Source organism: Varanus komodoensis, unplaced genomic scaffold (assembly GCF_004798865.1).
Source record: "Varanus komodoensis strain SLA01 unplaced genomic scaffold, ASM479886v1 scaffold23, whole genome shotgun sequence".
Lineage (NCBI taxonomy): Eukaryota > Metazoa > Chordata > Lepidosauria > Squamata > Varanidae > Varanus > Varanus komodoensis.
Window position 1 is genome coordinate 16,497,187 of NW_025335627.1, and position 67,627 is coordinate 16,564,813.

General features: G+C 43.0%; 1 long non-coding RNA gene across 1 annotated transcript; it reads left to right on the forward strand.

Moving 5' to 3' along the window:
* Positions 1-27,127: 27,127 nt before the first annotated feature.
* LOC123024349 lies at positions 27,128-46,858 on the forward strand. The gene is made up of 3 exons (XR_006414900.1): positions 27,128-27,162; positions 29,687-29,689; positions 46,687-46,858. It is a non-coding gene; the product is annotated as an uncharacterized LOC123024349 (long non-coding RNA).
* Positions 46,859-67,627: the final 20,769 nt, after the last annotated feature.

Consider the following 67,627-nt stretch of genomic DNA (forward strand, 5'->3'; position numbering starts at 1 on the left):
AGTCAATACGACCATGTGAAATGATGGAGAAAACAATTGAACATTACTCTTTCATCACATGGGTTGCACAGGGTGCAGGACTGGGACTCAGGCAATTTGGGTTCTAGTCCCTGCTTGCCATGAAGCCAACTGGGTGACTTTGGGCCAGTCACACACTGTCAGCCCAGCCTACCGCACAGGGTTATTGTTGTGGGGATACATTTGAGAGCAGGAAAAGGAGAATGATGTAAGTCACTTTGAGTTCTTTAAAAGAAAAAAGGTAGGATAATAAATAAATAAATAACTGGGCCCGTGCGTTTGATGTGTGGATGTATCCTGCAGCAAATTCAAAATATTTACAACAGTGCTAGGATTAACAACAGACCTGCCCAAACTGGTATCCTTCCAAAGGGATGCAGCAGGTATAATATATCTTTAGATGGCGCTTTTTCTGTGGTGGCATCCCAATTATGGAACATTTCACTATTGAAGATTCATGAGGTGCCTACTTTATTGAGTTTTAGATGCCTGATGAAACCATATCTATTTAGATGACAGCACTGGTTTTAATGTTAATTTATTATTTTTTTAACATTTTGTTGATTTATATACTGTTTTATTTTGTCCATTTATTACAATATTAAATTGTATTATCTTATTAATGTTATTATTGATATTTTATTGCAATGCCCGCCCAGAGAGCATTATGCTAATAGATAGCTTTTGTATATATTTAATAAATGAATGAATGAATAAGTAAATCTTTGACTAATTTAGGGCTGCGGTAAAATTCCTGCAGTGTCAAGGTACAGGAAGGAGAGGGGAGGGTTACAAAACAATTCATACACTTTTTTGCACATATCCTTTTTTCTTTCTGTTTATTGGTTTCTGTCTGCTGCCTTTGCTTTATTCTTTCAAACAGGTATGAACATATGGCTGTCAGAATTTTCCCTGCTGAGTCCAAGTACATGACTGTGATGGGCTGGCATAATATTCAGACCCTATTAACAATATACCATTCTGTATGTTAAAGAGATTGTACTGAAAATTGCACAAGCAATATGATTATTTTTAATTTGTTATATATGAGGAACTATATTCAGGAGTGCAGAAGCAAATAGGAGTTTAGGTTTCACAAGGGAGGGTGTTTTCATGGTGCGGGGGGAGGCCTCACTCTTCAAAGTATCAGCCATTGGTTGTATTTTAAAGAATAGATAGGAAAGTCCAAAATGAAACAAATCAAAGATGTCACTTAGCTCCCAGTGTTACTGTATGTCATACTGGCTCTTTGTTAATAGTTTTAAACAAATAACCTAAGTCTAATGAAAGGTAAAATGTTGTGTGGCCTTTCCAAACAATGTATAAGCAATTAAAGCTATTGATGCTTAAAAGCATATAAAAGCATATAAAAATATGGTGACAAACAGAATGACTTTTGTAAAACACTTCAGGGAAGCTAGCATGAGTTCACTAAATTTGCAAAGTTCTGGTGGATACTGAAAAGAATCTTAAGTAGACTGACAAAACTCTGCAGGTCTATCAGCAGAGTTTTCCCAGTCATGGTAATTACCTTGAGGTGGGAGGGATGGCATTCTTTTCTCCCCCATCCATACATGCCTTTAATACCTTTAAGATACTGCCCTGATTTCAACTGTACTACAGCAGCAAAGCCTTTGAGATTGGCTGAACAGCTGTTGCGGCAAAAGAATGCTCCTCTGCTTGGGAATGAAGGACTAAAGTAGGGCCCAACTGAACTTTCTGCTAACCACATACAGTGCAGCTATCCTTCCCTACAAGTGCATGGCCCTGATTCAGATTGGGTCCATGGCAGTTTGGGACAGGAAGATTCAAGGTTCCCCTTCTCACCTGTTTGTTTCCTGAACTCCCACCTTCACCTCTGTGGGTGTCAAAAAAAGACCTTGATAGGGAAATTGTGCCAGTTGTGGCACTGGTTGTTGTTTCAGCATTATGACCTGGCAGCCAGAGGAGGCAATGAGTGCTGGAAAGCAGTATGGTCCACATGTTGACTTGAATTCACTAACCAATTGTTTAGATACAAGACACTAGTTTATCTGCTATGCACACTGCCCAACAGTCTGAGTTTTTGGAACAGCCAGTTTCTGAGCACAGCTGCTAAAAGACAATCAGATCATTGAACATTCCTGGCTTGGCACCTTGCATTCAGAGATATTTCTAGCATGGTGAACAGAAGGCTTCTTCTCCAGGTAATGGAACTTTTCAAGGGCTGCTACAAATGCTGATAAGGGATTCAAAGGTATTATTGGCCATCATTATTGAATTGCTGAAAGTCTGTAAATGCTGGATGGAAAATTATCAATATGTGCACATTTAGAACAAAATAATGCTACCTATCTTAAAATCTTAAAAGATGATGCAGTAAAAGTACTACACTCAATATGCCAGCAAATTTGGAAAACTCAGCAGTGGCCACAGGATTGGAAAAGGTCAGTTTACATTCCGATCCCAAAGAAGGGCAATGCCAAAGAATGTTCAAACTACCGCACCATTGCACTCATTTCACATGCTAGCAAAGTTCTGCTCAAAATCCTACAAGCTAGGCTCCAGCAATATGTGGACTGAGAACTACCGGAAGTACAGACAGGATTTCGAAGAGGGAGAGGAACTAGAGATCAAATTGCCAACATACGCTGGATCATGGAGAAAGCTAGGGAGTTCCAGAAAAACATCTACTTCTGCTTCATTGACTAAGCTAAAGCCTTTGATTGTGTGGATCACAACAAATTGTGGCAAGCTCTTAAAGAGATGGGAGTCCCAGACCATTGTATTTGTCTCTTGAGAAACTTATATGCAGGTCAAGAAGCAACAGTGAGAACTGGACATGGAACCACTGATTGGCTCAAAATTGAGAAAGGAGTTTAGCAAGGCTGTATACTGTTGCCCTGCCTATTTAACTTATATGCAGAGCACATTATGAGAAAGGTGGGGCTAGATGAATCACCACTTGGAATTAAGATTGCTGGGAGAAATAACAACCTCAGATATGCAGATGATACCACTCTAATGGCAGAAAGTGAAGAGGAACTAAAGAGCCTCTTGATGCGGGTGAAGGAGGAGAGCACAAAAGTTTTCTTGAAACTCAACATTAAGAAAACTAAGATCATGGCATCCGGTCCTCTCACTTCCTGGCAAATAGATTGGGAAGAAATGGAGGTAGTGACAGATTTTATTTTCCTGGGCTCCAAGATCACCGCAGATTGAGACTGCAGCCAAGAAATTAAAAGACACTTGCTCCTGGGGAGAAAAGCTATGGCAAATCTAGACAGCATACTAAAAAGCAGAGACATCACCCTGCCAACAAAAGTGCGTATAGTCAAGGCTATGGTTTTCCCAGTTGCAATATATGGTTGTGAAAGCTGGACCATAAGGAAGACTGAGCACCAAAGGTTTGAGGCTTTGAATTGTGGTGCTGGAGGAGATGCCTGCAAGTCCCTTGGACCGCAAGGCGATCAAACCGGTCAGTCCTAGAGGAGATCAACTCTGACTGCTCTTTAGAAGGCCAGATACTGAAGATGAAACTCAAATACTTTGGCCACCTAATGAGAAGGAAGGACTCCCTGGAGAAGAGCCTAATGCTGAGAACAATAGATGGCAAAAGAAGAAGGAGATGGTAGAGGATGACGTGGCTAGATGGAGTCCCTGAAGCAGTTGGTGTGAGCTTGAGTGGACTCCAGGGGATGGTGGAGGACAGGAAGGCCTGGAGGAATGTTGTCCATGGGGCCGCGATGGGTCGGACATGACTTCGCAACTAACAACAACAACAAATGCTGCCTAAAAGGGACACGTAGAGGTCAGCTGACAGCCTAAACGGTAGCAATATACAGCTGTAGTAACACTTTTTGAATAATCTGACCTGAATTTGAAGGATGTGACTCTATACTGTTTGAGACAATACAGAGACAAGAGGAACTGGGCAAAGTTGTAGTGTTAGTAATGATGGTAATGACTTGGACAATGATAAAAACTCATCTACAGCTTATTTATTTGCAAAGGGTAACCACACAGTAACATGGACAATCCCATTCAGCACTGGCTTTTATAGTCAAAATAATTTTAGGGAATAAGTATGTTAGGACTAGCAATAAACTTGTTTATTATAAGCATGCATAGCTAATGAACATGAATTTTTTTTAAATGTCCAGCTTTCATCTCTCTGTTTCTGCTCCCTTTGCATTTCAGCACTTTAAATAGTTGCTTCTGAATGTTACTTGCTCTTGGTCTTTGGGTTCAAGGAGAGTTAAGAATTACATAAATAGATTGCATATGTATAATCTTTCGCAAACTTATCTCTGATAACAACCTTTTCCACAGCTGTACTGCACACAGGGCAAATTTTTGCTCACTATCTCACCTATGTTGAATGGATATAATAAACAGGAGGATGTGGCTAGCACAGCCAGGGGTTCCATACCCTCAGAAACAAGACTTATTTTGGGCTCAAGAAAGCCCATCATTATGCATGTGTGCATGATAAATATTCATTCACATGCCTCATATGCATGCATGACCGCTGCACACATGCACACACAGGACTCAGCTGGCCCTTCAAGCTGTACCTCGATTTCCTGGCTGAGCCCTGACTTGGCTTCGCTCGCTGCTTCCCTTCCTCAAGATTGGGAGTGGAGGGAGAAGTGAGGCCAGCCAGAGCCATGGTCTGGAGGAGCATTCCTGGTGGATGCCACTCAGTCATTCTCTATGCTTTAACATATGCTTCAGGGAGAGGACAAGGCCTTGCCCAGGGCCTTCATGGATCAGTGGGGTGACCTGGTAAACCAAATTCAGTCCTTGAACTGGAGGATCCTGATTCTTGTTCCTGACGTGAAAAATACTGTATTGTACTGTATCATTACTGTATCTACACAGGGTGCAGGGATGCCTGTCAACGAGGAGCAAGCCCACAATACCATAGCTGGAGAGCAAAATTTGTCTCAGCCAAAACAGTTTTCTCCAGCACAGTGGTAATGTTCCCACAGAGAGTGAAGAGCAGCCATTCATTTGCTATGAGGGCAAACTCAAGGGCATCATCAGAGAGCAGGTGGAAACTGCCCCTGCTTTCGTTACATCTTATGCTTTGCTTACTGGAGATTCTGCAGTTTCATTAACCTTGGCAAATGGTTTATAGATAACTAAGCCAGATAAGTGCTGCAGGAATCCATGACCATGAAACAGGTCTTAAGGGTACTGCTTTGTATAATATGTTTCTTATCTAAAGAATTCACATGCATCTGAAATAAATTAAGACATAATTCATACAATTCTGGCTTCTTAGCCAAGCCATTATTTGTTATTGCCTCCAACTCCTTGCCTTCCCCAAGACTTGCGCCATGTAGAAAGAACTAACTGTAGAGTGATCACCCTTGCAATGCATTTTTGCAGATGGCATAAGCTGCACCCTGCTGCTGCCACCTGACAAAATCCCAATGGGAAAGGGATCAGCTGTCCTTTCCTCACCAAGTTCTCCATTGCTGAAAGCTGAGATGCTTTCTTTACCTCTCACTGGGTTTCTGCAGGAGGCAGATGGTGCCTGAAGTACCTTCAGCAACATCCCAGTTCTCAGAACATGGCAGAAAAAAAAAGCAAAGTGTCTTTTCTTGCTGCACTTTGTGGGAAGCATCCTAGAAAAAAGCAGGCTAATGAATTTATAGAAATCTGAAGACAAGATGTAACTGTTTCATACTTACTCATATAAGTACATTTGTAAAGAAAAATCAATGGCATTGACACAAAATTTGTATTTCTATATTCAGCCATGAAAGCTAATTTAAAAAAAAATCTTCTGAACTTCAGCCTGCAACATCAGATATGTATGGCATGATCCTCACAATAAAGGCCCAACAAATAATAAGTTCTTGAGTCAAGGTCCCTTACAGTTTAGGATGAATAAGAATTTTGTTCAGTCTGCATTTCAAAACAAACTGAAGTGATTTTAATCCACATCTCCAGATTAATACACATATTAGGTCACATGTAGTTCACAGATATCAGATCATATATTATTATCTTTTGGTATTTGTATTTCTCTAAATTTTCTGAGATACTTCTCAGTGTAAAGAATGTTTTAAAAGGGGAATCAAAATGCATTTTTAGAAATGCAGGAAAACACATATTGTAGAGTAATTGGATTTTAAGGTAAAATGCATGCAACAATATGATATTATGGAAAAATGCATTCAAAAGTACGATGAATTTTCATGAGATCTAACAAAAATGCAGATAAGTACAGAAACATACAGGAATGATCTAAGATGTAACATAAATAGGCAGATCTGTCCATCTGTACTTGCAAATACATTCTATGTAATATTAGTTAATATGGGTAATATATTGCCCACTGATCATATCCAGTCAATTTAAGTCTTGCGCCAACCACTTCTTTCCCACCCATGGTGGAATCCAAACAGATGCTACTGCAGAGGAGGGAAATCATGGGGGAGATGTAATGTTTAGAGCAGGGGTCCTCAAACTTTTTGAACAGGGGGGCAGTTGAAAGGCTGCGGTGGCTGTCACAGGTTGGTGAGGTGGGGGTACCTGGGGGCGTGGGCCGGTGAGGTGCCATTGGGCACACGCAAGGAGGCATGGGGCGCACGCAGTGGTGGCTCGCTCGTTCGGAGATCTCCCAGCGAGTCCAAAACCATCTCCAGGCAAGCAAGTCACCACCTCCCCGCCCGTGCTGCAAGGCAGTGGTGAGCGCGCACATACAGGAGGCAGGTGGCAGCTTGCTCGCATGCTTGGAGACCATCTTCGAGCGAGCGAGCCACCACCTCCCTGTCCACACAGCAAGCGCGCACATGGGTGGCGAATGGCGGCACAGGCCGGATGCATGGCCATGGCGGGCCGAATCCGTCCCACAGGCTGTAGTTTGAGGACCCATGGTTTAGAGGTATAAGCAGTCTCTTTCTTGTTTACATTCCTAAATTTATTTATTTATTTATTAAAACATTTCTATGCCGCCCCTTGCCGAGGCCTCGGGGCGGCTTACAACATCAAATAAAATACAAAATACATTAAAACAATAACAATTAAAATATATACAGTAAAATAAAATAAGCCACCCTGGCCGAATAAAATTCAATAATATTAACATTTAAAATGCTGCTTAAATAAAAAGGTCTTCGCCTGGCGCCGAAAAACAAATAATGACGAATAAATACAAAACCTTTGTTTAGACTAAAGAAAAACCGTGGATAGACTAAACTATCCCATATAGAAATCAGTTACTCACACTTGTGGAATGATATATGAAGGCACTTATACATCTCCCCCATGATGTGAGTGCCTGAGCATCTCAGAGAGGAAATGTGTCATTGGCTCACTTGAATCTTCACATGCTATGCTGGAAGTGCAAGTTATGCATCCATCTGTCCTTGCCTCTTGATTGCAATGCTCAAAGTCAGCTTCAATTTAAAGAACTTCAATCTAAAGAACTTAAAGAGCGGTTGAGAAGATGAAACAACCAGCTGAAACTTAAAATAATGAGATTGAAAGAGAGAAAGGGAGAGAGAAGTGAGTGGGGAGAGAGCAAGCCCTAACTGCATATCAAGGTTATATTCCATACTGACTGTGTTGGCTTGTGAAATTATCTCTCCAGGGCAGTAAGAGAAAAGATGCTTCCTGGGAATTTTATGAGAGTAAGGGCCAGACACTAAAAGCAAGTGCAAAGAGAACCAAACATCTGAACTAATAGCTTCTTTTGTCTCCAACTTTAATGGATTTGCACCTTACTTTACCAGAACAACAGAGATATTAACACTGAACTATTTCTAAGGTGTTAGGAAGCTTCATTAACTCATTCTGGGTTAAAAAAAAAATGTGAGAGATAGGGAAAAGATCTTCAGAGGAAAAGTGTAATAACAGCTGCTGAGCATTAGGTATTCAACTAACTTCAGTTCTAAATGTCAGAGGTTACATTGGAGAGGTGAATCAACAAAACAATGGTTTGTTTTTTAAAAAATTCCTGACCAATGAGATTATTGAATGCTTCCCCCGCCCCGCCCCCACACACACACTCATCTTTTCTCCTGTTTTCAGGTCACACCATCAATGTTCAGTTTTAAAAGGGCCTACCAGTGACTTTCTATCTTCCAGCCATCCTCAGTGAACTGACCCATATTTTCTGCCCTATGGTGCAAATAAGGAAAACTTGTCATACATCTCTATGTGTTTCTTCTTAACGTTACAAGAATAATCACAATTCAAGAATTTAGAATTTACTACCATTTTACTCTAAATTGCCAAACTTGTGCAAGAGTCTTGGGTCTGCACTTATTTTATTCTGGCACTACACTGGGAGAAGAACTAGACGGAGGATAATGGACTAAGGCTGTACTCATTCTCCAAAACAGATTACTGGCAATATACCTCAGGGAGTAAGATTTGGGCTAGGGCCTTATAGTTGCTAAGCCTTGTAAAATTATATGTGATTCCCAGTGTTGGTTCCTGTGAGTATTAAGTGCTTTTAGTGCCTTTGCCATGGAAACAACAATTCCACTAGGCAAAATCTAAAACTGCTTGCATTCACAGCTGTGGGTGTAAATATAAGAACAATTCTTAAGTGTTCTTCATTCCCAGTAGTTACAGTGTCTGTCAAGGACACTTTAAGCATTGAATAACTGATACGCTATAACTGATGTGCCACAAAGCAATATGAATGATTAAGGAACAGATATTCTTTTTAAAGTATAATATATTTAGCATCCTCTCTATGGAGTGTCTATGTTGTATAATGTATAATATAATAGTGATGCTTACCTTTTACACTGTGCTTTATAGTACAGGACGTAATTCACATGGCTCATCTCAGCCAGCCCACTGCAACGCATTTTTTCCCAGTCTAAGCTATAAACTGGTATAAGGATATAAGACACATGGCTGCAGTCTGAGCGCAGGCCAGAGGCTGGCCAATGGAAATTGCGTAAATGCTGCTCTGCAGATAGCAAGAAGGCCCACCGATGGGACAGCACTTAGCCTCCCTCAGCTCTACAAGTATCAATGTCCCATCAGCAATGTTTTGCCATCAGCGGCGTCTGAGCTGCACTGTGCCAGCATAGTCATGGATATTCAGGAACCAAAGCCTCCTTGTACCCAAGTGGAGGAAGTAACTCAGTGCCTGAGAAACAGTGAGGCAAACAACCAAGTCATGAAGCCTGTCTGAAGGAATGTGGAAGGGAGAAAAAGATAATTGGGTTGAAGAAAGAAGGCTACCTTCTATCTCATACTCCCAGTAGTTTTATGAGACAGGGGATCACAGGGCAAGGTGAAGTTAGAGGAGTGATCTAGTGAACTTGTAGTTATTAATAGGTTGATAAATATTAACTCACACACCTCGAATAGACAATGGGCTAATAATAATGCACATGTGATGTATGCAGTGGGATGAGATGGGAGATATGAAGTAGGCGAACGGAAAGAGTGTAACCCTCTATTACCTTGCTCAGTGAGGAAAAAGGGGAGGACTGTGGCGACTGGGTTGAGGGGTAAAAGGAGCTGTTTTGTGTGTTTGTACTTTGGAGAGATTCTGATAGAGCGGACTCTCCCTGTCTATTGCAATAGCGAAGGAAATGCCTCACTCTGTTGGTAGTCTTGGGTATTTAACTTGAGAAGTATTTTCGCAGATTTTTGCATAACACAAGGGTCCTCCACTATGTGAGCCCTGCAGCTGTTGCACATAATTCCCTGGTGTTGGGAGAAAAACAGTGGAGAAGGTGGAACTCACTAAAAGACAAAAAGGGCTCCCCTCTCATCTCCTGCCCTGCCTGCAGTAAACTGGTAGGACCTTGGATGTAGCTGCTGCTCCAACACTGAATCAGACTTGCTTTGGCCAAGTCAGCTTTGCTGTGGAGTCTTTCCTGGAGCATCACAGTCAGCATCTCAGCGGTTTCACAATGCCTGCAGGAGCAGAATTTGGTGATTGGCTTTGAATAACTCACAGCTTTATCCCTGTATACACTGCCTGGTGACAGTGACACACGTGTTGGTGACTTCCCGCCTTGACTTCTGTAACGCGCTCTACGTGGGGCTACCCTTGAAGACAGTCCAGATACTTCAATTGGTTCAAAATAGAGCTGCCAGGCTGCTGACGGGGACTGGGCGTTATGTTCACATGACTCCAGTCCTCCGTCAGCTTCACTGGCTTCCCTTTGAAGTCCGGGCCCAATTCAAGGTGTTGGTGATGACCTATAAAGCCCTAAACGGCTTGGGTCCTGGTTACCTGAAGGAGCACTTACGTCCATATATGCCCGCCCGCCCCCTGAGATCAGTGGGAGAGGCCCTTCTCCGGGAACCCTCCGTGAAAGAAATTAGGAGGGTATGTACTCGGAGGAGGGCTTTCTCTGCGGTGGTGCCCAATCTATGGAATGCGCTCCCCAGAGAGGTCCGCCTGGCGCCGTCGTTATTTGTTTTTCGGCGCCAGGTGAAGACCTTTTTATTCAAGCGTCATTTTAACTGTTAATAGTATTTATTTATTTTATTCTTTGGCAAGCGCGACTTATTTTATTTGATATTGTTAACTTGTTTTATATTGTTAATTGTTGTAACCCCCCTCATAATCAAGCACGTAGCCAGGGCATGGCTCATCACGAGTAAAAAGCATGATCAGGGTGTCCTGTTCGCATGAGAACAAGTACACGAACACGGATGTGCACGCTACACAAAGCTGACAACAAAGCAGGCTACGCTCCAGCCTTACCAATAGACGTTATGCCCTTGTACCCACGCTTGCTTGCTTTAGCATGATAAATGTGCAAATGTGCTTTCTCCTATTGTTCGCTGTCATTCAAGCATAAGTGTAAAAGAGTATAAAAATCCTGCCTTCGATCTGCTCAGCACCGCACTCTAACGAGTGATGGTCCCTGCCGGCAGGTAAATAAATCTCTCTCGATAATTCCAACCAGTCTCTGGTCTCGTCCGTAAAATCGCGCCATACAACATTAATTTATAGTATTTTAATTGATTGATTTATAAGCCACCCTGAGGCTTCAGCAAATGGGGCGGCATAGAAATTTTCTAAATAAATACAGAAAAGGAGGCATTACCCTAACCTTTTCCTCGAAACACTTGCTTTATACAGGTAGGAAGTAGCTTGTTGGGGAGAGTATTCAAACATGTAATCCTTTAACCCATTAACAATGTTGCATTCTGTTTGTGCAGACCAGGGGTAGAGAACCTCTAGCGCATGGCTAGGAATGTTACTGTTTATATATGAAAGCACAAACCTGTTGTTGAGAACTTTTGTCATCTTCTGTGGGACATAGGTTAGCTGGGACTGAATAAATGCATCGTGTTGATCCTTTTGCACAGCAAAGGAAATGGAAGGAAATTATTGAATGAATTCAGAAGCACTTTCTTTTGGCAAGATTAATACCACATTGATGGTAACAAAATAAATATAGAAATAGCTTATGTGATACATCGAAGTCAAAAGTAGATCTGAGTGGCTTTCATTATTATTGGTAGGTAAGAATTTGTGAAAATATTCAGGAAATTCCTCACTGGTGATATGTGCTTCAAGTTTTACCAAGCCTGGATGATTTATATGAAAGGGGGAAATTGTAATAGTGCTTTAAGTGCGTGAGTTAGTTAAGAAACTGTAATATATTTGTTCCCTGCTGGGACCTTTCACTAGTTTGAAATTAACTTACTGATGAAATAAACAAAAATAGCAGAATTCTTTTTAAAAAAAAATAGGACTGGCTCAGAACCACTAGTAAAAGCTCTTACACACACACACTCACACACACACACCTGGGATGTTGCTGTTATGAGACGTAATTGTTTGCAAGAAAGATCACTCAATGAAGCCAGCACAAGCATTTAACTTTTTATAAGACAAGGAACATACTGATGCTTACTTCAGGGCCAATCTTATTTACTTTCTGTTAACAAAGATAGGAGGATGCTGAAATTTCTCTCAACTTGCTGGGGCAAGAGATCTTGACTCCATAGTAACAAAAAAATGGAGATCCTATCTTCCTAGCGAGCACTCTATATGATTGAAAAGGAAGTTCAAATATATTCCATAAGCTGCCATTAACCAGGCCTAGCCCTTAGCCTTTGGCCATTTTGAATACTACCATCACCCCACTGCTAGTACAATCGAGCTGCCCAGTCTTTTTCACTTTCCCCTTTTACCAGCCTTGTCCACTAAACTATTATCTGCCTTGTCATGTTGTTATTGTTCAGTGGGATGGCACTGATGTCAAATCTCTTCTGAAGTGGAATATGCAGTTTGCCACAGATACAGTTAAATCTGTGATAATCAAACCAAGATTCCTTTATTTAATATTATCTATTTATTAATCTGATTTATATAAACAAAATTTCCAACATACAGAGAATGTACAGTATCATACCACCAAAATCACAGTTTTTTTATTATTTTGTGTAATTAATAAGTAACAGAAAGAAAAATGTAGGACTTCAAAAAGTTACCAAGGGACATTTTACAAAAATTGCTTATAGAACTAGATGTGGGAAGTCTCACAAAGAATCAGCAATAATTATTATTTCATCTAAACTTATAACTACAATTTTGCATGATAATACATCATTATAAATGCTTGTTAAATTGGTAAGTAGCCAAATAAAACTAATAATTTCACATTAAAACTGCTTCAACATAAACAACAATAAAATATTATATATAGAAAGCGATGCCGTGGATTTTTCTATGTGAGGCTGTTCATTTATTTATTTGGAAATTTTTGTATGCTGTCCCATTCACATAAGCCTCAGGACGGCTTCCAACATAATAAATAAACAGTCATATACAAAGATACATTAATAAACTGTATTTACATTTGGTTTTGTTGCAGAACTGAAATTTGAGGACTGCACAGAACATTTTCTTTCCTGCTTTTCTCCTACATAATCTCTAGGTGGCACAGTGCCTGTGATACCAATCCCATGATGGGTAGGGTAGGCTCCTTCATGCTATCACATCCTTCAAAGCGTCAGGGACCACTCCTTCATACAGTGAGGCATTAACCACTCCCTGACCCTATCCTGCCATGCCATGCCAGGTTGTCAACCTCTATAGTAGAAAAAGGTCACAGACTAAAAACTGCAGGAAACTATGCATGTACAACAGTTCAAATGAAGTCCAGATATCAGAAATGGAAAAATGTCAATGACTTTCTGCCAAAACGATCAGGTAATTTGAACTCCAAAAACTGGGAGAAATGGTCAGAATTTTGCAAATACCTCTGTTCAGACCCAGCTCAGCAGGAGAATGAACATTTGGAGTCGCTGAGAGACATACTCACCAGCAAATTTTAGACTGACCAGCCAGTTCAGCATCTGGGACAAATTACTTGATCCTCAGCCATCTCAAATTCTTGTGTTATGTTTGCACAGGCTTTTCTTCTTTCACCATAAACCCTTGCCAGCACCAATGCTGGACATATTTTGATGACAGCTTGACACAGTCAAGGACATACTTGTACATATACACAGAGCTTTTCTAAATCAGTGAAAATTAGTGGGGCAAATCCTAGTGTTTAATTGTCTACATCTGCCCTGAACAAAAATAATTCTACTTTTGAACTATACACTTGCTGGGTGGGCAAGTCATGACTAGTACAGGCTATAAGCTGAGAGTTTGCCAGCTTTCCATTACACATTTCCTCCCTTAAACACTAGATACAGGTGTATAATATTAACTTTACAAATCCTGCGTAAACATTGTTTGTTTTATACACACACACACACACACACGAGAGAGAGAGAGAGAGAGAGAGAGAGAGAGAGAGAGAGAGAGAGAGAGTAGATAGATATTCATTCATTCATTCCCAGGCTTAAATTGAGATAGAGAAATGCATAATTGAGAAATGCACAAAAATGCACTTTTTCAGCAGGTAGCCAAGAGAATTTGACACAAGTGTCTTAATAGGAACACGAGATCTAACTGGTTTCTAAGGAAACTGGGCTCAGTTGTTCCCTGGGCCTTCTCTGACTCCTAACCCTTCCTTGCCATATTTTTCCTTGGTATCACCAATGTGTAATCAGTTTTGATCCTAGAATACTGATATCAAGGGAGAAGCTAGGAAGTAGAGTCCAACAAAATCCATTTTGTTTTTCATCTAGAAGAAATGAACCTGACAATTTCAGGTGACTGATGAATCACAAGCATCACTGTCAGATTTCTTCTGAAAAATGAATGGCTTTTAAGACATGGTTAGTTCCCAGAATGCATTTGACTATTTAGATTAATAATAGAAAACTGCCTTCTCACAAGAGAAATCCCTTCCATGTGGTGATGCAGTGATTCCATAGGATTCCTACAGAATGCTCCCTCTGCATAGCACTGACTGATACAGAATGCAATGTATACCTCCTTGTGATGAGAGTGGATCATTGGAAGCACATTACATAGCACACCTTTAATGAACAACAGGACTTCTAAAATACAACACATATCTTAGCAAATCACTTCCACAAAGCTTTCAAAAAACCACAAACTATGTTAAGACAATGACTCATAACATACTTCTAGCAGTCTAACTATTGCTTGGCATGATGTCTGCTTTGACAAACCATGGTTTACAATCATTCTGCTTGCAAATGAATGCTCAAACCATGATTTGTGCTCATTGGCTAGGTCTGAACTGACAAGCCATAGTTACAGCTGTTTCTTTACCTTCAGGGACTACTGCACAAGAGATACAGGATCTTAACTTATGAGCCAAAGTCCTGAAAGGATGGAAATCAAAACCAGAAAAGAATTTAAACAATGGATTTTTATGGAATGTGTCTGGGCAAATTTTTCCCAGGGAGCTCACAATACATCAAAACCAAAAAACCATTGTAACATAAATGCCGTGTATAAAACTGCAATCCATACATAAATCATGGGTCTGTTGATGCTGGGAGCAAACTTGCCTTGACTTTAGGTGGCCTAGTTCACTTCATGTATTCATCAAATATGGAACAATGCGGAGGACTGGAATCTTAGCCTTTCCATTTCAGGGCCAGTTTAACCTTTAGCAGCATTAATTTCTATTTCTTTCCAGTAATTCTCTCAACATTAAGTTCCAAGCCGGAGAACAGCACTGTGATCTCTTAAAATCCCATACACACAAATTAAAGGAAGAGTTATTTGCTCCTGCTCTTCAAGTATTTTGGCAAGACTGAACTTTGATGGCCATTCAGATAAATGCTTAATACTGGCAACTCTTGCCTATTGAGCAAAACCAACCACCATGTGCACCATTTTAATGCTTTACTTTTCTAATCCTTCTACAATTCCTTTTAAAATCTATGGTGGCCATATACTTTGCTGGTATTCAATGAAAAATATAGCAAAAATAGGAAACAAAAAAAAAAAAACCAGTTACTAGATCTAAATAAAGCTTGGCTTGCATTTTCAGTGGTAGAATGGTTTTGTCCCAGTATACTTTGCTTTGTCTTAGTTGAAAAAAATCTTCCCATATTGCCAGTTCCTTAAAACAGCCATCTCCCACAAATGAGATTACATCATGTCCTAACAGCAATATCTTTTTCTTTACTACTCCCTTGGCTGTATTTAATATCCAGCCCAAGGAATATCCAGCCCAAGGAAGAGTTCAGTCAAACACTAAACTGGATACATTACCTCAATACTTTGATTTTCAATTGGTCTGGTAAAAGTTTTATTCTATCACTCCTGCCAACTATTCCCTTTCTGTGTAAAGAAACACAAATGGAACTTCTGGCGTCCGTGACTCAAGTACATTCCTGGCATTATTTATTTTCAGTGGCAGCAACAGCTGGAATTTGCTAAATCATAACACCCTGGATTGCTTATTGGTTCAGTGGTTGATTTCACTTTGTTCTAATATCTTATGAACTCTCACTGCTCACTGTCACAGTTTCTCATCTGTCTTTGACTGAAATAGCACTTTGTTAATCAGCCACTTCTAGTTTAGTGTTTCATTTCTCACTTCCAAGGTTCCTTTTGCATTCCTGCTCACCCTATCAGGCACAATAGTAAGTCAGTGCTTTCAAGTATTCCAAAGGTGTAAATTAGTTCAGCATGAGTGGTGAGATTAGGTCCATCAAAATTACTTCTTTCCAACATCCCTAAAGGAAACGGCACTGTGTTATGGCACACCTGCAGGACTCGCATCAGTGACTGGCATGGTGGGACAAAAGTCAGGGCCAACAGGCACTAAAGGACTCACCCCCTTTTAATTTGAAAAGCTTTGACTTGACTGAGTGCCTCTGCTCAGTCTGGCACTTCAAGAGCAATGGGTGAATCTTCCATTGCCTCTGTGGACCCCAAATGCAGTGGGGCACAGAAGCATTCACAGGAAAGGAAGATGGAGCAGGTTGCACTCCTATAGTCCAACTTTTTTTTTACAGTACCTGTCTGAGCACCACTCCACTCCCAGCTGCTCCTCATCCTCATCTGTAACTGCTGCCCCTTTTCAAGTTTGCTTTGGGGGAGTCCAAGAAGTTGGCAATGAGAAAAGGCGCAGAGGGCACTGCCCAGAACCTCTCAAACCAGAGGCAGAACCTGCGCACATGCAGAAGAATGGGCAGACATGCAGCCAGCTATCTAAGAACAGATCCATAGCCATGAGAGAGAATTCCTAATATAGAGAAACCCAAGCAGTTCTAACTGTGTTACAACTCTAAAAGAAGAAGGGCAAAAGGAAAAGAGGCTTATAAGTCACTTGAATGAGCAGCGGGGAAGTGGAGTAGTTTTCCCAAATAAAATGTACACAGAAAAACAAGACTTATCATCCCGCCTCACTGCCTTGCCATAAACAGATCAAAAAGGATGCCTCAGTGTTTGGTGGTGAAGACCAAATGACCCCACTCCATTAGTGGGTAACTGTCAATTGCAATCTTTGTATTTTATGGGTTTGCCAAAGTGCCTCCTTGACCCTATAAAGTTCACACATGTAAACTTTTCTGGCAGGCCTGTTCAAGATAACTTTAGTTTAGAAGGCTTGACAAAGGCATCTAATTAGAGTGAAATGTAACTTTTCTTTATGGTGTTGTGATGTGTATCCAATCACCTTCCTGTATATTGTATTCACTCCCCTTTTGTGTATTCCATATAACCTAAGGAAATTAACATGGGATGTTCCTACTTAGGCACCCATGGATCCATGCATTAAATTGTAAATAAACCTGCTTGCCCTGTCAAGAAACTGATTTCCAAGCCTTTGAATTGTGGATCGGTGTGACAAAAAGAAACAGTAATGATTATGTTTTGGGGGATTGACAATGATAAGGGTAAAAGCAGAAATGAAGTGATCCAAGTTAATCATCTCTCAAAGATGGCATCATGAGAGATAAATATAATTTAAATATAATAAAAAGGATCTGGCTTTGTTCAGATCCTGCAATGTTACATGTACAGTATAGTGACGGTCAGGCTCTGCAGCTCCCCCTGGTGGCTTGATATAGAAGGCAGACTGATCCATGTTGCAAGTCCTTGCAGGATTATCAGGATTGGTATCAGATCTGTGGGTGCTGGGGGCCAGTGCATTCATGCCAATCAGCAGGAAGTCACAGAAGCCCCTATAAAAGGTTTTTCCATCCTGTCCGGTTTTGTCATGTATCTGTATGGGGAGGATGTACTGTGTTCCTTGCTTCCAGTCTAGCAATGTCTTTACTTGTGTCTTGACCCCTTCCTTTCCCAGACACTGCCTTCCTCTCTGATTCTGTCATGCCTTGTCAGGTAGCTGACTGTCTTTGCCTCTCTTCTTGCCAAGCTCAGCCAGTATCTGACCCTTGTTGGTCCTCGCCTCTAACTTTGCCCCTGGCCCTATTACACCTTGCCAAGTTCTCCATCCACCTCTGTCACCCTTGGTTGTAGTGTTCCAGTTGAGGGTGCCTGCTGTCTAGGTCCTGGAGTTGATATGATGAAAGCATTAAGCTTTGGTTTAGTTTATCCACCACTTCAAGCAAAATGTCTGTCTGAACTACAAACTAGCTTATGTGTAATAGTAAGCCATTACTAGGGGTGATCTTGAATTAGTTCAAGTTTGGGTTTTTTTTTTTTTGTTTGTTTGTTTGATTTATATCCTGCCTTTTTCCTACAAAGGGCTCAAGGCAGCTTACATTATTCTCCTCCTCCATCTTATCCACACAACAACAACCCTGTGAGCTAGGTTGGGCTGAGAGTCTGTGACTGGCCCAAAGTCACCCAGTTGGCTCCATGGCTGAGTGGGGACTAGAACCCAGCTCACCTGGGTCCCAGTCCCATGCTCTTAACCACTACACCACACTGGCTCTTAGTGTAGAATTAATAATTATATTGATTATTGGCTAGATTAGAAATACAAACATAATGATAATAAATACATTATGAACTGTGTATTCTGTTTAAACAAACGATAATTAAATAAGCTAGCTTTTAAATCCATAGCTTGCTCTGGCCCACCCACATAATATTGATCCATGGTTTAACATGAACAAATCAGTCCACTAAGTTAAATCTAAATTAATCTAGGCCTGAAATAAATCAACTCATTGGTGATCAGTTTTAATTGAGGGAAGAACTGGAAATCATATCTTTTTTTTTTTTTGAATAAGTTTTATTTAAGATTATAATCCAAAAAAAAAAACAAAAAACCCCAAAGACAAAAAGAAAATTACAAACAACATCCATCATCAAAAACATTGAGTCCGCTGGGTCAGCCCCCACACCCTTCTTTTTCCATTTATGACAATTTAGAAACATATCTATGGAAATCATATCTGAGATACAAAAATACAATGGAATAAGAAATTTAATTTACAATTGCATGTAAAATACGAAGATAATCTTTTATTATTTTATATGTTTTGGGTCCCACAGAAATTCTACACATTCAGCTCAGATATCTTGCCAACATTTCTGCTATCTACTAGTTCACATTTACTTACTGCAATTGCAACACTGTATGATGAAACTAAGTACCAGCGATTAAACAAATAATCCTGCATATGTAACACCAATTGCGTAGCTCAATGAAGCTATGAGCTATGCCGTGCAGTGCCACCCAAGACGGACAGGTCATAGCAGAGAGCTCTGACAAAACGTGATCCACTGGAGAAGGAAATGGCAACCCACTCCAGTATCTTTGCCATGAAAACCCCTTGGACAGTACCAAAAGGCAAAAAAGATATGATGCCAGAAGATGAGCCCCTCAGGTCGGAAGGTGTCCAGTATGCTACCAGGGAAGAGCAGAGGGCTAGTACTAGTAGCACCAGAAAGAATGAAGCGACTGGGTCAAAGCCGAAAGGACACTCAGTTGCAGATGTATCTGGTAGTGAAAGGACAGCCCGATGCTGTAAAGATCTATACTCCACAGGAACCTGGAATGTAAGATCCATGAATCAAGGCAAGCTGGATGTGGTCAAACAAGAGATGACAAGACTGAACATCGACATCTTAGGAATCAGTGAACTAAAATGGACAGGAATGGGTGAATTTAATTCAGATGAACATCAGGTATACTACTGCGGGCAAGAATCCCTCAGAAGAAATGGAGTAGCCTTCATAGTCAATAAAAGAGCAGGAAAAGCAGTACTGGGATACAGTCTCCAAAATGATAGAATGATCTCAGTTCGAATCCAAGGCAAACAATTCAACATCACAATAGTCCAAGTCTATGCCCCAACCACTGGTGCTGAAGAGGCTGAAGCTGATTGGTACTATGAAAGCCTACAACACCTTCTAGAATTAACACCAAAGAATGATGTCCTTATCATCATGGGGGATTGGAATGCTAAAGTAGGAAGCCAAAAGATAACCTGGTACTGGAAGAGACTCCTGCGAGTCCCCTGGACCACAAGGCGATCAAACCTGTCAGTCCTAGAGGAGATCAACCCTGACTGCTCTTTAGAAGGCCAGGTAGTGAAGATGAAACTCAAATAGTTTGGCCACCTAATGAGAAGGAAAGACTCCCTGGAGAAGAGCCTAATGCTCGGAACAATAAATGGCAAAAGAAGAAGGGGACGGCAGAGGATGAGGTGGCTAGATGGAGTCACTGAAGCAGTTGGCGTGAGCTTGAGTGGACTCCAGGGGATAGTGGAAGACAGGAAGGCCTGGAGGAATGTTGTCCATAGGGTCGCGATGGGTCGCACACGACTTTGCTACTAACAACAACAACAATGTAACACCAAACTTACTGAATGAACATCACACAGCTTGTGCCAACTTATTGCTAAGCAAGACAGAGATTCTGCTGTTTTCTGACCGCGCAAGAGGAGTGGTTACAGAATCAAGGGGAGAGAGCAAGATGGGTGGAGGGAGAGAGTGAAAGAGCACATGTGTATGTGCAGGGTGATCCTTGGCCCCATCCAATTTTTAAAAGTGGCACCAACATCAGGACAATACTTTGCTTTCATAGCAGCTCAAGATCTGAGTTATGGAACACACACGGTAACTGCTATGTTAAGAAATATAATGATAGCAAGCCTCTTGTTGATTTTCCTTTGACTTCTAAACATAAGAGACCCATTATGGAACAGGAAAGCTTTAAGGAATGATTATACAATATAATGATGCAAGGGATATTTTATGGTTACCAGTTTGTTTAACTTGAAGTGCCTAAATCACTGTGCTGAGAAGAGTAAAATACTGGCACTCACATGTTCCTTCTGGAGTAGTGCCAATAAGAGAGGCTCTGTATCTCATGACAGGCTGTGGGATTATAGTAACCGAAGCAAGGGGCCTAAATTGAGGGAGGCCATGAGGACAAAGAACAGCCTGTTAGTAGAGACGATGTGCTTCATTGGGCCTGCACCACTTGTGATTCATGAGAAATGGTGTGTCCCCAACAGTGGTTTAATAAACCTAATTTTTGCTGCCTAGCTGGAATTGTTGAACAGGGAAGTTTTCAACAGGGAAGTTGGACTGCATTTGATGTAGTGAGTCACAAACTGTACAGCTGCAGATTTACTTGTCTGAACTATTTAGTTGGTTGGTAGTTTCTAGCCAGAGCTCTCTGGAGACGGATTTTTCTTTAAAGGGAAGCCGAGTAAGGCAGCTAGATAATTTTAGACCTTGAACTTAATGATATTATGCACCCCTTTAATGACCATGCCTATTATTTGAGTTGTAAAACACACAGTTAACATTTCTCTTCACTTCCCTCCACCACGATTCCATCCTATACAACTGCTTCTGCCTTTTTGATATGTTACCACCACAACAAATCTATTTACCAACCCTCATTTAAATTCATACATGCAGTTTAAACTCATTCAAATTGTTGCACCATCATCATGCATAAAATGGAGTTGGCTTTTGATTTTGCCTCTTCACCTGGTGTTCTGGGTCATCACTGGGAGAGCTGGAGAGCCCTGGACTTTGGCCCCAAGATCCAGCCCTGGCTGTACCACTAGAGAGAACATTCTTCTGTAACAGTAATGTTTCTATTGCATTATATGTTTTGAGTGAGTGTAATTATGCTTGTACGCCATCTTGTCATTTTTTGATAGAAAGAGGGGGTACAACTCAAATAAATACATGTTGCACACAGCTTGGGAAACGCTTGAAAGGGATTTGAAAGGAGGCTAAAATACAAAAAGGGGTGTGAACAAAATGTTGTGTGGAGTTCTGTTCAGGTTCCTAGGTCCTCTGCATACCGGTTTTTTGACCCACAGCATTTATTGCCCACTGAGCATGCTCAGTCCTTAATTTTCCAAAATATTTTTGTATGTCTGCAAACTGATGGACTTCCTCAAATCAACTCCTTCATACTTCCCCTCTTGTTTTTGCTACATAAAGATACCTTCTTGGAGAAAGAGTTTATTATTACTATATGAAGTGGGGGGGGGGGGCTCAGGAGGGGAGAGAAAGAAGGTTCCAACAACAAAATGTTGTAGTGCATCTGAGAAGGGGGAAGCAAACATTAGCATTAAAGATAGGAATCTCAGCTCTAATTTATACATATTCATTTGTATTTTATTAAAGGGTTCATCTGCACTGCATGCAAATTAATGGAACATGAGGGTTAAAACATAGAAACAGAGCGAGTCAGAAGGGGCCTCCTGGGCCATCTAGTCTGACCCCCAGCTCCAGCCGGCTCTGCTCACGACATGGCCACCATGTGCATATCTAGCCTATCCTTGAACACCCTCAACGATGGGGCCTCAATGACCTCCCGTGGAAGCCCATTCCATACCCTCCGAGTCCTGACTGTCAGGAAGTGCTTCCTGGCATCTACATTGAACCTTGGTTCCCTGAGCTTGGCTCCGTTGGAGCGCATCCTGCCTTCCTCTGCAGGGCAGAACAGGTCTCTACCCATCTCCATGTGACATCCCCTCACATACCTGTATGTCGCCAATGTATCCCCTCTGAGACTCCTCTTCTCCAGGCTGAAGAGACAGAGTTCTCTCAGTCTCGCCTCATATGGCATCACCAGCCACCAACCTTGTGGCCCTATGCTGCACTGACTCTAACCTGGCTATATCCTTTCTGTAATGAGGGGTCCAAAACTGAACACAGTACTCCAGTTGCGGGCGCACCAGAGTAATAACAGAGTGGTAGTAATACGAAGCCACACTTCTGGCTATGCAACCAATGGTGGCGTTCGCCCTCTTGTCCACTGCATCACACTGCTGACTCATGTTTAGCCTGCAGTCAACCAGCACCCCGAGGTCCCTTTCACAAGTGCAGCTCTCCGGCCACTTGTCCCCTAACCTGTACTTATGACATCCATTCCTATGCGCCAAGTGCAAGACCTGGCACTTATCCACATTGAACGCCATCCTGTTGTTTCCTGCCCACTTCCATAGTCTATCCAGATTCTTTTGGATCTGGAGTACCTGGTAAACTACATCCACTGCATCCCCTCCATCTAGCCATCTTGAAACATTGTCGTAGAATTCCACAAGGTTTGTCTGGCAGGACCTGTTTTTGCGGAAGGCATGTTGTGTGGCCGCCAGCCTCCCTTCCCTATCCAGCATCACTAGATCTCTCTCTATTATGAGCCTTCCCATTGTTTTTCCTACAATGGATGTAAGGCTAACCGGTCTATAATTCCCCATGTCCCTTCCACTACCCTTTTTAAAAATTGGGACCACTGATGCCACCCTGTCCTCTGGAACTTCACCCGATCTCCATGAGGCTTCAAAAATGGAGGCCAGCAGGCATGAGAGAACCCCTGCCAACCGTCTAAGTACTCTCAGCTGTAACCCGTCAGGGCCTGGTGCCTTTGTAATGTCCAATGCCCTGAGGAGCCCCTCGACTTCAAGGGGGGTGACTCTAATCTGTGCCCCTCCGTCCCTGGCCTCATCTAATGTCCTATGCGGATATCCCCTGTCCTACTTTGGGGAGAACACAGAGGCAAAATAGTCATTTAGCATCTGTGTCTTTTCCCTCATATCAGTCACTGGATCTCCTTCCTCCTTATTTAGTGGTCCCACCACTTGTCTCCCATTCCTCTTCCTATTTACATGCTGAAACAAGCCTTTTTTGTTGCTCTTGATATTCTTGGCAAGTCTCTGCTCGTAATCAGCCTTAGCCTTGCGAAAAATCCTTCTGCAATGGGCCTCCTCCTCCCAATATACCCTTTTGTCTATTTGCCCCAGTACCCATTTCCTCAAGAGTTTCCTCTTTCGTCTAATCCCTCTAACCACCTCCTTTTGCATCCATGGCGGCGCTCTCCTCTGCCTCCCCACCTTACTAACTAGAGGTATCGTCAAGGCTTGCTCCTCCAAAACCTCCCTTTTGAGTGCCATCCACCCCTCAACTCGCTTACCTTCCAGTAACCTATCCCAGGAGACTTTCCCCAGTCTGGCCTTCAGTTGGCCAAAGTTGGCCCTCTTGAAGTCCCAGCTTCTAGTGCTCGACCTGCTGCATGTCGCCAGTCCCCTGATCTCAAAGCAAAGGATGGAGTGATCACTCGCATCCAGAGCTCCCCTCATCTGTACTTCATCTATCAGCTCCTCTCTATTGGTCAAGACCAAGTCAAGGATGTCCCCACCCCCTACCCCGTCGCCTCTTGGACCCTCTGTGTGAAAAACCCTCCCTCTATAGCTTCCAGGAAGCAACGTGACCTGCCTGTCACCACCAAGTGAATCTCCCAAGTAATATCCAGGAGACTGAAATCTCCCATAATTACTGTGTCTCTCCCCCGAGATATCCTTAGGCTCTGGCCTGTCAGGACATCATCCAGGGTCTCAAGTTGACCTGGAGGGCGATAATATACCCCCACTGTCAGTCCTCTTTCCCTGTCAAAACCCCTTAGTTTCACCCAGACTGCCTCTACTGAATCCCCATCTGATTCTGCTGCATTTGACCCTTAAGGAAACCTGAAAGAGTCCTTTTAGTAGATCACCCTGTGCTGTATCCTTGGAAGAACTGGGGATTTCAGACTGGGAACCCAAACCAAACCCAGCCCTACTTTTGACCTGCAATATTAACAGCAAACTAGATTGCCATATTCTACTTTCTCCCAGTATAGCCTTCCAACTTGTGATGGGGTCCAATACCACTGAACAGCACTGTAGAGCTACTGTATGCTACTCAGAGCCTAGCTTATGGCATGCAGTATGAACAGCACCACAGGTCTGTCTCTTCCATTCCTGTGCCACTCTCTCCCAACCAAAGTCCCTTCCAATCTGCAGTAGGGTGACCATGAGTCATCTTGCTTTGCAACTTGCATGGGAATGATTTCATTTACTATATCTCTTGCAAAAATATTGAGTTAGAAAGAAAGGGAACTCTTCTCTTTGGCACTACTTTATACAAATTGGGATGGATGCAGTGCTACTAAGTTGCAGTAACCTGGAAAATCTGAATTTCTTCCCTGATTTCTAGGGACAGCTCTCACTCCAGTCTATGGGAACATGTAAATAGCCTCTCAGTGTGAATGCTTCTCTACATCCTTTTTGTATCTATGTTGCTCTTCAACAACCTTCCTTTTCCAGTCATTCTATTTATATTTTCCCTCCTGCCCAGTGTTCAACTCTTCCTGCCACCATGACAGTCAGTAAGTATTCCATGTCCACTGAACATGCTTAGTCCTCACTGGGATTTTTTGCTGAGAGGGCTGGCTTCCCCTCAGGTTTTTTTCCCTTAGTTTGTTCTGTAGTTCTGCTACTGACACCACCCTCTTCTGCATGGCTATTGGCTACATAAGTGTGCACTTTTGCCCTGAAGGCCAGAAATAGGCTGGATGAGATGATGGTCCATTTTTTTCCATGTGTTTCATTTCAAAGAAATATAGAATTGTTCTAGAGAGCATGTGACTCTTGCTACTAGAAAGTTCTTTGTTTGTTTGCCAGTCTGACAGAATAGAACCCATGAAAACCAAATGGCTACATACTGGGACAAGCAATCCAATACTGTTGTTGTAGAAAGGTTGCCTTAAAATTAAGCTGTTACCTGTCACATGACAAAATCTCCAGCACTATAGCAAAGGCTGTTCACAATCCAGAAAATATAGCTTCTTAAATTAAAACCTGGCTGAAGATTAAGTCAGCAAAGTCAAGTGCATTAAATACAGTTCATAGCGGATGATAAAGCCGAACATGCAGAATGAAGCTTGAGATCTAGCAATCAATCTGAGTTGTTGAACTGAGCACCACCGCAGGGACGCAACCTAAAACATTATCCAATGCAATTTAATTTAATTACTTCATACATAGCCATGTGCCAGCATACTCTCTTAGTAATGAAAGCAGTGCTATGGAAATCCTTTCCCGCTTTAAAATTGGAAATGACTACTTACAATGCATACTCCAACAGAGGCACCAAAATGAGTTGCATTGCCCTGCCTCCATTACCAAGCCTGTTGGCCTTCCTTTCTAGTGCTTATGCAGTGGTGACTCCTCTCTTGTGTGAGCACATTGGGGCCCCCAGTTATTCTGGGCTACAGCACACAGCAGCCCTTCCCAGCACAGCCAGTCATAAGGGAGCATGACATGAACCCAGCCATGCACACTTGGCGTCACATGTGGGTGTGCCAGTCCCAAGCCTAGAGAAATGGGGAGGGTTGAGGAAAGACCTGGTGACCTAACTTAGAAAAACTCGCCAGGAAAATATGGAGCAGTTTTCAAACAATAACAAAACTGAGACTCGCGTATTTTGGCCACGTTATGAGATCAAGCTCATTAGAAAAAGATTCAATACTTGGGATGCTTGCAGCAAGAAAAAAACAGGTTGCCAAACAGCATAGTTCAGCTGAAAGAGGTGGCACGGGATTGGAAAGTGTGGTGAGACTTGGCCGACAGGATCGCTTCTAGTCAGACACAACTGAACAACAACGTCAGGTGTCAAATGGCAGATGTCAATAACATCTGGAGAGCCACACATTGCCCACCCCTGCAGATAAGAGATGGCCCATCTCTCATAGCTGGCAGGTACAGAAAAACCAGATGTCACTCCTCCCTACCATGATGCTTTTTGTAGGATAATTAACTAAATAACTGACAATGTGCAGCCCTTTAATGCTATTCTAAACTCTGCCACCCGAGGAAAGCTACCTTGCCCCAGTTAATGGAAGGGCTGGCTCTACCTTAAATGTGATGATCCAAGAAACAGCTAGAAGAAAACATGTGCTAATCTGAAACTCAGAGTTTCTTTAAAATGCCTTGCTTTTTTGGTTCGTTTTAGAAGATTGTGTTCATAAAAATGCATGCTATACTCCCTTTCCTGAATGCATGCTTCTGCTTCACTGATCATTTGCTGACATTTATTTTGCATGCTAATGATATATCCAGGTGTAGATATTTGCTGTCAGGCACTGTCAAGGACTGAGATTCTAAAACTACAGTGTCCCAGTAGTTGCCCATCTCTGGCCTAACAACGTATATGAATTTTGTCTGATTTATAAACGACCAAAAGCAAAGCACAGGAGGCTGCTACTAAGTCATCTTGCAGTTCTACCTCTAGCACTGCATGAACATCCAGGTTATACAGCCCTTTGGACAATGTCCACAGAGAAGCCATTTAATATGCTGGTATCCACTCTTTTGGCTCAATGAGGCCCATTTTCCTGTATTGTTAGATGGGGAAATAAGAATCTCTTTTATAGAAACATAGCGAGTCAGAAGGGGCCTCCCGGGCCATCTAGTTTGACCTCCGGCACCAGCCGGCTCTGCTCACGACATGCCCACCATGTGCATGTCCAGCCTATCCTTGAACACCCGCACCGATGGGGCCTCAACGACCTCCCGTGGAAGCCCATCCCACACCCTCGGGGCCCTAACTGTCAGGAAGTGCTTCCTGGCATCTAAAATGAACCTTGGTTCCCTGAGCTTTGCTCCGTTGGAGCACGTCCTGCCTTCCTCTGCAGGAGAGAACAGGTCTCTACCCTTCTCCATGTGACACCCCCTCACATACCTGTATGTCACCAACATATCCCCACTGAGACTCCTCTTCTCCAGGCTGAAGAGATCCAGTTCTCTCAGTCTCGCCTCATACCCCATCCCCTGCAAACCAGCCACCAACCTTGTGGCCCTACGCTGCACTGACTCCAACCTGGCTATATCCTTTCTGTAATGAGGGGCCCAAAACTGAGCACAATACTCCAGTTCTGGGCGCACTAGAGTCGTATAGAGTGGTAGTAATACCTCTCTCGATCTAGAAGCCACACTTCTGGCTATGCAACCAATGGTGGCGTTCGCCCTCTTGTCCACTGCATCACACTGCTGACTCATGTTTAGCCTGCAGTCAGCCAGTACCCCGAGGTCCCTTTCACAAGTGCTGCTCTCCAGCCACTTGTCACCTAACCTGTACTTATGACAGCTATTCCTGTGCCCCAAGTGCAAGACCTTGCACTTATCCACATTGAACGCCATCCTGTTGTCTCCTGCCCACTTCCATAGTCTGTCCAGATCCTTTTGGATCTGGAGTACCTGATCCTCAGTTGTGCCCACTGCTCCAATTTCAGTGTCATCTGCAAATTTGATCAGCAGATTGTTCATCCCTTCTTCCATGTCATTAATGAAAAGATTAAACAGGATCGGCCCCAGGACAGAGCCCTGGGGGACCCCGCTTGTCACTGGCCGCTATCCCAATGATTCCCCACTAATGGTTACTCTCTGCTTTCGGTCAGTCAACCATGCACTAATCCACCGGACAGCGCTTTGGTGAATCCCAAAACTCTTTCTCCACCAGGATATCATGGGACACTTTGTCAAAGGCCTTGCTGAAATCCAGGTATACCACATCCACTACATCCCCTCCATCTAGCCATCTCGAAACCTTGTCATAGAATTCCACAAGGTTTGTCTGGCAGGACCTGTTTTTGTGGAAGCCATGTTGTGAGGCTGCCAGCCTCCCTTCCCTATCTAGCATCACTAGATCTCTCTCTATTATGAGCCTTTCCATTGTTTTTCCTACAATGGACGTAAGGCTAACAGGTCTATAATTCCCCATGTCCCTTCTACTACCCTTTTTGAAAATTGGGACCACTGATGCCACCCCCCAGTCCTCTGGAACTTCACCCGTTCCCCATGAGGCCTCAAAAATGGGGGGCAGTGGGCATGAGAGAACCCCTGCCACTTCTTGAAGTACTCTTGTGTGTAACCTGTCAGGGCCTGGCGCCTTTGTAATGTCCAATGGCCTGAAGAGCCCCTCGACTTCAAGGGGGGGTGACTCTAATCTGTGCCCCTAAGTCCCCAGCCTCATCTAATCTCCTATGCAGATATTCCTCGTCCTGCTTTGGGGAGAACACAGAGGCAAAATAGTTATTTAGCATCTGTGCCTGTTCCCTCATATCAGTCACTGGATCTCCTTCCTCCTTATTTAGTGGTCCCACCACTTGTCTCCCATTCCTCTTCCTATTTACATGCTGAAAGAAGCCCTTTTTGTTGCTCTTGATATTATTGGCAAGTCTTCAGGAACCTGGAAAGCAGACAAATATGGTGGGATGGGATCAGTTTGTTGAGCCTTTGGAGATAGATCCAATTCAGCATGACGATGGAGGGATATGGAGCCGACAAGAGCTTTAGAGTCAGAATCAAAATGGTGTCTCGCCGAGGAAAGCTGTTGGACTGCCACCTGCATGGCCTCTTTAATGAAGATTCGGGCCAGGTCTTTCTGCTGGTCTGGAAGTGACGCCCCAATATTTTCTAGCTTCTGCATAAGAAAATATTGGTACTGAGCCAGCATGGCTTCATAATTAGAAATATGGAGGCCAAGTCTTGTAGTGGCATAGATCCGGCAAGCCAACATGTCAGTCTTGAGGCCCTCCTTATCGCGGGGGGTAGTGTGTCCCTTCGATTCACGTCCTTGGGATGACTCAACAACTATCGAGTTCGGTTTTGGATGACGCAGGAGGAATGGAATATCCTGCTCACGGACTCGATACATGGCCTCATATCTCCACAAAGTGGGTTAAAGCTGATTAGGATAGTTCCATGGTTCCATTATTGCCTGGCGAGGGGTGGTGATTAGTGGCAAAATGATGGCGGCAGACTGTTCACATTTGACAATATTGTAAAACTTGTCGATATTGGGATCAAAGCGGTACTGAGCCTTGATCTCAAGTGACCTCGTAAGTCTTGCCATCAGTTCCCCAAAGGTTACATAGGGTTCCTCCGGTGAGATGGGGCCCTGTGTAGAAATCACTGCGCTTGATGATGTCGAAGCCACTTCGGAGTCCTCCAAGTCCAAATTATAGTGAGGCAGACTAGAAGAGGAGTCAATAGGCGAAGTGGGACACCTGGACTGAGCCGCTCTCAAGGTCGGAGGAGCATCTCTCGGTACCAGAGAGAGGGTACGATTGTGCACCAACAGGTAGTAACCATAGGGCGGGTAATCATCCCATGGCTCACAATGAGACAGCCTATGGGGCGGCTGTACCCATTCTTCCGAGGGATGACCGGTGGAGCGTTGCTGATATCGCACCTGCTGAGGAGCAGCCCTGGAGGAAGGCTTGCGTGATGGTTGTGGAGTAGGTGAATGAGCCAATGGAGGAGAGTCACGAATCTCTCCCTTGGAGATTGAACCTGGCAAGGGAACGTCCCGTTGCTCAGGGGAAGACTGGACCGAAGGTGCGATCTGTCTTGGAGACCCAGGTGGGATCACTTGCATGGCCAACTGGAGGGCCGGGCCGGTCAGCGTCAGTACCGATACAGCCGTCAGAATCAACGGGACAGACGAACCCGAATCACAGTGCCTGGGATGATCGGTTTTTTGGGCTTACGAGCCCAACTTCTCCGTCTTGTCCTTCTTAGGCTTTTTATGGCCTGAGGACTTGTCGGACCCGCTATGCTTCCTCTTCTCCTTTTGTTTGCGCTGAGATGAAGAGAAGCGTTGACCCTCTGGCACAGGAGCATCATCAGCCGACGGGTGGGGTGGAGGTGTGGTGGAAGTGGAGAACGGAGGAACAGATTTGCCTGCCAGTTGGTCAGATTGGAACAGGGCTTGGTCCCACAAGAGTTTGTGCAGGCGATTCTCTCGATTTTTTCTCGCCTGCTTAGTAAAGGACTGGCAATAGCCACATTTATCAGTTCTGTGTCCTTTTCCAAGGCAGAGAAGGCAAAGGTCGTGTGGGTCAGTAGGTGACATTTTGGACCCACACTGAGAGCACTTGCGAAAAGCCACACGCTGCGCCATTGAAGAAGAATGAGAGGATAGTAAAGTAGATAGAACAGAGAGGTAATAATTTTTTATTTTATTTTATTTTATTTTTGAAACGGAAAAGGGGAAAATTGAGAAGAAAACTTCTAACAGGGAGGGAATAAACTTGGAATTATAACACTAAGAGATAATCGTACTAGATAAAAGTGTACAAACTGAAAGATGAAAGGCTCAAGGCACAGCAAACGGCGGTTGTAAGAAGACTGAGGAAATGGCTGGCACTCCACCCTTTTATACCATGGGGGGGAGGGGGGAGTTCCCGCCAAAACCGTTAAGCTTTTCAATCTTTCCGGCCATAGGCACTGTGCAGGTGCAGCACCCCTATGTGTGATGCACAGAGGCCACGACAAAGAACTTCAAATTATTGCTTTATGTGGAGGTGCTACTCAGGATTTAAAAAAAAATGTATCATGAGTTTGTGTCAAGATCAATACCTGTATACATTATGAAAAGTATACAAACTTGAATCTTTGCTTAATATTTTATAATCTGTGGTACATTCCTATTCATGGTTTATTCAGAACCCAAGTATGCAAAGTACTACAGCCCTAACTATGTAGCTATGGGCTGAGGCCAAATCCCATGATCCCTAGAAATCCTATTCAGATGCCAATCCTTTTCACTCCTTATTGCCTACTCATACTTCACAGAAATTACCTATACTCTCACACTGCCAAAGGGTTAGAAACTTGTTTTTTCTTGCACTTAAAAAAAAATAGTTGCAGTCTCATTAGCTGAATTCTGGGCCTCTTACTCAATACTGCACAGGGGCTTATTGCTTAATTCATTGAACTTCTGAAAATCACTGATTGCAATCTGGAGCAAGTTCATTGTAGTTAGGCCCCTTTAAAATCAGTATAGCCTAATTTAGTCATGACTGACTTTTCATATTGATTTCAAATGGAAATTAGCATGATTAACTTTCTTTGGACGCTACCTTTACAGTTAACTCAATTAGTGCCACGCAATACAATTCTATAACCCAGTTCTTCAAAAAGGTTTTGTCCTAACCTCTGTTCAGTAGCATTCTCTTTATCAGAATTTGTGAAACAATTGCTTTCTCTGGCATTTTCCACGTTTCTGCCCACAGTTTCTAAAGAAATTGAGAAGAGTGTGTATCTTTGGTTTCAGGAACTGTGATAAAAATTGAGCTTGCACAGCTATGCACAGCTGATATGGATACTGTCTGTTACTTACATTGGGTTATGCAATTAGATGCATGTCTGCTTTCTTAAACCCTCCCTCCCCTTGCTCAAGAGTTTGCACTTTGTTTGTTTCACAAAACACGGTTTCCGCAAAAACAGGTCCTGCCAGACAAACCTTGTGGAATTCTATGACAAGGTTTCGAGATGGCTAGATGGAGGGGATGCAGTGGATGTGGTATACCTGGATTTCAGCAAGGCCTTTGACAAAGTGCCCCATGATATCCTGGTGGAGAAACTGAGGAGTTTTGGGATACACCAAAGCACTGTCCGATGGATTAGGGCATGGTTGACTGACCGAAAGCAGAGAGTAACCATTAGTGGGGAATCATCGGGATAGCGGCCAGTGACAAGCGGGGTCCCCAAGGGCTCTGTCCTGGGGCCAATCCTGTTTAATCTTTTCATTAATGACATGGAAGAAGGGATGAACAATCTGCTGATCAAATTTGCAGATGACACTGAAATTGGAGCAGTGGGCACAACTGAGGAGCAGGTACTCCAGATCCAAAAGGATCTGGACAGACTATGGAAGTGAGCAGGCGACAACAGGATGACCTTCAATGTGGATAAGTGCAAGGATAAGTGCATAGGAATGGGTGTCATAAGTACAGGTTAGGTGACAAGTGGCTGGAGAGCAGCACTTGTGAATGGGACCTCGGGGTGCTGGTTGACTGCAGGCTAAACATGAGTCAGCAGTGTGATGTGGTGGTTAAGAGGACAAATGCCACCCTTGGCTGCATAGCCAGAAGTGTGGCTTCTAGATCAAGAGAGGTAGTAATACAATTCTGGTGCGCCCACAACTGGAGTACTGTGTTCACTTTTGGGCCCCTCGTTACAGGAAGGATATAGCCAGGTTAGAGTCAGTGCATCGTAGGGCCACAAGGTTAGTGGCTGGTTTGCAAGGAAAGCTGTATGAGGTGAGACTGAGGGAACTGAGCCGTTTCAGCCTGGAGAAGAGGAGACTCAGAGGGGATCTGTTGGTGACATACAGGTATGTAAGGGGGTGTCACATGGAGGTGGGTAGGGACCTGTTCTGTCCTGCAGAGGAAGGCAGGACGCACTCCAACGGAGCAAAGCTCAGGGAGCCAAGGTTCAATTTAGATGCCAGGAAGTACTTCCTGACAGTCAGGACCCCGAGGGTATGGAATGGGCTTTCATGGGAGATGATTGAGGCCCCATCAGTGAGGGTGTTCAAAGATAGGCTGGACATGTACATGGTTGGCATGTCATGAGCGAAGCTGGCTGGAGCCAGGGGTCAGACTAGATGGCCAGGCAGGAGGCCCCTTCTGACTCACTCTGTTTCTATGCCCCCAAACTGGCAGAGCCACAGCTTGGCCTACATGACTGTAATCTCCCCTCTTGCTTATATGCTGGCATATACCACTATTGTGCTTTCCCAGAAGTGGTTGGTGCCAGTTTGCAGGCTGGACAAGGAAAAAGAAACTGAAAGATGTCTTTTAAATCCCTTGAACAATTTGTTGCCAAGTCACATGAAAACCAGGAGATAGTACTACTGTAATGCATGCCACAGTACATGCAAAGTCCTTGTACACCTGTGGCTTTATCTCTTGTCTATGGAACCACAGAGTAAATGAGAGTGCCAAACAGGAGCCTGGAGCCCTTAGCACAACCAGAACCGCTCTTCTTTGGACTCCTCTCCTGAGTACTACAAACTCTTGCATCCTCTGTCAATAGTGCAACCTATGCCATAGGTTAGCTACCCATGCAATTTATATATAATTTGGGAAGTCTTCTATTTGAAGCTACTGTTATCACTCTCTTATAGTACAGAGCATCTCTCAGGGTGTATTTTTACAGTCAAAAGAGCAAAGTGTGTGCTCTGCAGGCGGTATAAAGCCGCTGAAACAGTTCAATTAAAATCATGAATGGATTAATAGTGACGTGTTGGCAGCTGTCCTGCAGTCAATTAATCAGTTAAAGGGAAATATTCCTCTGCAGTACTTACTCACTAAAAATATGCCACATACCCAGAAATGATCATAGAATATGTTGTGTGTTAACTGTGAATAGCAGGAGGTTACTATGCCATGTCCCAGTGCCTACTGATGAACAATGTCAGTGCCAAATAACACGTATTTGTATGGATACTATTAATACTGTTAACAGTATTAGCACTGTATCTAAACAGTCACTTGCACGGCTGGAATGTGTTACTCTTGCAAAAAAGTCTGAATTATTAGTAAATTCATTCTTTATTTTGAGCTTACACTGACAAATATGTAACACTATCTCCCTTTTCTTTTTTGCTCAAATAGCTTCAGTTTTATTTAATACTAGCAAAATTTCCATAAATACAATGGAAGAGGTTGGAGCATTGATAAACTTTCACACAACAACTCCTAGTACTGCCCTGAAAGGGTTGAGGTGCCCTGGAGTGGTGCAGCCTATCAAAGAATGCCCTCAGAATGAGATGCTGCCATTCTTTCTATGTGCACACCATCAGAGCATCTGCACTGGGACCCACCACTGCCTCTTTTTTTCCCTGTCCCTTTTTAACCCTCTAGGTGATATTCAACACAGTACGATTCCTTGTCCTCTCCCACCCCATCCTGCACACCTCCACAATTTGTCCTGGAGAATGTGCTGACCTTCCAGAGCAGTTCAGAGATGCAAGGACTATGGAGGGGGGAGGGCCTGCTCCTCTTTCATGTGCCAGTTTGCCAGTGAACAGACACACATGGATTTCTCCCTTCTGACATAGCTCCAGAGCAGGGAATCTTGAGCTTAGACATGAACTGAAGAATCTGAATGGACTGCTGACAGCTTTGCTCTCTCCTACTAGTTGAGTTTCTTGAAAAGAAGTTCTTACCAGCTTATATATGATAGCCAAGGCATTATTTGCAGATGACTGAATGATAGTTGGCTGATTCATCAGCATAAAACCCTTTTTATTCAGTCACAAGCACCCACACAAAAGTACCACAGAAAGTATTTGATTGTGTAGCAAGTCCCGGAGAGATAGCTATGATAACAGTTTTTATTAATCATTTCTGTGGCATTATTTAGTGTGTTACTTGAAGAATGCAAACTCTGTACTGCTGAGCTCTTTCCTTCTTCATTTGGCTCTCCAAGGGGGCGAACTGTTGAGTGGGATATTTGTACAGTTAGAGAAACCAAGTGCAGCCCATGAATGCATTCACTACAGAGTTTGCTGGTGTGTGAGGCACATTAAGAGAGATCAGGAAGCACCATTTCAAAATGTTGCTAGTTTTAATTTTTAAAAGTCATGAACCTTCATATTTCTATCAAGTTGGACTAACAGCCAAAAAAAAGTCTGGAGAAATTTCTACAATCTTTCAGAAGGAGTGGAATTAATTCCTAAATACCATCCAAATATCAATGACTGCTTCCAAGTGTTTAGGCAACAAGCATGTGCAAGAATGGCAAATTCCCATTACTCAGGTAGCAGGGCTGGCAAATTTTTGTTCTTGAGACCCTGGAGAACCACATTCAACAGAATGACCAGTAGTGAAATAGAGGACCACTGTGTAAGGTGGTATCTGTATAAGTTCTAGAAATATTTTGGACTTCTGAGTGCTAGCATGGAAGGTTTAGGAACCCAAACAATATAGCCACCTTGATTTTTCCAGTTCTGTCCTTCAGAAATTTAAAAACCAGTTTGATGAATACTTGTGAAATACTTAAAGTAATTGGTAGTGTGAACATTAGCAGGAAGAATACCTATCTGAAGAATCATTTGTAACAAATGTGGAATAGGAAATTGGAAGATCATCACTGTGATATTTTTGGTTCTGATGTTTAATTCTAATGGGATGGCTTTAACTCTCCATGTGACTAAGCACATTTTGATGGAAGCCATTACTGGATTTTATTTTTTGTGCTGTTTGGATTTTACTGTGGACTTTGATTGTCTTACTTGTACTACATCTTTGAAACTTGGTTTAAAAAATTTTGTACATCACCTGAAGAACCATATTTATAGCTATATAAATAATAGCTAAATAAATAAAATATCTAACAAAAGATTAGATAGGGTTTTTAAAACAATGCAAAATGCCCTTTCAAGTAATTTTGTTCACTTGGTAATGAGACATGAGTCTCTACAAAAATCATGTTAACCTTTTTTCTGTTAACTGTTGTATTTATATATTTATTTAAAACATTTCTATGCCACCCCCATCACAACAAAGCCTCGGGGCGGCTCACAAAGGATACATAAATAATAACAATGCAACAAATAAATAAATTACTTTGTACTTAAAGGAAAAATTGAACTTAAAATTGTGCTTAAAGGAAAACTTAGAAATACCACTGTAAATTGACTAAGCATCCACAAAGTCTAATTTTGTTCCCAAAGCTGTCGACCTTGCAGTTTCATTCTTTACAACACTGGAAACAGAACTGCTTTGTTGTTGTTGCTATCATAATTGATGCCACTCTCCAAAATTTCCTGTGATGTGGTTAGAATAATTCTTACATTATAGAGCAAAACGAGTACTTTAAACTCAAGCTAATTTTAAGCAAGTTGCTTCTTGCCAGCGTAAGCTGCTGATTGTGATTAAGCAATGTGCACCAACACAAGACAACTTGGAAATTAAAGCAATGATAAATGACCTAAAATTCTATGTATTGTAATGGGTGAGATTATGAGTATGCATATGCTCAAGTGTTTCAATAATGTCAGTGAGACTTAAAATGCTGGGTCCATTTCTTTCATCAGCAGCAACTGAAACTGTCCCCAAAACACATGGTTAAACAGTGAAGATTCCACGGCAAATGGTACCTCCCTTCTTAAAGGGGATAAAGGCAGGTTGCTCCCCTGTCGTTCTTCGAGTGGCCATCTGTGCATCACACATATGGGTACTGTGCCTGCACAATGCCTGTAGCCAGGAAGATTTAAAAGCTTAATGGTTTTGGCGGGAACTCTGCACCCCTCCCCCCACAGTATAAGAAGGCGGAGTGCCCACCATTTCCTCAGTCTACTGAAGACCAACTGTTCGCCCCCAAGCAGGAGCATTAAGTATTACAGAGCACCTGCTCAACACTAAGCAGATATATACACAGAAATATATATGAAGAGAACCAATTTACGGATCTGTCATCAAGGAAAAAACACTACCATAGAAACCCAGTCACCAACACCAAGTGGGGCAAGCAGGTGGGTTGTGTGAATGCACAGATGGCCACTCAAAGAACGACAGTTACTGGGAAGCAACCTGCCTTTCTTCATCATGACCTCTGTACATCACACATATGGGTGATTAGCAAGTTTACCAGACCTGGAGGTGGGGCGGTGTCGTCATTGGAGAACAGAAGAAAGGCCTGCCCGACCAAAGGAGCAGTCCTGTCTGGCACGCACATCAAGGTGGTAATGCCTGGCAAAAGTGCAAGGAGTAGTCCAAGTGGCAGCCTTGCATATGTCCTGGATAGGAATGCCAGCAGAATAGGCAGAAGAAGCTGCAACAGCCCTTGTGGAATGTCCTCTGGGCATGACAGGTAAGTCCAACTTAGCAAGTTGATATGCCAGCTCCATGGTCTGTACAATCCATTTCAAAAGTCTTTGGGATCCAATAGGAGACCCCTTGTCGTGTTCTGAATATTTAATGAAAAGCTGGCTAGTTTCGTGAAAGGGTTCTGTGCGAGATCTGTAGAAAGCGAGGCAGCGATGAATGTCGAGAGAGTGTAGTGATCGCTCTATAGGCGTAGATGAAGTAGGGAAGAAGATTGGTAAAATAATGTCTTGATTGACATAGAAAGGTGACACGACTTTCGGTAGGAATGCCGGGACAGTACGGAGAATGACCTTCTCCTTATGGAAATTGAGATAAGGAGGGTCTACACGGAGCGCACAGAGCTCGCTGGCCCTTTTAACCAATGTGATAGTGACGAGAAAGGCAGTCTTCCAGGACAAGAGGTGTAAGTCGGTAGTTGCCAAGGGCTCGAAAGGAGGCCTGGTAAGCACTTGTAGAACAACAGAGAGGTTCCAAGGCAGAATAATTGGTCTAATTCGTAGCTGAAGATTCTGCAGTCCTTTAAGGAATCGACGAATGAGGACATTAGAAAATACCGATGAGCCTGTCACCTGGCCACGGTAGTGAGAAATTGCTGCAATGTAAACCTTGATGGATGAGGGTTTCAGTCCAGTCTGATGTAATGACAGGAGAAATTGAAGAATATTTTCAATGGAGGCTGAGTGAGCAACGAAGTTATTGGATTCAGCACAAAATGTGAAGAGCCTCCATTTAGCTGCATAAGAGAGGCGAGTCGTAGGTCTTAGCACAGACTGGAGAATGAACTGAATATCAGGATGTAGAGCACTTGGATCCAATGGAGCGTTTGTCAGTATCGAGGGAGAACGAGTAGTAGTGTCCGGACGCCACTGGGTCAGTGTCAGGACCGCGGGAGCCATCGGTACTGAAGGAGCACTGTGACTCATCAAATGAGCCAGGCTGTTAGATTGAGTGAAGGAAGATCCGGGTGACGTACAGCCCCATTCTGCTGCGTGATTAGATGAGGTATGGGAGGCAGTCACCAAAAGGTGTTGCTGGACAGATGGAGAACAGTAAAGAACCATGGTTGGTGGGGCCACCAAGGAGTGACAAGAATTCCCTGAGCATCGTTGAAGGTGATCTTGGCGATAGTTCTCGTATTAAGTGGTATCGGGGGAACACATAAAAGAACATGTTCATCCATGGGATCATTAGAGCATCCCCCCTCAAACCCAGGCCAATGCCTGCTCAGGAGCAGTATGCCCTGCATACCGTGTTTGCATGAATGGTGAACAGATCTATGTCTGGAGGGCCCCAAGTCTGAAAGAGGTGATGGCAGATCTGACGATCTAATTCCCATTCATGGGTCATCAACATCTGTCTGCTGAGTGCGTCTGCCTCCTCATTGTCGGTACCGGCTAGGTGAACAGTGAGGAGGATAATCTCCCTCGGGATGCACCAGTCCCACAGTTCCATAGCCAGGTGAGCCAGGAAGGCAGACTTGTTCATTCCACCTTGTTTGTTTATATAGAATACAGTTACAATGTTGTTGGAAGCAACTTGAACAATTTGTCCCCAAACAGTGCCCTTGAATGACTGAAGGGCTTTGAAGACTGCGAGCAGTTCTAGGTAATTGATGTGCTTGGTGGTCTCTTGATAGTCCCAGGTGCCCTGTGTACGGAGGCCGGCACACAGGGCTCCACACCTGGTGAGGAAGGCATCAGTGAACAAAGTCAGTGTTGGGTGAGGCGGGCGGAATGGAATGCCGACAGACAGATTGTTCTGTATAGCCCACCATGATAAAGTCTGAAGAATGGAAGTCAGGAGGTGGAGGAGCCGGTGAGGTGAGTCTCGTTGAGGCTGGAAGAGGCTGTTGAACTACAGTTGGAGGGCCTCATCTATAGTCTGGCATGCGGGACCACAGAGACCATGAAAGCCATGTGTCTGAGGAGTTTCTGTACCGATAGTGCTGGAATAGTTCTGTCCATGTGGATTTGTTGAATGGATACATGAAGGTTGTCTTGAGGAAGGAAGGCTTTCACTATTGTAGAGTCAGGATTGGCTCTGATGAAATCGATGATCTGTGAAGGAACAAGGCATGATTTTTCGTGGTTAATACACAGTCCCAAATCATCTAAGAGGGTACAAGTAGTCCGAATCGATGATCGAAAGCCTTCTCTAGACGAGGAGACAGTCAACCAGTTGTCCAGCTAAGGTTACACTTGAATTCCCCGGAGCCGGAGATGTGCACACACCGGGGCCATGCATTCAGTAAAGACCCGAAGAGCAGTAGCCAGTCCAAACGGTAAAACATTATATTCAAACAGGCTGGAACCGACCATAAATCAAAGAAGACACCTGTGAGACGGATGGATGCTGATATGAAAATAAGCATCTTTTAAGTCCAGAGAAGTGAACCAATCCTCTCTCCTGAGCAACAGAACAATGTTTTGAAGGGTGGTCATCCGAAACTTTTTAGTTTTGATTGATTTGTTGACACCACGTAAGTCCAATATCGGACAAAGACCACCGCCACATTTAGGAACCATGAAATATCTCAAGTAGAAACCATGTAACCCCTCAGAGTGTGTAAGTTGTCAAATCGCTCCCTTACAAAGAAGTTGTTGAACTTTGTCCTTGAGAACCTATGACGGAGGTGTAAATCGGATCAGTCCCAATTAGGGTATGGTATCGAACTCGATTCTGTAACTGTGCTCCACGATGGATAAAACCCACTGATCAGATGTAATGGACTCCCAAATGGGGAGTTGACTTTGCAGTTGATCCCCAAAAGGAAGAGAGGAGGATGGGTTCAGGAGATGAGAAGAGGCTTGCTCAGCCCGTCAGCGTTGGCGTTTATCCAAATCCGGTCGGTGGCAGCTCTGTTGAAAACGCTGTGGTGGTTACTTCCAGCGCTGCTGACGAGGCTGAAATAGCTGCCGGCCAGAGAATTGTGTATAGGGTTGATACCAGAACGATGGACGGGACCAAGGCCACTTACGTCGAAACTGGTTGGGGACTTCCATCCGACGAGCTGTCACCCGCGATTCATGAATCATCTTCACCTTGTGGTCTGTCTGAGCATTGAACAGCTTCGAGCCATTGAAGGGCATATTGTCAATGCAGCGCTTTATTTCATCTGGAAAGTTGCAGTTCCAGAGCCAGGCATGGTGACGGAGAGCTACAGCACCAGCAAGAGCCCTCGAGTCGCAATCGACATGGTGTCTCACCATGGAGAGTTGTTGGACCGCCACCTGCATTGCCTTTTAGGTGAAAATCCAGGCCAGGTCTCTCTGCTGTTCCAGAAGATGCTGTGATATTTTCGAATTTTTGCATAAGAAAATATTGATAGCAGGCCAGCATCACCTCATAATTTGAAATCTGGGGGCCGAAACCTGTTGTGGCGTAAATACGGCGAGCCAACATGTCGATCTTCCACCCTTCTTTATCGCGAGGAGTGGTGTGTTCCCTCAACTTGCGGCCTTGAGACAACCCACAACGATCGAGTTCAGTCCCAGGTGATGCAGGAGGAATGGAATATCCTGTTCACGGACGCAATACATGGATTCATAACATTGTGAAGTCGGCTGTGGCTGATTGGGGAGGTTCCACGGTTCTATCATCGCCTGACGAAGCGTGATGATAAGCAGCAAAATGATGGTGGTGCATTGTTCACTTTTGACAATGTTGTAGAACTTATCAGTACTAGGATCGAAACGGTGCTGGGCTTTGATCTCGAGTGACTTCGTCAATCTCGCCATCAATTCCCTAAACGTTGAGTACGACTCCTCTGGTGAGCTGGGACCTTGAGTGGTGATCACCGCATCTGGTGAGGTGGATGCTACTTCTGAATCCTCCGACTCAGAATCATAATGGAGCGGAGGACTGGAGGAAGAGTCGGCCAGTGAAAAAGGGCGCCTGAACTGAGCTGTGCTGGAGGTTGATGGAACATCCCGTGGGACCGGAAAGAGGGTACGGTCACGTACTGAAGGGTAATACCCATAAGGTGCATAGTCATCCCATGGTTCACGATGGGCTGATCCAAGGGGCGGTTGCACCCATTCTCCAGAGGGATGGATAGAGGCACACTGCTGGTATCGCACCTGCTGAGGCAGGGTCCTCGGGAAGCCTGAGGTGATGGCTGCGGTGTGGGCGAGCATGCCATCAGAGGAGAGTCCTGGATCTCTCCATCAGAGATCGATCCCAACATGACTGCTTCTTGGTGTTCAGGCGAAGACGGGATGGAAGGGACGACCCATTGCGGGGATCCAGGTAGAGTCACCTGCATCACCAGCTGAACAGCCAGTCTGGTTGGTGTTGGTACCGAAGTGGCCGTCAGGACCGACTTTCTTGGGTTTACACACCGCCTTATCCGCCTTGTCCTTCTTAGGCTTCTTGTGACCTGAGGACTTGTCCGATCCACTGTGCTTCCTCTTCTCCTTTTGTTTGTGTGGAGATTTAGAGGAGCGTTTGCCCTCCGATAAAGCAGCACCATCAGCCAATGGGAGGGGCAGAGGGGCAGCTGCAGAGGAGGGTGGCACAGTGGATTGACCCGCTAGTTGATCAGACTGAAGCAGGAGCTGGTCCCATAAGAGTTTGCACAGGCGGTTCTCTCAATTTTTTCTCGCCTGCTTTGTAAAGGCCTGGCAATGGCCACATTTATTGGTCCTGTGTCCTTCTCCAAGACAAAGAAGACACAGGTCATGCAGATCAGTAGGAGACATCTTAGATCCACACTGAGAGCACTTGCGGAAAGCTGCATGCTGAGCCATCGAGAATGAAAAAGAGAAGATACTGAAGCTAAGAATGTAAGAGAGAAAACCTTTGGGGGTGGGGGTAACAGGGAAAAAAGGGGATGGGGGAATGTGAAGAAAACTTCTAAACAGGGAGGGTAATAACTTGGAATCTTAACAAGAAGCTAAGAGAAACAGTGGTTTAGGGAGAACAAGATACACAATATAGTTACAAACTGAGAGACGAAATGCTCCAGGCTCAGCGAACAGCGGTCGCAAGAAGACTGAGGAAATGGCAGGCACTCCGCCTTCTTATACTGTGGGGGAGGAGGGGTGCGGAGTTCCCTCCAAAACTGTTAAGCTTTTGAATCTTCCCGGCTATAGGCACTGCGCAGGCACAGAACCCATATGTGTGATGCACAGAGGCCACAACGAAGAAGGGGAATTGCTACCTGAAGTCCAGCACTGCAACAGCCTGTTGGCTCCTTTTGCAGTTTTACATGAAATACTCTAGGATGAAAAGTACTCCTTTCCCTGTCAAGGTTCAGTCAGAAAGTGAAAACAGATTCTGGTCACCTCCCTTTTGCCAGTTCATAGGCAGCCTTCCTCTGCTCACATCTGCTTTGCCCCTCTTCCCAACAAAGAGTTTCCCTCCTCAACAAGGGAGCCTGTCCAGACCACCCTTTCAATGAGCAATCCCTCCCCTGCCTTCTGCTGTCCATCAGGCAAGCCCAACCAGAGTTCTTAGAGATCTGAGTAGAGAAAGAGTGTGTCTCTCAGGGTCTGTCTCCTCCCATGGGCCTAAGCGAGGACTTCCAGCACCCCCTCCCCAAAGGCATTCTGTGTCAAAGCAGATTGGTGCAGCTTACAAAGGGATGGCCAATAGCTCAAGACAGACACAACAAACACTGGGAGACTCCAGCTCCGTAAAAGTAGCTTTCTCTCATTGCACAGAGTCCCACGGTGTGCCTCTTAAGAGCCTGGGGAGGGGGTCCTAGGTGACAGCAGAGTTATAAAAAAAGGCAGAAGAGATCATGAAAGCCTAGTTAAATAGCTACCCATGGCTCAGCAGTGGCTAGGGGAGCTGCATGGGGATATGATGATCCTGCGGACAAATGGGGAGAGGGGCTTTTTGCAGCCTCTCTCCAGGGCAGCAGGTTTCAACCAACTTTAAACTACATTACTGTGGAAACAATTCAGTACATTTTCCATAGCTAAGGACTACCTAAGAGATGGCAACATGCTGAATACTAAAATTCCAGGAAGATGCACATTCCAGCTGAATTGTACTAAACATTAATACATGGAAAGGATAGAGCCATTACAGAATACAGAGAGTATGCCTGATTTCAGACATTATGGGGCACAGTCCCCTAAATTTTCTTGAGCTTTTACAACTAACAAACTTGATATTTTCCTAACATGGTACATCAATATATTGAGCAAGTATGCTACTCCAGATAGCCCTTCATTCACACTTAGGGTTGCTGAGGGGCTCCCACAGAAAAAGGGAACTGGAAAAGCAACCATGAGTGAGCAGAACCCTCTGGACAATTATTTGCATCTTATTCGCTAGCATGGCTGGAAACTTCACAAGCAGCTCCAAGAATAGTACTTTAATCTCAGTGGTAACTCACAAATCCACCAGCCAATCTTGATATCCATTACTAAAACTGACACACACACACACAGTGGAAGTATTGAGCACTTCCCATCTTAGAATAGCATAATTCCACATAGTGGTTATGCTTTAGATTTCTTACAGAGATCTGTGCAGACATTAAAACAGGCAACAAATAAATAAAGGGGTAAAGGTGGATAACACCTGCTGGTTCTTTCCACACATTTACCTGAGAATATTTATAGGGTATCTGTATACCACAACACTCATAGGATACCTGTCACACATGGGCCCTTGTGCACAAGCTCTATGCACTGTTTGGAAGTCAGAGGCAGGCGCAGCACCTGCAGTCTCCTCACACATTCCTTTTTGCACGGTCTGACCATCAGTAGAAGGCTTCTGCAGTTTAGCTAGATACCATTAGAGAACATGTAACTTTTATTCATATGTGATTTTTTAAAAAGATGTGTAAAGATATAAGAGTCAGTAACAGAAAGAAAAGATAAACTAAGAAAGAGAGACTATCGCATATATTAATAGATTTGGCAGAGAGCTAGAAGCCACAAAAACAGATGCCATGCAGAAAATAGCACCATTATATTGTTATGCTTTAAAATTTCCTGCATGTTTTACGGAGAGGTCCTAGTAAAGCCAAAAGCCATTTTTTATGTGACATAGTGACGAACCCATTAAAGCCAGAGCTGCAAAAACATCATTAAGTTTTTTGAAAGTGAAATCAGCTCCATACGCTATGCTTTTTATCTAAAGGGATGCAAAGGCACAGAGGAAAAACATACATGGCTATGCGCACTGCCACATAGAGTACACATGTGAACTACACTGGCTTTCTAGTATATTTACATGCAATCAATATTAATAACAATGAATTTGGTTTAAATCTTAAAACCAATCTTATGGAAAAGGAAGTGGTTTAAATTAGATTTTTAAAGCATTTTGAGTACCACCCACTTGCATTATGGGTAAAATGTGCAAGATTCTGATAAAACTTAATAAAAGCATGCTTTCCCCCCACTATTGCCTGCATGCGCTCATTATCTGGGAAGCATGACAGAAACATAAAGAGAAATAAGCAAACTGTGTTCCCCTCCTGTACTTCCATCCAGCCTCTTAGCAAACAATCCTGTTCAATGTTCGAACACAAAACATGGCAGCCTGGGGAATGCTGAGAGTTACAGGAATTCATTCTATCTAAACATGCACAGGACTGCATACTGAATGATTTAAATCACTGTGACTGAAATCACTCTGCCCTGCACACAATAAAACAGGAATGTACAAAAGCTTCATAAGTGACTGAACACTTTCCCACATCAAGCAACTGAGTCATAGAAACTACTAAAATATCCTCAGCTGATGAACCAATTTTCCTTATTGGGCAATTCCTTCAAGGCTGTGGGTATAGCAACTAATTAAAATAATAGAAGTGAGAACAAAAGTGATCCACAGCATAGAAAAATGCATTTTTAGCCCAGGTTGTTTGACATTGTATAAAGAGCTGCAATCCAGAGATTTACAACCAATTAAGCAGGAAATGCAGCACCTCTGGTTTTTCTCACCTATTTCTTCCATGGTGCTTTTATCTTGAACTTGCAAGGAAAAACTAGCAAGCATTAAGATTGTACTAACATCAACACAATGTGCACTTAAAGGCTGCTTTCAGGTAACACTCAAGTTGCCCCATTCTAGAGAGCTGCAGTTTCCAATCCGATTTCAAGGTCAGCCCCACATATATCTAGTTACAGTAGCTGGCAGATGTTAAAGCAGAGGCCCAGGGGCCAAATCCAGCTCTCTGTGGGTCTGAGCGCCCCATAATGCTGTACACTGCTCTCCTGGCCCCACCTGCTTTCCACTGGCCACCAACTGTTCAGTGAGTTCCTGGTTTTTGTGCAGTTTCCCTGCTTAAAGATCAGGCTGCTTCTCCTAAGGCTTAGTTACTGGCAGAAAGAGATTTAAGCTAAAGCAGCCTGGTATTTTTGGCCATATGCCTTGTCCAGGTCCCCTTTGTCTTTGGCTCTATCGATCACTTGCACGTGTGCCCCAGCAGTTCTCTGAAATGGAATTCAGCCATTGCTCTGTTGAAGGAGGTTCTGGGCCCCTGCAGTTGCCCATTGTATGTACATCCTGTGCATGAACATGCCTCCAGAAAAAAAAGGGAGCTGGAAAATTAGGAAAAACTGAAAGAACATGATGTATTGAGTGACCCTGCTTTTTCTAAAAAAGAAGAAGATAACTACATGTAACATCTAGAAGATGAACTCCCCACTCTCACTCTCCTTCAAGACCCAGCTTTGTAACTCCAATCTGATTGCTACTTCATTCCATCTTCTTTTTGTTGGTCTAATCCCAGCTGCAACTTTTAAAATGTGAAAATACTTGCACTCTAAGAAATGTTTGCATTTTCCCATTATCCAATTTTGGCAAAAGAGCCACCCTGAGTCAGTGTCTGGCCAGCAACTACATGCCACTAATCCTATCTAATGTTAAGGATTTCTGTATCAGGGAGTGTTAAAAATAATTATATGTTAATCCTCTTTTATCCTTACTACAGAAACTCAAACACACTGACCTGGTTGTTGTGCACAAGCACACAGTCCTCCGAATTAGTTGACAATGTAGAACATCAGTCTCTTAGCCCAGCTGAGGACTAGATACCTAAAATCAAGAACAGAGTGAGTTTAAATATATTTAAATACAGAGTAAATACAGAGTAAAATATATTTCTAAGGAGTTTATAAGGATCAATCTCGAATTAATTTCAGGAAGAGGAAATCTTTTTAGGCTGCAATCCTATGCAAGTTTAGAAAGAAAAATGTCCTACAAATTCCATAATTTCCCAACCAGAATGAGACTGTTTTCATGCTTTCAGTAATTGTTGAGGGAAAAAATCAGACTAGACATGTTGAACTTCATAGAAACAGAGCGAGTCAGAAGGGGTCTCCCGGGCCATCTAGTCTGACCTCTGGCTCCATCCAGCTCCACTCATGACATGCCTATCACATGCATGTCCAGCCTATTCTTAAACACCCTCACCGATGGGGCTTCAACTACCTCCTGTAGAAGCCCATTCCATACCCAGGGGTCCTAATCATCAGGAAGTGCATCCTAGCATCCACCTTGAATCTTGGCTCCCTGAGCTTTGCTCCACTGAAACACATCCTGCCCTCCACCACAGGAGATAAAAGGTCACAACCCAACTCTGGGTGACACCCCCTCACATACTTGTATGTCTCCCTCTGAGTCTCCTCTTTTCAAAGCTGAAGAGACCCAGTTCCCTCAGTCTCTCCTCATACAGCTTACCCTGCAAACCAACCACCATCCTTGTGGCTCTTCGCTGCACCAATTCCAACCTTGCTATCTTGTAATGAGGGACCCAGAACTGAACACAATACTCCAGCTGTGGGTGCACCAGAGTTGTATAGCGAGGCAGTAATACCTCTCTCACTTCTGGCTATGCATCTAGGGAGGCATTCACCCTCTTGACTGCTGTGTCACACTGCTGACTCATGTTTAGCCTGCAGTCAACCAGCACCCCGAGATCCTTTTCACAAGTGCTGCTCTCCAGCCACTTGTCCCCTAACCTGTGCTTATGACACCCATTCCTATGCCTCAAGTGCAAGACCTTGCACTTATCCTCATTGAACACCATCCTGTTGTCCCTGGCTCACTTCCATAGTCTGTCCAGATCCTTTTGGAGCCAGAGAACTTGCTCCTCAGTTGTAGCCACTGCCCCATTTTAGTATCACCTACAAAATTTGATCAGCAACTGATCACCCCCTCTTCCAGGTCATTGATTAAAAGGTTGAACAGCCGTCCCAAAATGCCAAGGCATGTGGTGACGGGATATAACATTTTTAAATAAATAATAATAAAAACAGGATCAGTCCCAGGACAGAGTCCTGGGGAACCCTGCTCATCACCAACTGCCATCTCAAAGATTCGCCACTAATAGTTACCCTCTGCTTTTGTTCCGTCAACCATGCCCTAATCCAATGGACAGTGCATCGGTCTATCTCAAAACTCAGTTTCTCAACCAGGATATCATGCAGCACTTTATCAAACACCTTACTGAAATCCAGGTAAACCACATCGACTGTGTCCCTTCCATCTAGACACTCCAAAACCTTGTCATAGGTTCATCTGGCAGGCCTGTTTTTGCAGAAGCCATGTTGCATGGCCGCCAACCTCCCTTCCCTATCTAGGGACTCCAGAGCCTTTCCTATTATGAACCTTTCCATTGTCATTTCCAGAATGGACGTAAGGCTAACCGGCCTGTAATTCCTCATGTCCCCTCTACTACCCTTTTTGAAGATTGGGACTACTGATGCCACCCTCCAGTCCTCTGCAACCTCACCCATTCTCCGCGAGGCCCCAAAAATGGAGGCCAGGGTACCCATGCCAACTCCCTATGTACCCTCAGGTGTAATCCATCAGGGCCTGGAGCCTTTGTAATGTCCTGTGCCCTGAGGAGCTGCTTGACTTCTAGAGGGGTAATTCTAAACTGTGCCCCAAAATCCCCAGCCTCATTTGATCCCCCATGTGGTTCTCCCCCATCCTGCTTTGGGGAGAACACAAATTGAGCAAATTTGACCTTCAATTGATGAAAGTTGACCCTCATTAAGTCCCAGCTTCTAATATTTCACCTGCCACTCATCTCCATTCCCCTCATCTCAAAGCAAAGGATGGAATGATCACTTGCTTCCAGAGCTCCCCTAATCTATACCCCATGTATCAACTCCTCCCTGTTGGTCATGACCACATCAAGGATATTTCCCCCCCTTGTTGCCTCTCAGAACCTCTGTGTGAAAAACCCTCCCTTTATAGCATCTAGGAAGTGGCAAGACCTGGCTGTTGCCACTGAGTGAGTCTCCCAACTAATATCCGAGAGATTGAAATCTCCCATAATTACTGTGTCCCTCCCCCAAGATATCCTTAAAGTCTGGTCTGTCAGGACACCATCCAGGGTCTCAAATTGACATGGAGGGCGATAACATACCCCCACTGTCAGGTGCCTTTCCCTGTCAAAACCCCTACGTTTCACCCAGACTGCCTCTACCAAATCCCCATCTGTGCTGCATTCTATCTCACTGCATCCTATCCCTTCCCTGACGTATAAAGCCACACCCCCACCCCTCTTTCCCTTCCTGTCCTTTCTAAGCAGGTGATACCCCTCTATGTTTACATTCCAGTCTTGCCTTTCATCCCACCAAGTTTCCGTGATGCCCACCAGATCATATCCTCCTATTCCCAGGGAAGCCTCAAGTCTTCCTGCTTATTACCCATGTTCCTAGCATTGGTATACATGCATCTCAACACCTTCCCACAAATCCCTTTCTTTGGGTTCCTCAGCCTCCTCCTTCCTCGCAGATACCAGCACCCTCTTTGCAGAAGTCCCACTAGTCCCTTCATTACCTCTAACACCCTGGACCCAAAATCCTGGCCTGTCTGAGTTCCCAGATCCAATTCAGCAGTTCCTCGGATGGCCACATCCACTTTTCTTAGATCCTGAGGCACAGTGAACTGTAGTTGAAAGTGAACTGACAAAATGGCAGGCACATGCCTATTTATATTGCGGCAGGGCGGGGGAGGAGGAGGTTTGGTTTCCACCAAAAAAATGTTAAGCTAGGAGAATCTTCCTGAACTAGGGCACTAAGCAGTATAGTAGTGATATGTGTGATACACAGAGACCACAAAGAAAAACCTGTCCTGCATAAGTTTTAGCAACTCTTCTCAACTCCAAGGAAGGACTTGAGAAACTGACAGAAGTAGCTGGTCAGTCATTTTCCTGTGAACTGCAAGATGAAATTATTAGTTTTCACACCGTATTTTATGGTTTATTTCATGTGGAAAGTATTGATATAAATCTTCTATTGCTTTTTGCAAAAGCAGAAAAGTACATTATAGCTGGCACTAATATTTCAGACTGTACTCATCTCTGTTTTATGAATGTAACTATAAAATGTGACTAATCCAAATTTTGTGAGAGAATCTTGCTTATAGTAGTTGTGGTGTGAACATCTTTTTCATGATGGGTCAGCACTCTGATAGTCATACTTCTAGAAAATTTCCCAAACCAAAGTTTGGTTCACAAACAACCTGTAATCATAATTCTGATTTGGCCTTAGATGGAATATACAATATTCTCCTCTTCAGCATAACACTGGGTATGTGGGAAGGGTATACATCTGTATACATCAGATGTGAATACTCATGGACATTTATTTATTTATTAAAAGCTTTTATATGCTGTCCTTTATATAACTAATGTCTATATTATTACCTATTATCTATACTTATGCTGAGAAGACATAATCAAAAGGGCTTCTCTAGGACAAAAGACATATTCACTTCATACATGACAATGTTCACATACATATTTATGCATTACATTTTTATATACTGCCCAATACCTGAAGCTCTCTGCTAGTGAGGATTTCTCCCCTTCATATTCTCCTAGGTAACTAGCAAATAATGTGTGAAGAGTCCATAAATGAATAAATATTTGAATTTATCATAATTCTTAAAAGATTCAAAAAGCAAGATCAAATTTCTTAGTTATGATAAGAGAAACTGCATTTTTATCTCCATTACCCCCATATTCAGTAGGGTATCTTATTGTATTACTATATGTAAGAAAAGATGTAAAAATCACGCACAATAAGAATTCCTTCTCTGAAAAATTTCTTGTCCTTTTACAACTGACATATATTCTATAATGCATGAGATGGAAAAGTAGGTTGCACCAGGATCCTGAAAATCTTTAAAAAAGTATCCTCATCAGCTGATAATTGTTCAGGGTTTAACAGTGAATAAATTTTCAGAAAGACGGCAATGGTAATAACAGAGGTCACATGGCTTAGTTGCTTGCCTCAGCTTAAGGAGCAGATGGTTACGTATTAGCATCTGAATAAGGCCATGGAGTTGAGAATGGAGGGCTGGAGGAACGCATTAAGTGCACTAAGGGAAATATACTTTTCTCCCCTCAAAAGTTGCTGACTTAAGAGCTATTTAACAAGTCTTTATACGCAGGTACTTGGATTTTACCTAAACGAAAGTAAATATTAAGGCTAGAAAAATGTTATCTGACATGATAATCATCACTGGAAAACAATGGTAATGTGATTCCTCAAAAGTGGATCACATCGCTCTGCTCCCAGACTTCATCTCTCAAGCTACCTTTGTTGATTCCTCAGAAGTAGTGACATGATCAATATGACTGCATGCTCTTTCTTGCTAGCCTTCAATTCATGTCTAAGGTCAGGTCTCTGAACTGCATTATGAACCTTTAAATGCATGCATGTGCGCACGCCCCCCCCCCCCACTTCTCTTTCCCTCTTCTGCAAAATCTAAATTAGCAACGGCACACCTGGTAGTATGCACTGGGGTACCCAAGTCTAGAACTTCCATTAAGGCCTAGTTCCCTCAGGAACTGAGCAACTTTTATGTGGAGTATACAACTTCAATTTGTTGAAGGCATCATGTAAATAAATGGTCCTCATTACCAATCATCATCATCATCATCATCATCATCATCATCATCATCATCATCTTGAACATGGAAAGCCAGTGTGTTGGGAAAGAGGTGCTCTACTTTAGCTTCCTTGATAGGCTGCTTTTTCTAATGTGAAAGACTTTTTTACTGAATTGAATTTTTAAAGGAATATAAGCCCTGCACCTGCAATCTGAAGTGGTATAGCTCAGCCACAGATTTACCACATCATTGAATACTAGGCCAACACTGCAAGCTCAGAAGGGGGAAACAGATGGCTTGTACCATACATGAACAATGAACAATGTCACCAGCCTATTCAGCAACATGGTAGAGGAGGCTTGTGTAGGCTGGCAGGCAGAGGGCTCCAGCAAATAAACAGAAGGTGCGGGCAGTGGGGGAGGGCTTTGGCTGGGGGACAGGTGGCTTGGATCTGTCAGTGGAGGCTGGCTAGCACATCCAATGTCAGTAGGGTGGTATAGCCACTCCAGAATTTAGTGTGCGCCCATGTGTGCACGAGAGAGAATGTTCAGCACCATGGGTAGTTCCTTTAAATTTCAGACTGGAGCCAGGAGACACCAGGGACTGCTGGGCCCAGTCCTGTTCACAATATACGAGTATGTGTGGGGAGCTAGCAGTATCTACTCCCTTGCACGGTTAGATGCAGTCCATTAAAGGTTATTTGCAAGTTAAAATGCAAAGGCTTTAGTTGCACAGTACCAAAGCATTAGAAAACCCTTCTCTACATATTATCTTGATCATGTGATTGCCTCTTACTGCACACACAGCTATTACTAACACTAGGAGAAATTTTACATCTTGTTCTCTATGCAGGCAAGACAGCTAATAAATCCCAAGGTGGAAAAGCATCCCTGAGGGACTACATGCTGTGTAATTACAGACCATAGTTACTGCATTAGTACTGGTTCCTCTGACCTTCAACAAATAAGTCAAACTCTGGGAAAACCTAGAGAGATCCATTTAAATGTCTTACTTGTTTCTTCCTTGATTCATTGCTATTTCTCATATTCAGAAGAATGAAGTGTCTAGACATAGCTTTAAATATGCAGTGAATGTGCTCTTTGTTTAACAGGAATGATCGCACATTCTTCCAGCAAAAGAAGAGCAAAAACAAGCACAGGACTGTATCCCTTTTTGCAGAAGGCACCAAGCTTTTTCTAAAACATATCATCAATCAGTGATAGAAGCAATCCACAAAAGAGTTGTTCTGATATAACACTATCTACTCTCTGGTTCTTAACATGCATCTTTTTACTTCTGCATTCACAGTACATAATATAAACAAATGTAAATTTGTAAATATCTTTAAAAAGTATAGCCATGCCCTAGCATTAGACAAACCTTTTGCAGCATAAGTCTCTCCCATACCAGGAAAACAAAATAGTTTGAGTCTTTCATATGAGTCTCTTAAAGAAAAATGGTATTTGGTTCAGGTTGCATGATCACTGTTTTGCCCTTCTCCACTTTATACTAGATCCTAAGCCCTTTCAATTAAATATATTTTTATTTCAAGCATTGTAATCCTCTATCATTTACCTATTTTATATCATCTTTTCAAATATTTTTATTTTGCCTCTTCCCAATTTCTAATGTAGTATTTAGCTAATAAATGAAATTAAACCACCCTTTCTGCAGAACCTCTTGCTTCAGGAAATTGTATCAAGACTATTTGCTATCTACTGCTGAGAAGAATCATTTTAGACAGCAGAATGGCCAGAATGGCCCATGCAGTCCCCTTGCCTTTAAAGTATATGTTAATAAGAGTCTGCAAAGAAGCAGCCAGCTACAATAACTTGGAAGAATGGTCATAGCTACTAAAACCTGCTAGACAGTCCTGAAGCCTTGAATGGCCTCTCTGATATTTTTATTTCTTTCAGATTTTTCTTCCAAAGCAGTTGTTTCATCTTCCTTGTGAGTTATCCTCTCAGTTTAGTGACAGCTACACTTTCATCTTCCTCCCCTTCTTCTTCTACACTGGATATTTCTCCAGGATTTGAATTCATGGGGGTCAAGAAAGAACTCTCTTGCCTCCCAGTGGGTAGTTATTACTATAGATGTATCATCAAGCCACAATATGGTTTGAGCAGATAGCCTTAACAGTATGCTGTTCCACTTTTTCACAGCTCTTCCATACAGTATTGGAATGCTCTGCATTTCAGAACTACTATACTGATGTTGTGCTATGCCAGATTGATCATTATAAAACTTGAGGCCAGGGCAGATGCAAGACTGGACAATACCCTCCATTTCCAGGTTGGCAAAGTGGATAAATAGGTTCCAAGGTTTATTGCCCTGTTCAGTGGGCTATTGCCTGACACCCTTTGCACCTTTTCAATATCTGTTTGGGATATGTTGAGTTCAGGTATTACTTCTGATTGCCGTGTAACTAGGAAGCCAGCTGCATTTTGCCCTTTCAGCAATTTCACTATTGTCCTGAAACAGATATTGGGACTGCAGCTGTAGCTTTCCAGACATGTTGCTGTAGCCCTGCATTGTTTTTCCCCCAAGCTTAGTATTAGTCCTTTTATTTGCAACCCCAATTCCATTGCTTCATTAGTTGCAGTCCCAACTACACAGAGTTTGGAAGCAACTAATTCTTTTTTTTTCAGGCAGCTGTAGTGCTTTCGCCCATTCCTTATGGACATTTTGCATCTGAGTAGTTATTATCCGTAAACAGGCCATACCTTCTTTCAAACCGTTTAGTGGTTTTCACACCACTGCAGGCCCATCTTCTCTCTCTTCATCTAGGTCCAAGATTCTACCAGCATTTTTTTTTCTTCGAGATAGGAGCTAAGATTGTTCTGTAATCTGTTTGTTTTACAGCTTTTTCAGGTGTGCTGTTTGCTGTCTGCTTTTATTATTTTGTGAGGATAGAACTCAGGGATTTAGCAGCCATCCTGGTTGCAAGCTGTCTCTGCTTCCACATTCGGTATGCTTCCATGTTTAAATCCCTATTTTAGATAGACTGTTAGCCTATTCAGAGCTCTTGTTTAAAAAAAGCACAGAAAAGCAGTGTTGAGGATAGGTATTTTAGTTGGCAATCAAACAATGTAAGTTTAAGGGAAATATTATGTAAAACAATAGCCCCTATGTGTTCCAGATAACACTGGGTTCTTCCTCAATGGAAATAGGAAAAACTTGGTAGCTCAAAAACTGTTCTATTTTCTCATAGTGCTACTGTTGAAGACAGACTTCTGTCAACCAGTCACTAGCCCACCCCCCACCCCATATATTCTATTATCTGCAGCACCATCTGTTGGCACTAATCAATTTTGCACAGCTGCAAGATATTGCTGCTTCTGTTGTTGGTGTGTGGGGGTGCTCACACACCTTTTAAAAAAATCTTAACTGTGCTAAAGTAACTGAGTAACCAAGGCAATGACAGAAGGCACACTGTTGAAAGAAGCTCTTCCAAATTATCACAGCTAGAGTTTGGTCCTGCACACATTCAGTGCTGTGTTAATCTTGCCATAGCTCTTTACCACCTATTAAATGAATTAATAGTCTTGAGTGACAAACCAGGTAAACACCCATGACTGTAGTGGAGCTCTTAGATTAGGTGAAGCTAAAGTTCACTGGAGAACAAAACAACTGATGATGCTCGAGAAGATCTCAGGTTCAACCCCTGGCTGCAAAGCCTGAAAAGCTCCTGTTATTCAGATCATCCACAAAACAATGGCCTGACTTGGTACATGGCAGCTCCCTGAGTGATAGTTAGACACTTGCTCTGCAAGTTTTACCATTAGAAAATCTGCCTAAAACCCTTAATATTCTGTCCTTCAAAGTGCTTCCCTGAAACAAATCCAAAGCTTAAAAACCTTAGCACTACAAAGAACATTCTGTCCTTAATTCTTAAATAAGTCATCTATTTCCTTAACCTTCCAAACTGGAAGGATGAATAAATACTTTTCACAATTATGAACATGTTACATCCTAATAAAAAACTTGACTCACTGGTCTGCTTAAAGCAAATGAACATTTTACTCATCAATGCACATGCTCACACATACTGATGAAAACTGAAATAAATCTGAATAAAGAAAAAATATTGTATGAACAGCTGCATCAGGCCCAACCAATACAATACTGTTCAGTGTGCAGACTTTGTGCTGATTTTGGGGAGAAACTAAACAAGGCAATTATCATGTGTTTTGCCTCTGAGAGTTCGTGTGTGTGTGTGTGTGTGTGTGTGTGTGTGTGTGTGTGTGTTTTAAGAAATAGCCAGTATGAGCCTCCCAATCCAGTTTGCAATCTGTCATGGGGGGAGAGGGCTTTAATCTTGTGCCTCAAGTCCAAATCTGGATAGTCACCCCACATTTGAAGTTTTTATGGGGGACAGTAGTGTGGAACTCACATGGGTGGTTTTCCCTCACACAAACTTCAGATGCTAGGGGCCCAGTCCAGATCTCAACTGCAGCAGGGGTAAAAACAATAAAGCACCCCACCCCTCCCCATGCTAGGGTCATGATCCACATTAGGCCCCCATGCTGACTATTTCTTAAGGAAAAGTCCTGCACTCATGGACAAACCATGTGATTAAACTTTTGTGTAGCCTGGCACTGTGGCTGTGGATTTCTCAGGGTTAGAACTCATCCTTTAATTACACAGCATGTGACACAAGTGGTGTTGGTGCATAATTAGAGTTCTCACAGGGGGAAATTAATCTGTTAGGCGTATTTTGGAAGCTTTAGTATAGGTATTCAGACACATCTTACCGTATTTTTTGCTTTATAAGACGCACTTTTCCCTCCTCAAAAGTAAGGGGAAATGTCTGTGCGTCTTATAGAGTGAATATGTGTGTGCAGTAAGTCTGTCAGATGTGCAGCCCATGGGGAAGTGATGGGGAATGTGCCTGGGATTATGTGCCCATTTGATTCAGAATATTTTTTTTCTTGTCTGCCTCCTCTAAAAACTAGGTGCGTCTTATGGTCAGGCGCGTCTTATAGAGCAAAAAATATGGTAAATGAAGCCTTTGACTGGAGGAAAATCCATTTTGTTTTGTTCTGATTTTTATAAAAATGAAACAGGTGAGATTTTCTCTCTTTAATAGAGCTATGAGGATATTAAACCTTAGTAACCAATTGGACTGCAGCATATAATCATTCCATCAGCTATTATCTTCAAAGGAGTATCATGAATTAGGTTTAGTCTATTTACAAATTTGGAGGATTAGATATAGGATATTCTTTTGCCCAATTTTCAGCACTGTGTCAGTATCTTAGAATCTGGGTACTGGGGTCCCAGCATCAATAATTGGGGGTGTGGGGGGTGTGGAGGGGATTCAGTGCCAGAATCCAACAAAAGACTTATGCTATTTTGGCAGAGGCTTTTGCCCTTGCTTACTAGCCCAGATAACCAAACAAACTGATGAACCATCACCAGTCTCTTCAAACATTTTTCTTCCCTTGATATTGAAGAATTTTTCCCAACACTGGAACTCCCAAAATCACCTTGAATTTTTGCCTAGGGCTCATTTTGGATGAGGAAAGCAGTTTAGTTTTTTCTTGCTCCATCAAGGCTTTTCTGAGCCACAGAAACTAAGTCAAAAGCCACTTGCTAAAACTGGGAAGGGAAAGGATTTTCCTAAGAAGAAGAGCACTTCAGCTGCAGCTAAGTCAGGATGTTCTGCTAGTCCACTAAGCTTACATATACAAGCACTTGGAGGGAAAAACCTGGGGAAAAGATAGAATTTAATCAATCAATCAATCAATCAAGAAGGGAGGGGTGTTTCCCATAATTTCCAAGAATTCCTGAGGAAAATTCTCTTATTTTTCTTCCCCTTCCCATTTTATTCTGGGTTGCTCCAAGGCTGTCACATTTCTAAATTCTATATCTAATCAACACAGTTCCTTCCTCTGAACTCCTTAAGTGCTTGGTGCTGTTTTTTCATAGAATTGTATTTAGACACAGTAATTCGTGTACTTTTAAAAATTGAGCTTTACAAATGTTAGAATTTTAGCTAAAAAAAATAAAGTTAAACTGACTGCAAATTACTTCTCAAAAATTAAAATTAAATCTCAAAAGTATGATTGTTCCTTACTTTGTGCTTGGAACAAGGAACTGCTTACTGAGGTTTGTCATTTGACTCTGAATTGGCCCAAAGCATCTTTTAGAGCATCTTCTGTTCAAGCATGATCCGGGAGAATCAAGTTCAAGAGAAAATTGTCCCCATCACATGCTATTGCCATTAGGAATTCTCAGTTACTTCTCAAGATTAAAATTATGGCTGAATCCAATTGAAAACACTTGCATAAAAGCAAAGATGTGATGGCTTCATTCTCAGCCTCAGTCTCTGTGAGTCAAATGGTTCTCATCAATTAATTGACTTATCTCTTGCATTAATTGACTAATCTCTTGATTAAATTGCTTATGCCATTAATTAAACAAAAGTAAGAGAGTTTTTAACCAGCATTACTTTTACCTATGTATGTCAACATTTAGAGACAATTCCATCAACTCATCCATATACTTAGCAGACAAAGTGGGATAATGGGTAGGTTTTCATGTCATGGCAGGCATCCCTGCATTGCTTCCATGGCAAGCATTTTTTTTGCTTCAGACTGTTGGTCAGATGGTCACACAGGATTCCCATGCTCCCCACGCCATCTTCCTGCTCTCACCATGCATTCCAGCAGCCTCCCTGAGCAAAATTCCTTTCTATTATTGTTACTTACGGACCTCAGCTGCCTCTTCCTGATTGGTTTGCTGATTTTTCAAGGCCTGTTCTCTCCCTTTCCCCTCCTGATTATACCTCCATCTCTAACATGTTCTAGCCAAAGGGTTAAAAAAGTGACACTTTTGCTGAGATTTCCCACCCTCCTGTGCATTTACCTGATTTCCCCTGGTCCAGAAAAAAATCAGGATGACAGACACAAGAGCAATAAAATGAGTGTTGACATGTGTGTTACTGGGAAGCTGTAGGTACTAGAGATCAGATGCCTAGAGAGGCTCCTTCTGCTGTCACTCTTTTCATAGGGCTCTGATGTCTTTTCATCATGAACGGAAAAATGGAGGTGCCAGGTCCAGACATCACAAGAAGCCATGGTAAAGCATGGAAACCATGCAACAAACCATGCTGTATGGTTCCCTTTGGAGTTTCCAGAAGCCAACCATATTGCACTGAAATTCTGTGACTGGGTTTGGATGGCACAACAGGGCAACAAGGTTAAAAAAAATACCATAGCTTCTCATGACATACAAACCCTGGCTAATGTAAGGATATTCCTTTTTAATTTGTTTTTAAAATTGTGATATGCAGTATTAGTCTTGTCCTGTGCTGCTTTTATTGAGATTAGTGAAGTTTCAAAAAATTTGTTTATATAAAGAAAGAGAATGTTTGGATGTACAATATTTGGTTTCATTTTTTACATATTATTTTGGTGGAAGCCACTTTGATTATTTGTAATGGAAAACCAGATTATGAATCCTAAATAAGCCAAGAGTACAATCTTATGGTTCCTGGAGAACATCCCTGGGACCATAGGATTTTTTCATATACCCCTTCTAGGAAAGAAATTCTAAGATCCAATTCCTCTGCTCAGCACCTCTCCTGACCCTTCACAACTGCCACAAAACTGTGGCAATTGTTTTCTGAGGTCACAAAAGCAGCCTCAGAGGACTGTGAAGGGTCAAAATTGGGCAGGGAGGGAAAATACAAAATCTCTAGCCCAATAGAATGTAGTTTAAAAGAGGCATAAAGTGCAGCGGCAAAAGACAGAGACAACAATCTCACCCTGCCAGAGACAGCCCAGTAGACCACAGGATACTTGGATGCCTCAGCATCTGAGGCTTCCATCCAGTAGACATAGATGCACCCAGAACAGGATACACTAGTGTGATTTAGTCATGAAATAATGAAAGTAATTTTGTAATTTTGTAATGAAATGTTGCTCTTGCATATAGAAGATTATCCAGCACAGAGAGTCATTTTGCGCTGCTGGGAAGTCAAGATCACACCACTGGTCCCACCCACTTGAGGAAACTGAGCTAAACAAGCCTGTGGTCCCATCTGCATGTGATCCTAAACTTACAACCCCATCCTAATTTTAGAAAAACTTTCCTCTAAGCAGAATAAATGGAATGTTCCCCTATCTATCTCCCTCCGTCTTTCCTTCTTAACAAATAATCAAATATAGTTTTTGCAATAATATGCAATCCATAACATCAAAATTACTGGGCTTTTAGTGATAGATTGGACAGATTGGAGACAAAACATCCTTAAATGGAGATAGGATCTAGAATGTTGAATGGTACCAACTTAGTGAAAAGACATCTCCAAACAACAAATGCAGCCCAGTCACTACTTTTGCAGTGAAATTCTGCTAGAAGCCCTTTCAGGGCATGAAAGAAAAGGTAACCTTGGAAATTCAGCTTGGTAGTAAAGCATCCAGTGAAATGTGGACAGAACTATTCTCAGTTGCATTCACTTCAAAAATGGAAGATAGCCAATGGTTTCCATATCATGCCTAAAGTCAAAATTGCCCAAGGACAATTTATTTTTATTATGCGTGAAATGCAGAAATAGCTAAGGGAACAGTCTAATAAGACATGTTTAACCATCTAATTATAACTAAAATGGGAAATGTACTTGATTGCAAGCACTGTGTGCTAATCAGTATTGTGGCTGTGGAATGAGATGCTTAGCTAGTTCCTAAGTCAGGCTCTTTTCAGCACCAAGTGAAGACTTTATTTCCTTGGGTATTTCAGTCTTACCATTTTTATTTGGCTTTCATTTTTATCTTATAGAGCAGTTCTAAACTTTCATATTATATTTTATAATGATGCATTTGTGGTTAGAATTGTTATGAAATATCTGAAGAGTTTTGGCCATTGGCCATTATAAAAATGTAATAAACAAATAAATATTTCCAATACTTTTTTTTTGAAGTAGACTTTGAAACTGATTATTATAAAAAGGAACAGCACAATTAAGCAGCCAATATTACAGGTAAGCCATCCACAATCGACCCCTCTGCCCCTAAAACCCCCCTCTGGAGTGAACAATGAAATGATGAGGGGAGGTGTTCCTAATTTTTTTTTTTTTTTTTGGCTACTGTATCAGCACAGATTGCCCATGCAACCCTGGGCATTGTTCTATTCTAATGTTAGATATGTGAAAAAACAAAACAGTCTTAATTTGTCTCCACCTAGCAAGGGCAGAGAGATACAGATAGAGTTCCATGGGCGAGGAGGAAAATTCTGGAGACTTGGAGTAAGAAGCAAGGGGAGCCTGCTATGGGCAACCACTGACTTCGTTTCTTGGATAGGTGGAACTTGTAGCAGGACATAGAAACATAGAAACAGAGCGAGTCAGAAGGGGCTTCCCAGGCCATCTAGTCTGTCCTCTGGCACCAGCCGGCTCCGCTCACGACATGCCCGCCATGTGCACGTCCAGCCTATCTATAGAAACATGGAACTATCTCTAGATATGGATTGCTACCAGAATCTCCACTCTTTCTTGTATACTGCAATTCTATTTAATATTTGCATGACCTGAGGCTGCCTCTCAGGATTTGCAAATGCCAGCACATTCCAAAGCTTAAGGATTCTACTAGGATATTAAAAATAAAGAAGGTGAGCTGCTATAATATGCCTTCTTGTTTATAAGATCAGCAAAGGTGAAGAGGTGCTTCAGAGTACAGTTAATAATGCCAGAGTCTTTGTCTTAACCTCTGTGAATACCTCCTATATACCGAGATGTCAGGCTGAACATTATTGTATTAATTATTATTCAAACAAGGGCTGTTGGAATCCATTTCTGTATCGAGCTTAATGTTATTAAAAGTCTAGATAACAGGTATTTTATATGCAGGCAAAAGTTCCATTAGTATCTGTAGCAATTTGCACACCCCTGTAAAACTTTTTAATCTTCCACACCTTTTGGACATCACACACACTGATAACTGAAGCAGTTAACAGCTGACAAGAAAAAGAAATACCCAAGTTGTCTTTCATACTATCCCACATTGTCTTTAGAAAGATTTTATATAGTGAAGATGGAAATCTTGACCAAATGAAAAGCCTTACATCTCCCCAGGAGATTTATCTACATTGAAAAATATATCTGTTTTTGCAGTGCCCATGGGCAGACCAAAAATGAGTTAGGACACAGAAAGGACAAGCCATGAATAGAACCAGTGGTTGCCTTCAAAGCTTTATGCACTTAGTTAAAAATTAAATGATAGGATACAAACAAATCATGTTTCTTCTGAAAGGGAGGAGGAACATGTATATTGAGGACAAAGCTGTAATCATGGGTTTGTATGCCTTTATATTTTCCTCTTGTTAACCTGGTTGACTTTATGGTTGTTATCTAATATTTACTTCATAGCGATATCCAAATATTGGCAAACGTACAAGGACATTTAAATGTCCATATATATGTTTATATATATTATAATATAGCAGTGTGTGTCTGGGCTTTCCTTATGGCTTTATCACAAGTCTTTTTTTCCTAAAGTAATTTTTCCTCTGCAGTTTATTCAAACAGGAATAATGTATGTTTCTTCTGGGTGCATGTTTAACCAGTGTGTGTCTATTTGGTCATGAATCCTTCCAGTTATAAGTGGTACACTAGTTTGAATCTCAGCTGCTGGTCAAAGTCTCCCAACTGCTCACACAGCATTTGGGGGCTCCTTCCATCCCTGGACAGCAGCTGTGGAGGAAAGGAAAGGGACTGACAGCAGAGTGACTAGCCAGCTATGAAGAAAGGAATAAAAAGGAATGAGGAAAGAGGTGGTAAAAACTTAATTGTAGCTGGGCCACCTGTCTAAGTTGGTACAAGCTTGTCTATGCAGGGTAGGCCACCTGAACCTTAAGTGCCAACAATGGTGGGAGGAGAATCCCCAACCTGTAAACCTGCTTCTTCTGAGGGAGGGCAACTCCATGTGAACACTCTGTGTCAGCTTGACAAACCTCCCTTTGTCTAAGAATGGAAAATAACTTTTCCTTAGCTCATTCACTTTCACGACAACCTTACATTGTCGTTTATTGCTTGCCCTATTTGTACTGGTCAATGCAGTGTTTTCCAGCCTGAATGTTGCATTACCTCCTCATACACTGTTCTTGTGTGAATATGGTTTTGTGATATGGGACTAAGCATACCAGAATGATCCTTTTTCATTAACATAGAGGGATCAACATCTACAACCATACAACTTGTTAAAACAAATGTTCTATGAGTATGAATTGCATTCAAGAAAATATATACTAGAAGATAGCACCTCATGTCCTTTTATTTGTTTGTTTAAAGTTCTCCCATACTGTCTTATATTTAAAAATCTCAAGACAGTTTACAAGAAAAGTAAAAGATCATTAAAATCAGGCGAACAGTACTTAATTTAAAACACAATAGATAATACATATATTAAAACTAACAATTAAAATACTAGGCAAATAAAAAGTTTTATCCTGATGCCAGAATGAATAAAGAGCCAGTGCCAGGCAAACCTCTCTGGGGAGCATATTCCACAACTGGGGCAATATTGCTGAAAAGGCCTTTCTCCCACTAACAGCCCTCCTCACCTCCTTCAAGGAAGGCTCTCGGAGAAGTATCTCCATCAATGATCTTAAGGTTTGGGCAGGAGCATACAGAAGTTGATGATCCTTTAGATATCCAGGCCCTAAGCCATTTACAGCTTTATATGTTGTTGTCAGCACCTTAAATCAGGCCCAATCTTCAATCGGTAGCCAGTTAAGATGTAGTATAGGACTGGAGTTATATGTTCATGTCAGCTGGTCTTTAGTCGATAACCTGGCTGCACTATTTTGTACCAATTGAAGTATCTGGACCATGTTCAAGGGCAGTCCCATGTAAAGTGCATTACAATAGTCCAAACAGGAAGACTGAAAACCAAGTCTGAAACTGGACTGAAATGGATCCAGATGGTCAGTTTCCTGCTTACAATTACCATAAAGTCCTAGTCAGCATGTCCAGTGGTCAGAAATTATGGGAGTTGTATTCTAAACAGCCGGAAGGCATCAGGCTTCATACCTGTAATGTTCCATAATGCAGAATCTTAGACCATCTCAAAACAGAGAACTCACCATTTCATAAGATTGTCCAGCCAACGGATCTCAGCTCAGGTTTTTTGCAGTCTAAAAGAAAAAGGCAGGTTGCTCACCTGTAACTGTTGTTCTTCGAGTGGCCATCTGTGTATCACACATATGGGTGCTGCGCCTGTGCAGTGTCTGTAGCCGGGAAGATTCAAAAGTGTAATGGTTTTGGCGGGAACTCCTCACCCCCCCCCCAAAGTATAAGAAGGCGGAATGCCCGCCATTTCCCCAGTCTACTGGAGACTGACTGTTCGCCTCAAGTGGAAGCTATAACTATTACACATTTATATAAGCATCAAAGTGTGCTCTAAGGAGACACTTAAGGTAAGTATGTAACACATGAGACCATAGTCAAAAATGGTACCGTAAACCCAGTCACTGACACCAAGTGGGGCCGGCGGGTGGGTTGTGTGAATGCACAGATGGCCACTCAAAGAACAACAGTTACAGGTGAGCAACCTGCCTTTCTTCATCCTGGCCTCTGTGCAACACACATATGGGTGATTAGCAAGATGACACCCGGAGGCGGGACAGTGTCATCACTGAACAACTGAAGAAAGGGCTGCTCCAAAGGAGCAGTCCTGTCTGGCATGAACATCTAGGTGATAATGCTTGGCAAATGTGCAAGGGGTAGTCCAGGTGGCCGCCTTGCAGATATCATGAAGCGGGATGCCAGCGGAGAAGGCAGAGGATGCTGCAACAGCTCTTGTAGAATGGCCTCTGGGCATTACAGGCAACTCTAACTTGGAGAGTTGATAAGCGAGTTCAATCCATTTAGAGAGTCTTTGGGACCCAACTGGGGAGCCCTTGTCATGCTTGGAGTACTTGATGAATAAGTGTTTCGTGTTCCGAAAAGACTCAGTCCGAGATCGATAAAAAGCGAGGCAGTGATGAACATCAAGGGAGTGCAATGAACACTCTACTGGAGTGGAAGGCATAGAGAAAAACGCCGGTACAACAATGTCCTGATTAACATGGAACGGCAAAACAACCTTTGGCAGGAAAGCCGGATCAGTGTGAACAACCTTTTCCTTGTGAAAGTTGAGGTAAGGAGGGTCAATATGGAGAGCACAAAGTTCACTAGTTCTCCTAGCCGATGTGATTGCAACAAGGAAAGCTGTCGTCCAAGACAGTAGAGGTAAATCGGCAGTAGCTAAGGGCTCGAAAGGATGTTTAGTGAGCACTTGTAAAACAACGGAAAGGCTCCATGTTGGGATGACCAATCTAACCGGTGGCTGGAGAATCTGCAATCCTCTCAGGAAGCGATGGATTAGGTTGGAGAATACTGATGAGCCCGAAACTGGACCACAGTAATGAGAAACAGCCGCAATGTAAACCTTACTTGACAAAGGTTTGAATCCGGTCTGGTGCAAAGATAGTAGAAATTGAAGAATATTCTCGATAGAAGCCGAGTGAGCAATGGAATGGTTGGCTTCAGCGAATGAAGCAAAACATCTCCATTTAGCCGCATATGAATGGCAAGTAGCAGGTCTTCGTGCAGACTGAAGAATGAATTGAATGTCTGGATGTAAAGTGCTCAGATTCGATGGAGTAGTTAGTGGTACTGGAGACGAGGATACAGCTACAGCAGGAAGCCGCCAGGTCAGCATCGAATCCGATAAGATTGTTGGTACTGATGAGGCAGTCAGTAAGATGTCAGATTCAATGAATGAAGGTCAGGATGCTGCACTGTTCCGTCTTGATGAGTTAGGAGATGTGGGATTCGAGGGAGCCATTGAAACATGTTGTTGGAGAGGCAAAGAATGGTGGGAAACCATGGTTGGAGAGGTCACCAAGGAGTGACGAGAATCCCCTGAGCATCGTCCTGATCAATTTTGGCTAAAGTCTTCATAATGAGCAGTATCGGGGGAAACGCATAGAAAAATCTGCCTGTCCATGGAACCATTAGAGCATCCCCCATTGAGTTCGGACCAATGCCCACTTGGGAGCAATATGTCTCGCAGACTGAATTGCTGTGTATGGCAAAAAGGTCTATGTCTGGAGGGCCCCATAGTTGAAAAAGATGATGGCAGACTTGGCGATCTAACTCCCATTTGTGAATCGTCGACATCTGCCTGCTGAGGGCATCTGCCTCCTCATCGGTGCTGGCGAGGTGAACGGCAAGAGGAGTAATTCCCCTCAGGATGCACCAGTCCCAGAGTCGTAGGGTGAGATGAGCCAGGGGGGCAGACTTCGTTCCGCCCTGTTTGTTGAGGTAGAAAACAGTGACAATATTTTCTGATGCTACTTGGATGACTCGGTCCCGAAGAGCATTCTTGAATGACTGGAGGGCTTTAAATACCACCAAGAGTTCTAGGTAATTGAAGTGTCTGGTAGTCTCATGGCCATACCAGGTGCCTTGGGTACGAAGACTGGCACAAAGAGCTCCCCAGCCCGTGAGGGAGGCATTCATGAACAGAGTCAATGATGGTTGAGGCAGATGGAATATGATTCCAATGGACAGATTGTCCTTTATCATCCACCATGACAGAGTCCGAAGGATGGCGGTAGGTAGATGAAGCGTATGGCGTGGCTAGTCTCACTGTGGGTGAAAGAGGCACTTGAACCACAGTTGGAATGGCCTCATCCATAACCTGGTGTTCGGGACCACGGAGACCGTGGAAGCCATGTGTCCAAGAAGCTTCTGTATCGACAGAGCAGGAATGGTTCTGTCCATGTGGATTCGACAGACAGATGAGTGGAGTTTCTCCTGACGATCTTGAGGAAGAAAGTCTCTTGCATGCAAGGAATCAATACGGGCTCTGATGAAGTCAATGATCTGCAAAGGAACAAGGCAGGATTTTTCATGATTAATACAAAGTCCCAGACTGCCAAGGAGGGAGCATGTAGTACAGATTGCTGACAGAAGGCCTTCTCTAGAAGAGGAGACAATCAACCAGTCATCAAGGTAAGGGTAGATGTGTATCCCTTGTAGTCGCAGATGCGCGCAAACAGGGGTCATACATTTAGTGAAGACCCTTGGCGCGATAGCCAGTCCAAAGGGAAGAATATTGTACTTGAAAAGGTCGGAACCAACTGTAAAACGGAAAAGTTGTGTGACAGATGGATGCTAATGTGGAAGTAAGCATCCTTTAAGTCTAGAGAAGCCAATCCTCTCTCCTGAGCAACAGAAGGATATTTTGAAGGGTGGTCATTAGGAACTTTTTTGTTTTGATTAACTTGTTGGGGCCATGTAGGTCCAATATCAGGCGAAGACCACCATCCCATTTCGGGACCATAAAATATCTTGAGTAGAATCCATGGAGCCCCTCAGAGCACTTGAGTTGTCGAATCGCTCCTTTACAAAGAAGCTGGTGAACTTCGTCTTTGAGAACCGATGACGGAGGTGTATATTGAATCAATCCCAACGGGGTACAGTATCAAACTCGATCTTATATCCATGCTCCATGATGGACAAAACCCACTGATCAGATGTGATGGACTCCCAAATGGGGAGTCAACTTTGCAGTCAATCTCCAAAAGGAAGAGGGGAGGATGGATTTGGAAGAAGAGGAGAGGTTTGCTCGACCCGTCAACGTTGCCGCTTGTCAAAGTTGGGACGGCGACGACTCTGCTGGTAGTGCTGAGCTGGCTGTTAATGGTTGTGCTGTTGTCAAGTCTGGAACTGCTGCCGGCCAGAATATTGCGGGTTCGGCTGGTACCGATAGGAAGGATGAGACCAGGACCACTTATGTCTGGATTGTGAACCTCCATGCGTTGAGCAGTAACACGAGCCTCGTGGATATTCTTCATCATGTGGTCTGTGCTCGCGTTGAACAGCATGGAGCTGTCGAAGGGCATGTTCTCAATCCGACGCTTGGTCTTATCCAGGAAATTGCAGTTCCGAAGTCAGGCGTGGAGACGGAGGGTTACAGCACCAATGAGGGCCCTCAAGTCGCAGTCAACAGATGTCTCGCCGTTGAAAGCTGTTGTATTGCCACCTGCATTGCCTCTAGGGTAAAGGCACATGCCAGGTCCCTCTGCTGCTCCGGAAGCGACGCTGTGATGTTTTCCAACTTTTGCATCAGAAAGTACTGATACCGTGCTAGTGTCACCTCATAGTTGGAAATATGGAGTCCAAGACCTGTGGCGGCGTAGATACAGCGAGCCATCATGTTGACTTTTCGCCCTTCCTTGTCCCAAGGAGTGGAGTGCTCCCTTGTCTCACAGCCTTGAGACAACTTCACGATGATAGAGTTCGGTTTAGGAAGACACAGGAGGAGTGGAATATCCTGCTCCCGAACTCTGTACATTGACTCGTATCGTTGTGAAGTGGGTTGTGGCTGGTTGGGAAACTGCCAAGACTCCATCATAGCTTGACGCATGGTTGTGATCAGAGACAAGATGATGACAGCAGACTGCTCCTTTTTGACGATGTTCTCTCATGGCAGAAAGTGAGGAGGAACTAAAGAGCCTCTCGATGCAGGTGAAGGAGGCAAATAGATGGGGAAGAAATGGAGGTAGTGACAGATTTTATTTTCCTGGG